The sequence below is a fragment of the Oryza brachyantha genome, chromosome 6, assembly GCF_000231095.2.
Source record: "Oryza brachyantha chromosome 6, ObraRS2, whole genome shotgun sequence".
In the NCBI taxonomy this organism is placed as follows: Eukaryota; Viridiplantae; Streptophyta; class Magnoliopsida; order Poales; family Poaceae; genus Oryza; species Oryza brachyantha.
The window spans coordinates 11,064,238-11,136,326 of NC_023168.2; the positions used below are offsets into that span (position 1 = coordinate 11,064,238).

The 72,089-nt window shown below is 47.5% G+C and overlaps 1 protein-coding gene across 1 annotated transcript; it reads left to right on the forward strand.

Annotated features, from left to right (window-relative positions):
• The first annotated feature begins 11,044 nt into the window (after positions 1–11,044).
• On the forward strand, positions 11,045–51,743 carry LOC121054711. The gene is made up of 5 exons (XM_040525156.1): positions 11,045–11,377; positions 47,247–47,946; positions 50,021–50,113; positions 51,274–51,509; positions 51,606–51,743. The coding sequence occupies exons 1-5, from the start codon at positions 11,045–11,047 to the stop codon at positions 51,666–51,668; spliced, it is 1,425 nt and encodes a 474-aa protein (XP_040381090.1). The 3' UTR covers positions 51,669–51,743.
• Positions 51,744–72,089: the final 20,346 nt, after the last annotated feature.

Consider the following 72,089-nt stretch of genomic DNA (forward strand, 5'->3'; position numbering starts at 1 on the left):
ATAACAAGTTGATTAGCATCATTTTAATTTCTGGACAGCAAACATGATAATATGAAATGTACATGCAAAAGAGCCCAACGGCGCTCACATCAACAACCATGGACTACCCAAGTCCAAATCAACATGGCACAACATGCCAATATCACAATCTACCATGAACCCACCATATTAACCCAAGTGGGATTCTAACATAACTGAGGAACAGATCAAGCATTGTCCATAACCGTGGACACGGCTATTCGAATAGATTATACTCTGATCAGAGGTGTACACCTGTACCCACATGAGATGAACAAGGATCCCATGGTACCTACCACACAGGTGCAGTCCACTAAGTGATTCAAGCTCATCACATATTCTTTCCTAGCCCTACCCCAACTATATAAACCACACCGAGGCTCCCGACAACTCAGTCACGTGCGTGTGATGTGACTAAGGCAGGCTCACCATGCGGGAGATACCCCCTGCAACAAACAACTCGGCCAACCGGGCACTCCACTGATCCCAAATCCTCTCGCTTCTACGATGGGCATAAATGATCACAGTAGGTCTAGTACTCAAACAATGCCGGTCCCATATACGGCATGTGGTAAGTACGTAGGGTGCTTAAATAGATGTCAAAATGTTCGGTCCTTAACGACCTAGACGGGGCTACTGCATCAAGGGAAACATACCTCCCATCATCGCCCTACCATCCGTCCAAGTCAATCATATTTTATCATCCGTTATTTTAATGTAAGTGGTCCAAATTTTATACCCAACAACCCCAAGTTGTTCATATACCAAAATTAAATGGCACTGTCCATCTCTATAGTTGTATTATCACTAAGCATGGCTAAGAATTAGTGAATACAGCAACCCAATCATTCCCAGCCAATAGGAGAGTAGGTATATGGCAGCTATATAACTAAGGTAAATGCATCAATTAAGTATCTACCATATCACCGAAATACCATTATCTAAGCACGTGCACATATATATAAATAGATCGCAAACAAAAGGATTTGAGTAAACCGTAGGTGCTATATGCTTAGGTGCTCATATTCCTGCTGTAGGAGATCACTCTCAACCTCTGGAATAGGCTCGTCACACTCCGGGATCTCCGAGTCTTTAGAAAACAAGCAATATGCGAATAAGAGCGAAATAAACATGCATATGCAAAATGATCAATAAATCACAACAAAATTACAGAGGGTTCTACAAGTCCTAAAGTGAATTTAGATGAATGAATCACCAGATTATCACTTATGGTTTTGGGAGATACAAAATAAACAAGCTGTCAGGTCTTATAACGGCAGATTCTGTAAATAATTAAGTTTCTTTTGGGTATTACAAGAAACATGTATTTCCAAGCAAGTTTTTATACAAGTGCTTATTTTTAGGTGGAATTATACCACTCTCAGGTTCTATGAAAATTCACTCCACCACCACAGGTGATAGCAAAATTATTTATAGATTTTACAAGGTTAAACAACAAGAGGGTAAGTAAATTCATAAACATGATCTTAAAAAGGTAGTTTTGACAAAATATTTTATACAGAATGAAGAGGGTCATTTTACAAGATCAATAGAGGTGGTTTCATATTTTTATCATTTTCCAACATTTACTTATGCATTTTACAAGCTCTAGGTACTTAAAGGTATACATAAAGTCAGTATTATATCTATAAGTGTAATTCCAGCACAGAATTTGGTCATTTTTATTTTATAAAAATGTAGATAACATTTGTAAGAATCCATAGAAATTTTTTTCACTAAAAACGGAGTTGAAATGAGTTAGATATGATTTTTCAAAGTTTACACAGTTTTCAGCCAAATCAGCACGTGTGGATAGCAAACTTCAATAAGAGTCCTTAAGGTTTGTTGTACTAACAGGTAGGTCCAGTATACAGCAAAATGAGTGTCATGCTTGCTTTGCAAGGGGAAACCTAGAACTAGTCGAATTCTCGCAAGGAAGTCCCTGGTTCGAGCTGAGAGACAGCAGCCATGGCTGGCTCGGTCTAGGGCTCGCCGGCGAGAAACCAAGCAGCGACTTGGGTCGACATCTGAAGGAAAATGGTGTCCCTCGTCGTTACAGGTCTAATGAAGGTGGAAGAGATGAGAAAGGTGAACTATAGCGACTGTACGGCGACGAACAGCAGAGGGGGTTCCTGGATGGCCATGCATGCTTTGGAGGAGCTCGGGTTAGGCTAGGGATGTGCATGCACGTCGAGCTACAGCTCGGAATGGGCTAGATGGGTGCATGCATGAGGTGTTTACGGATCCCGGAAGGCTCACCGTGCAGCTGAAAAGAGTTAGAGAGGTCCAGGAAGCAGTGTCGGCGTTGGTGATGCCCGGCAACACGACGAATGCGGTGGCGACCCAAGAACGCCTAGATCTGGCCATAAAAACCCCAAACCAATGTCTGAATGAGCTAGAACATTGCATGCAGAGTCATTTGGTCAAGGGAAATAATCTGGAGCTCACCGGATAGGGAGGAACAACGCCAATGGGTCTAGATCGGGGCTGAGGAAAAAGATGAGCGTTCTCCACACCTGGAGCTCGGCTTGGGCTGATTCTTTGTGGTGTTACATCTGGGAGGAAGATGAACTAGCACGAGCAGCACCACCCTGCATCTCGGCCTGGAACGTCGGGAACGCTGCAAGCTTCGGCGACGTGCCTCCGGCGGCCGGTGGAGAAGAAGAGGGAGCTTGGCGGCGAAAAATGGGTGCTCTCTCTAGCTTGCTGGCTGTGTGAGAGAGTGGAGAAGGTGAGGAATAGCTCTGGGGCTTCGAGAAGAAGGAAAGGGGCAGAGAAGAGAGAGTGTCATCTTACTTCTCACTTGTGCATGCATAGAACGTGGCATGTGTGCTCTTGCTTGCTCCAGGCGGTGGGAGGGGGCTTGGACACTGCCATGTAGGTAGGGGTGGACAGAAAGCTCGTGGCTCGTTTGCTCGCTCGACTCGTGACAAACTCGGCTCGGCTCGACTCGGCTTGTTTTATTTTTCTAACGAGCCGAGCTAGCATTTTAGCTCGTTAGAGATAACGAGGCAGCTCAAGCTGGCTCGTGAGCTGCTCACGAGCCTAACGAGCTAGACCAAAGACACAAGATTCACTGGCGCTTATTGATTTCACCCTGGAATGCATGTGTTGAGTACTTCATAGTTTCACCATGTGATTTGTTGGTTCAAACTTTAATATTTAAATACAATTTCATATGATTTGCATGTTTGAAATGAAAAATTACTTGTATAACCTATTGAAAAATTATTTAGGTTAACTTTTTATGCATGGCTCATGAGCCTAATGAGCCAGCTCGAGCTTTATAACGAGCCGAGCCGAGCTTTTAGCTCGTTACAGTAACGAGCCGAGCCGAGCCAGCTTGTTATCTTAACGAGCTGGACCGAGCCGAGCCGAGCTAGCTCTTTATCCAGTCCTACATGTAGGCCTTGGGTCACTACTGGTATCCACAGGTCATGGAGAGAGGTGGAAGAGGAAGAGACATGAAGAGAAGACAACACTAGGATTTATTCTCACTCAATTATGACCTGCTAAATTGAAAACGTTAGGAGGGAAAAAAAAATTGGCCTCTGGACCAGAGATAGAACGTGGAACAAGTTTTCAAACCCAACTGGTTTCACTCAAAAATATTGAGTAAATTAATTCTAGCGAAAAAATGAATTTGGTTAATCTGATAGTTTATTTGAATTTTTAGATGGTAACAACAGATTAGAAAAATTCCACAAAATTTATATTTAATGATGATAAATAAACTAGTATTTGAATAAAATATTAAACACATATACCTCTGTTCAAGTTGATACTCTTTTGGAAGTTGCATTATTTTTGCCAATTAAAGTTAAATTTGTTATCACATGTGATCAATATGCAAAAGTATAAATTAATATGCCACCTAAGAGAAATCAAATGCCTTTATAATACCTGGGAATTATGCTAGGGCTGTTACAGTTATTGGCTATCTTTATGGCACTATCATTGTCACATAGGAGTGGGGTTTTAGTAAAAGATATGCCATAGTCCAACAAAGTTTATTTCATCCAAAGTAATTGGGCACAACAACTACACGCCGAAACATATTCCGCCTCGGCGAGAGAGAGGGCTACGGAGTTTTGTTTCTTGGATGACCATGACACAAGTGATTTACCAAACATTTGTCAACTACCGGATGTACTCTTTCTATCTACTTTTGCACCAGCATAATCTGAATCAGAATAGCCAACAAGCTTAAACTTAGCACATTTTGGGTACAAGACAATAGTTGAGGAATACTTTAAATATCTTAGAATCATTTTCATGGCCCCTAAGTGACACTCCTTAGGAGTGGCTTAAAAACATGCACACATGCAAACACTAAACATGATATCTGGCCTAGATGTGGTAAGGTAAAGCAAGCTACCTATCGTAGAACGATAAAGCTTTAAGTCTACCGGTTTACCTCCCTTATCAAGGTCAAGATGTTCATTTGTTGCCATAGGAGTCTTGATTGGCTTTGCATCCTCCAAGCTAAACCTCTTGAGTAGATCCTTGATGTACTTGGTTTGGCTCACGAATGTCCCATCCTTGAGTTGCTTGATTTGAAGTCCAAGGAAGAATCTCAACTCTCCAATCATGGACATCTCAAATTCCCTAGACATCATATCACCAAATTCATTGCACCACACCTCATTAGTAGAACCGAATATGATATCATCAACATAAATTTGACACACAAAGAAATCATCACCAATGATTTTTGTGAAAAGGGTGGTGTCAACTTTCCCAATTTTGAAATCCTTTGACAAGAGAAAATCTCTCAATATTTCATACCAAGCTCTAGGAGCTTGTTTAAAGAGCTTTTGAGAGTTTGTAAACATGATTAGGATTTTTAGGATCTTCAAAACCGGGAGGTTGTTCAACAAAGACAAGTTCGGCAATTTCATCATTAAGAAAGCCACTTTTCGCATCCATTTGAAATAGTTTTATGTCAAAGCATGATGCAAAAGCGAGAAGAATGCGAATAGCCTCAAGTCTTGCCACGGGAGCAAAAGTTTCACCAAAATCCAAACCTTTAACTTGAGTGAAACCTTGTGCCACCAATCATGCCATGTTTCTTACCACCAACCCGTTCTCATCTTGTTTGTTTCTAAAGACCCACTTTGTCCCTATGACATTGTGGTCTTTAGGTATTTCAACCAAAGTCCACAATTTGTTTTTCGTTAAGTTATTGAGCTCTTCTTGTATAGCATTTATCCAATCCGAATCGCTAAGAGCTTCATCTACATGTTTTGGCTGAAGACAAGAAACAAACGAGTAATGTTCACAAATAGAAGCAACACGAGATCAAGTTTGAACACCCTTACTAATGTCACCCAAAACTTGATCAATTGGGTGATCCTTGGAAAGGGCGGTGTGTATTCTTGGTGGCATGAGCGGATCTTGTGCCTTGTCCTCCTCTACTTCATTATGAGCTTGACTTGGCGTAGCGGAAGTAGATGGCCCATTTTGAGTGGAGGTGGATGGCTTGTCTTCCACTTCAATAGGCTTGATGTCACCAATAGACATGTTCTTCATAGCTTTCATCGAGCCTTCATCCCCTACATCATCCAAATTCTCGTGCCCCTCTTGGGAGCCATTAGTCTCATCGAATTGAACATCAGTGGTTTCTTCTACTATATCTTTGCTTTTGTTGTAGACCCAGTATGCTTTGCTGTTTAAGGCATTTCCTAGAAGAAATCCTTCATCACACCGACTCTCGAATTTAGTTAGTCTAACACTCATTCAATAAATATAACACTTACAACCAAAAAACACAAAAATAAGCAACATTTGGCTTCCACCCAACAATTAGCTCATAGGAAGTCTTTTTCAAGAGACGATGCAAATAAAGCCTATTTGTTGCATGGCAAGCGGTGTTTATGGCTTCCGCCCAAAAGGAGTCAGAGACACCATATTCATCGAGCATAGTTATTGCCATCTCAATTAATGTATGATTTTTTTCTCTATACTACACCATTTTGTTGAGGTAAGTGGCGGAAAGTTCATGCATAATACCAAGGTCATCGCAATGGTCCTCAATATTTCTATTTTTAAACTCGGTATCATTGTCACTTCTAATATTCACAAGAGTACAATTAAATTCATTTTGAGCCCTTTTTGCAAACTTCTTGAAAAGATCGGCAACAATGGACTTGTCATGTAAAAAAAAATACCCAAGTATAGCGAGAATAGCCATCAACAATCACAAGACAATGACTATTCCCACCAATGCTCCTATAGGTTGTTGGGCCAAACTAATCCATATGCAAGAGTTCCAATGGTCTAGATGTGGACATGATACTTTTAGAAGGATGAGAGCATGCAACTTGCTTGCCAGCTTGACAAGCACTATAAAGCTTATCCTTCTCAAACTTCACATCTTTCAAGCCCACAACTAGATCATGTTTTGAAAGTTTATTTAATTGATTCATACCAACATGGCTAGTATCCTATGCCAAAGCCAACTCAACGAAGTTTTCGCAATCAAATAAGTTTACAAATTTGCTTCATTAGAAGTGAAATCAACCAAATAGAGATTTCCATACCGAAAGCCTTTAAAAACACAAGACTTGTCATGAAGACTTGAAACCACAACCTCATGAGGAAAGAAAGTACATGACAAGCCAAGGTCACAAATTTGAGCAACCGAAAGCAAATTGAAATTAAGTGATTCCACAAGAGAGACATTTTGAATTGACAAGTCATTCGATATAGCAATTTTACCTAAACCAATTACCTTTCCTTTGCTATTGTCTCCAAATGTCACTTTCTCCTTTTCCTTGCCTCCTACTTCAAATGTGGTGAACATAGCTGTCACGCCTAGAAATTCCTCGCACGAATTTCTAAACTTCATTGTGTATTAAATTCCCTGTCTAGGACCAGCCAGGGTACACAAAAAGACAATGTTGATTACATTACCATCGTTCTTAGAAACAACTGAAAGATTACACTTATTCTAACGGAAATGCAGCGGAAAGAAAAAGGTAGACTAGCTCCAGCGGGTACGGCTCCAGTCCACAGGCAACGCTTCGACGGCGGAACAGCTCACTCCTGAGAGGCACCTCCATCGGACTCGACTTCAAGCTCTGGGGTGGGAAAGTTAAGCAAGGCTGAGTACAAACCACCGTACTCAACAAGTAACATGGACAAGGGGGAAATAAATGATGCATAGGGATTAACAAGGACAGGCTAGGGTTAGTTGCAATAAAGCAGCAGTTAAACAAATAACAGAGATTAAAAAGAAATACAGGTAATTAAATACAGTAAAGGATAAGTAAATAACAGTTGTAAAAATATCACAACACTGTCCAACGTTACACCACGTTACAACAGGCCCAACCACTACTCAACGTTACACCACGTTGCAGTAGTCCCGAGTGAGAAACCAATTACTCAAGTTATTAAAGGTTCACTAATCACAGTGAGACTGGGAGCTCGCCCGTAACCGTGGGCACGGCTATTCGAATAGTTTATACTCTGATCAGAGGTGTACTACTGTACCCACAAGACACGACTCCACTACACTTGAACGTGCGCCGACATACCACCATGGTATACCGGAAAGGAGACCGTGATAGGACCCGTTACACAACCCTCCCTATTTAATCGTACCACACTTCAGGTTTCACCCCCTCCTTTGCACCAAGTCGGGCAGTCCCCTCTTGTGCCTTGGCAGATCCGGAAGCAGCAGAGGCTTTCGTTACACCACGATTGCCCGTCCATACTCCATCACGCCTACCCTTGCCACCGTACGTCAAATAGTTCGAAGTCATGCTTCAAATCCCACCTTACCCATTTCGGCATGTGGTTAGCACTTAATTACTTGCAGGGTTTCCCGTGAACCGGTCCTTAATTACCATGGGTGCGACTCTCAAAACCATACACCCACAGCCCACCATTATCAATATTTTAGTTGACATTAACCCGAACCGGGTAATGAAACCATATCTCAGCTATTCAGAACTAAGCATGATTAAAGGTGGTCCCAATGAGCTATTTGTTCTAAGCACGGCTAAGCTTTAACCTAAGCCTAACTCTAATCAATTTACCCCTGGTCCAACAACGAATAAAGTTGGATAAACAACGGCATAGTAATAAGGTTTACCCGAAGAAGATAAATACAGTAAATATTTTAATCAAAACAATGCATATTTGAATTATTAAAGCGGGGGAATTTGCAATAATGGGTTCAATATGATCAAAGATGAGTGTCACTTGCCTTGCTCTGGCCCTTGGGGAACTTCGGCGACGAACTCGAAGTAAACCGGCTCTTCGGCGGGGTCCGAATCTAAGCGACAAAGCACAAAAATAAATAAACAGGCACAAACTCTACTGAAACAGCAAAAGAAACTATTTTTAATGGATTCTTGACAATTTTATGAATTTAATGAAATTTGAATGGACCTAAACGGAGACTAGATGAATTACTTATGAATTTTAGAAGTTTTCTGGGTTTTTTAACTAAACAGAAAAGTCCTAAATCAATTATTGCGCAATTAATGGGGCTGCTGACGTCAGCGAGGAGAGAGGAGGCTGACGGCTGACAGGTGGGGACCACCTGTCGGTGAGAGAGAGGGGAGAAAGATATTGACACGCGGGCCCGGGGAGGAGAGAGAGGAAGAGAGGCGCGGGGGCGACTGACGAGTAGGGCCCGCTCGTCAGCGAGGCTGGAACAGAGAGGAGGGGAGAGCGCGGCCGGCGGCGGGAGCTGCGGGCGGCGCGGCGGCGGCGAAGCACGGCGACGGCGACGACGGCGTGACAACGACGATCGGCGTCCGGCGGCAGTGCGTGGCGCGGGACCGAGCGCGGCGCACGGCGACGACGACATGGCGGCGATGACCGGCGATGAGCGCGGGCGACGGCTAGACGACGGCATCGCGAAGGCGACGACGACCACCGCGAGTGGCGGCGAGGAGGAGCTCCGCACGCGTCCGGCGACGGCGTGCGGCTCGGCGGCGGTCGGCCGGGAAGGGGGAGAGAGGGGAGGAGGAAGGGAACTCTCACCGGCGGCGGCGAACACGCGGGCGAGTCGGCGAGATCGAGGCGGAGGTGGTGACGCAGGTAGGAGCGGAAGATCGGCGGTGGCGACGGAGATCGATCGGCGACGGTGAGGAGACCGGGCGCGACGGCGACCGGGCGGCGAAGCAATGCGCGGCGCACGGGATGTTCACCGGCGAAGATGAGGGCGGCAACCGGTCGGCGACGGCGGCGCGGAGGCGGTGACGCGGCTAGACGGCGGCGAAGGCGTCCGGCAGCGAGATTGAACGGCGGCGGCGAATAGCGACGGCGCGACGGCGGCTCGGGCAGAGACGGAAAGTGGGCGACGGCGCGCGGCGGCTCGGAGTTTATAGGGTGGCGGCGCCGGCTAGGGCGGGGCGGAGGTTGGAGACCGAGTCGAGCACGACGCGATCTCGACGGCGGCCGATGCGGCGGCGGCGGTTGCGGCGGCGGCGCGGACTCGGACTCGGCGCGGGCGCGCGGGCTGGCGGGTTACTGCCGCTGACAGGTGGGCCCCACCTGTCAGTGGCGCAAGGGAGGAGGGAGCAGCGACGGACTTCGCGGCGCGGGCGAGCGAGCGAGCTGGGCCGGGCGGCGGCCCAGGCGGGGCGCGCGCGGGGAGGAGGAGAGAGCGGCCGGTCGGCTGGGCCGGCCGAGAGGAAATGGGCCGGCTCGGCCGGGCCGGCCCGGGAAGGAAGGAGAAGAAAAAGAAAAAGGAAAAAGAAAAGGAAGGGAGGAAAATTGGACTTCGGCCCAATTTGAGAAGGAAGGAAAAAGAAAGGAAAAAGGAGGGAAAAAGGAAAACCCCACTTTTGCCGAATTTTAAGTTAATTTGTTTGATCAAATTTTATACTTCTGCAATTTGAATTTAAATCCAGTTAGTCGATTTGCGAGCCTCGATTTAACTGAGTTAATTTCTTTAGAGGGATTTTTCCTGAGTTAATTAAGCCAATTGTTATTTACGAATTCCTTTTGACGATTTAAGGCTTAGGACAAAACTCCGGGTGTGACAGGTCTGTTGCAACGTGGTTTAACGTTGGGCAGAGGGTTGACCCTGTCGCTACGTGGTGTAACGTTCGACAGTGGTTTGGGCCTGTTGCAACGTGGTGTAAGGTTCGACAGTGGATGTTTATTTTAAATGTTACTTTACTTTTATTTCAGTCTTTTTTTTTATCTACTGTTTTGCTAAATTACTGCAGCTTTGTGCAATTTAACCTTAGCCTATCCTTGTTACCCTATTGCATTCATTATTCTCCTCTCTTGGGTGTTACTTGTTGAGTACGGTGGTTTGTACTCAGCCTTGCTTAATTTTTCCCCCACCAGAGCAAGTGCCAGAGCCTGTGTCAGAAGAAGGTTGTTCCGAGGGTTGAAGTATGGTTCAGTCCGCCGTTAAGAATGCCTGTGGTGTGGAGCCGTCTTCGCCAGCTGAAGCTGAAGATTAGATGGTCTAGTCTTGTTTTCCTTTTCCGCTGCATTTCGATAGATAATTGTTTTTATTTGTTTTTAAGACATGGAACTGTGTATTAATTTGTCATAGTGTGTACTCGGGCTGATGCCTGGACCGAGATTTAATACATGCTATTGTTCAGAAATTTGGTGTATATTTCTGGGCGTGACATTTAATCTCTCATCGGTCTATTTAAATCCCTAGGGTAAAGGGTAGTTTCTCCCATCATTCCAATCTTTATGAAATAGGCCATACCCTTTGATGCTCTTGTCAAAATCCTGTACTATTTTGTACTAGCAACTTTTAGACTCAAATTTGTGGTTGTGAAAATTTATGGATGCTTGCACCCGTGGGAGGTGGTCTGTCCAGAGGCATAAGTAGTGTGACCGTGGGTCAACCGCTGGTCTGACCGGCTGGTAGCCGTCGGTCTATCTGGCCGGTAGTCGTCGGTCTAACCGGCCTGATGCCTTCGGTCTGACCGCCCTAGAGGTTGCGGCCTGAACACCCCTTCACAGAATATATGCACAATTTAATTGTTTCTAAAATTCTTGCTAATATGCTATCCTCCTTGGCTCTTTGACAGTGATGCTTCCTCGTACTCATCACACGCCTGCTCAAGACCCTGACAGTCAGTCAAACGATTCTAGTGCCGAGCAGTATGCTCAAAGTGATGAAGACGCTGAAGAAAATGTTGAGGGAGATAGTGAAGAGGAAAGTGGAGATGATGGCAGCGGTAATGAAGAGGGTGAGGATGACGATAGTGATGGGATGGAAATTGATCCCTACATCCAGTTTGTGGTGAACATAAGGAATTCGGCTCAGTATACCATATTGAGGTATCATGATCAATTCTTGAGGCCTAAAGACACCACAGATACCCGATTCCACACCGCCTTCCAGAAGACAGTGTATGAGCAGGTTTATTGGGAAAGCCTTTCCAGATCACAAGTGGATTTCTTGGAGCGATATCAACGAGACCGCAGAATTTGAGAGCTTGCATGATCTCTTCAAGCTAGTTGGCATTGACCGCATTGTGATGCTCAAGCAAGATTACAATGAGGATTTGATCCGCTAGTTTTATGATACTGTGTGGGTGGCTGGAGACTATAGTTAGATAAAGTGTGTCGATGATTTGGATGTCGGCAATATATATGGGGTGGCTAGCGAGGCGTAAAGATCGATTGTTAGGATGAACACACAAGGTTACCCAGGTTCAGGTTCTCGACTAGCGAGATAATACCCTACTCCTGCTTGGTGATTGTATTTGTTTGTGGGTAGATCAACTAGAGAATAGCCGATCTGAATATGACGTATGTCTCGCCATCCCATGAGGGCTGCCCCCATCCCTCTTATATAGTGGGGGATAGGGCTTATAGATATAGTCCTAATCTGATAAGACTAAGATCTATCCTAATTCGGTTATAACTCAGATCCGATACATGCGGCATGCAATCCTACAGTTACCAAACTCCGGTTGATACCATACAGATATAATCTCCTTCCTATTCGGTACCCCCATGACTGTATGTATACATGTAGTCTACGGATACTCCTAGTATAGGTATTCCACAAAGTGGATGTCTGATACTCTCCCATGCTCTATCTCTCGGAGGCAGTTCCGGAGGCTCCTCAACATTTGCTTCGATTTTGGAGATGATTTGCATGAGGAGCTCAATCACATTCCGCTCTCTATGGACTATCTCTCTCAGTTTTATGAAGATTGAGTGCAGTACACACATGGCAAGGTTGCCAATTTGAGGACCATTCCCAGTGTGGTCAACAGGATTGTGAGAGCTACTATCGTCCCTCGCCTTGGCAACAATGATGACATCAGAGGGGTGGCCTGGCACGTCATCGATGCTATCATTCAGGGCCATCAGTTTGATGTTGTGTCTCTTATGATGCAAGAGAGTGCTACTATGCACCCTATATCATGAGGTTGATTCAGGACAAGCTTGGGGCTGCCGAGGATAATTTGAAGCCACACAAGCAATACAAGCCCCGTCTCCAGCTTTCAACTCCTAGGGGTGCAAGAGTAAGACTATGTCCTCAAGGTGGAAGTTCAAGTGCAGCTCCTCCTCCACCACCTTCACCTCCTCCATCACGCCCTCCTCATGGGATTGCTCCTCATGACTTCTTCAATCCCCAATATGCATATTTTGGCATGCGTCCAAATGATTACTTCAATCCAGTGCTAGGGGTTCTCAATACCCTTAGTGATAATTTTGCTTGCCTGCACACTGGACAAGAGGCTATGCATGAGGATGTGCATGGTCCTTGAACTCCTCCATGGGACGATTATCCTCTCAGGTTGGTACTCTTGATCATCGTGTTAAGCTTTTGGAGAGTTCCCAAGCTTTTGTCTATCATCGTCGCCGTGATGCCTCTCATCCATCCTTTTCGGCGCGTCCTCCTTCTCCTCCACAAGATTGATGCCAAAATGGGGGAGAAAAACTAGGCTTTTATCTTCGGTTTATGGGACCAGAAGTAGCGAGGTTAGCTACATCTATCTACTAGGTTAAGTGGTTGGGTTATATTTTGTATGGGGTGTGGGCTATTACTGTATCTTCTGTGTTGTCTTTCGTTTTGTTGAACTCCTTGTCTTTTTGGACCCTTCGTGGTCTTGTAATAGCCTATGTACCTTGTGAGACCTCTTTGGATGCTTTATAACTCTTATGTTTGAATGGCTATTACTGTGAACTTGTGCTATGATGGATGGTGAATGTGAGATTGATATATATGTGACCATCTTTTGCTCATGAATATTTCTTGATGTTCACTTTGAAAATTTGTTTATGTGATTGCAATTGTTTAGGGGAAGCCTTATTGAAAGTTGTGCAGGTGTTCTATGTTTGATTATATTTATGTGTAGTGTTTGTCATCAATTACCAAAAAGGGGGAGATTGAAGCATCTAGGCCCCCGTTGTTAATTTTGGTAATTAATGACAAACGCTAATTCTGTGGACTAACTGTTTCCATTTGAGTTAAATATTTTTTGTTAGTATCACGCCTTTAGTGCACATGGATGATTAAGGCACGAAACAAAGAAAGGGAGAACGGTAAAGCTAGTGTTTTAGTCTTTAAAATTGATCGAGGTGAAGGGCGATCAAATTTGCTAGTTTATTTTAGCTTTGCCGTACTATTAAGAGGGGTAATGACCTCGCAAAGAGATAAGTTAAAATTTCCACAATAGGTCATTTGCGTAAACACTTAAACAAAATTTCATTCATGACAAATCTACTAAGCTCAGCCAGACCAAGGTCAGTCAGACCGAAGGTATTTCCACGGTCTGACCGCAGGTAAATGGCCGGTCTAACCGGCCTCATAGTGGTGGTCTAATCGGCTCGCCTGGCTGGTCGGACTGTGGGTTACTAGGTGGTCTGATCGACCCCCTGGAGGCTGATTTTTGGCCCCTCGAGTTGGCCGATACATAGCCGACAGAGCCGCAATCGGTCTGACAGAGCTAAGGTCGGTCTGACCGGCCATGCAACTCTAGTCTGACCGGCTAGGCCAATGATGTCATTTGACAAAGCTGCAATGATTAGTTTTCTGCCGTTGCACAGTAGCACGGTCTGACCAGCCACATACCTCCGGTCAGACCGGGAACACACTAAGTTTGGGAATTTCAACCCCAACGCCTAGTTTGTGTTGGTGGAGGTATAAATACTCCCCCACCAGCAGCAAGGGGCCTCTCTTAGCTGCCATTTCATTTGCTCACTTCCCTTGCACGTCACTCACACTCACTTGAGCTTAGGGTTCATCCATTTAGTGTGTTAGAAGGTGTTCTAGCCAAGAGTCAAGTGCATTGCTTCAGTGTAGAGCTAGTGTGGCAATTGATCATCTCCACACTGGGTCATCGCTTGTTACTCTTGGAGGTTGTTGCCTCCTAGACAGTTTGTGGAGGAGTTGCCCGATGATCTCTCCAAGAAGGTTCTGGAAGAGGCCCGGAGACGCTTTGTGAGTGGTTTGATGTTCGCCATCTCCGGAGTGAAGGAAAAACAATCCTAGTGATCGAGGCTTGGGTAGTCCTCTCTTTGAGCTGGCTCCCGTGTTGCCCACACGTTGACGAAGGGGGCATGCGGAGGCTTCGTGATTGAGCAGTGGAGTTGGGCTCGCCTCAACGGGGATTAGGAAGTCCGGCGAGTTTCCGAACCTCGGTGAAAAATTCCTTGTCTCTTGTCTCCTTTACTTGTTGCATTTACATTTGTGCAATCTATGTTTCTAGAGACATACTTGTGATCATTTCACCCTAGGATTGCTAAACTAGACTTAGGGAGCATAATTTACTTTCCTACTGTTACTTGAGCCACTATCACCCTAGGATTGCAAAACTTAATTGCCTAGTTAGTGTTGTCTCTCTCGAAGACTAGCAACTTAGGTTAGTTTTGTATAGGGTAATTTATTTTTAAATCTCCTATTCAACCCCCCTCTAGTCGACATCTTGATCCTACAAAAGTCAAGTATTGTGCTGGTCCTAGGCTAGGACTACTAGAGACATGAGGCTAGACACAAACGATACCATAAGATAACATGACACAACTAAAACATCACTCTGATTTATGAAAGCAAACTCAAAGATACAATCTATTTGTTTTTTCTCCTTTTCTCTTTTCTTTTCTTTTTTTGGTACAGCTTTTCTCTCTATTTTTCAAATTTTTAAGCACATTTCTGCCTTTTCTATTATTAAATGGTTTTTTCGATTTTTTTTCATCAGACTGGCAAAGGTCCAAAATGCAAAGTAATAGGGACTCAAAAGTAAATATAAAAAATTATAGGGACCAAAATGTAAAACTGTCATCCAAAAATGGAATCATGACGACACAATGATTCCATTTTTGCAAACGAATCTCGATTCGGACTCGACCGAAGTGGGTTACGAAAAGGGGAATGAGGTGGGGGTGGGGAATGGGAGGAAACAGATTTGGCTGTAGACGGAAATAAACCAACTAATTAATCATAATCTGCAAAATTTCCTCCAAAAACATATTTGTTATTTTTTTCTTTCTCCATCCTCACATGTAATGGATCTTCTTCCTCACGTGAAACAAGAGCACGGTAATGGCAGAAAGAAAACCTTAGATGCAAACGATATAACTCCCAAACTAACCAACGAAAAATTCCCGAAACCACAAAAATGGAATCCTGGCAGCGAGCCGATTCCGTTTTTGTAGGTCCTGATGACAACAAAGATACTGCGGTGGACAACAATGGTGGTATTAGATGTGAACAGAACTCGAAACTCTAGACAGACTAACCCTAAGACTAGCCACATGACGCGACAACGCAACGCAAAACTCAATAGTGAAAAAACTAAAAAGAACAATGCAGTGGCCCAATGATGTCTAGGTTAAGGATGAACTAATATACTATTTTTGTGTCTATTATCTGGTTTATGGGAAGGTAAAAACTCACCGAGCAACGAAAGCTCTGATACCACTTGATTTGAGCAGGGACGGCCAGATCTTTCATTGAGGAAAGAAGTTATCAACCCCACTACAATCGTACTAGACGTTGTTATGTTGCACCTTAGCGACCGATACACCTCTCCTGGTATTGTTGATCTTGCCGATGCAGATCAACCCTATTCCTGCAAGCAGTCGAGAACAAGCAAGAACAAGATGTTAATTCCAGATTTTGGCAAATAGTCGTTATAGATTGAAACACTATTAAAAACCAGATACGAAGGTGCGAATCGGCTGGAGGCAGGAGTCTGGAAGCGGTAGAGTTGCCGCCGATAGAGTCCGAACGGACAAGAGTTGGAGGCCGATTGGGATCAAAGCTTACAGATAGATTTGGTTTTGATTATGTGGTCGTGTAGATTAATTAGGTTTTATCTTAGATTTCGGTTGGGATTCTTATATTCAATTAGAGTCCGAACCCTACAAGTTAGTTAGTACTTAGTAACGGATTATTATCCGGTTAGGTTAGTTAATACCCGGGTATATAAGTGCCCGGGGTTCTTGCAAATTATCTTAAGATCAATCCAATTTGGCAAATCACCTCAAAACTTTTGACTTGCTCGAGCTTTCGGCGCGGGGTTTGTCAGCTTCGCAATGTAAGTGCCTGCTCATTAAAACCCGTCGATCAACTAGAAAAGGATTGTCTCGGTTATGTCCGATCTCCTGTTTTAGCTAGTTGATCGGCAGTCTGAGTTCTACCATTGCTTTAATCTGTTTTAGCTTGAAGTAGTAGTAGTTTTCGATCAAGTCCCTGTGGGTTCTTCTGTTCGATCTATTAGCATAGTTCCGATAAACCTGATTCTGTCTCGGTTTGGTCTGATCAATCTGGTTTGCCGGATCTGTGTTATCAGATTAGATCTGGGGATCGTGAGGGCTTATTGCTGGGGTTCTCGCCGGCATTATTTGAAGTAGATTGGTTCATTAAGCTCATGGATCTTCATATTTCTATGATTATATCGTACTAGATTGCATACTGTATTAGTTAGGTCTGATCTATGTATATTTTCTATCTTATTGATCATGTGCTACAATAATTAGTAGATCCCATGCATAATTGTGTCTAGATCTGTAATGTCTCGATTAGGTTCAATCTTCTAGGTCTAATATGAGAATGAATGCTATCATGTATTATTGTTTTATGCCGATGAACTAGTATAGCATCCTAATTTATGTTTAATTCCACACTTAGCCTCGTATCGGCTGTCGATTGTGCATGCAATAAGTACTGAAGTAGTCCGATCGGCTGATTCATCTTAGGATTGTCTCGGTTGGGTCCGATCTCTTAAGATTAATTAGTTGGTTGGTTTATTTAGTGTTTATCCAACTTCTGACCCAGCCGATTGCGCATATTTATGTTTACTATCATGAAATTCTTGTAAAGTCGATCGTCTAGTCTATCAGCTATGGTCCTGGGACGGTACCGGCTATCCAGTCGATAGCGATTTCTTGCCAGTTACAGGATCAAACTGACTGGCATGCCCAGTGTTTCTAAGAATGAAGTCCTACATTGGAGCTGTCTATGATTGACTCCTAGGCCTACGTGTGTGATAGTTGATTGTTATTTTCTGCATCAACATTTTGCCACTTTCAACCTTCTGTTTCCAGCCGATCCATCCTTTCTTGTCCGATTCGGTCTTTAGTCGCATTTCAATCCATAATGGTAATTTGCCAAAATCTGGCATTAACACATGACCACCAATTTCGGAATAATTCATTGTTACGAAATTTCCTCTTTTGTAACTGATTTCCACTATCGGCTAATTCCTGTTGGTACAGTACAGTAATAACGGGCTCCCTGTTTCAGCGCACCGTGCTAACGGCTATCTTCCCATTGACTTACGTTATAAGCTTCCGCTTTCCATACATGGGCACTCTCGCAATCACTCTCATTCCCCTCCTTGATCTCTTGTGACCCCTTTGCGCTCTTCATTCTCGCCGCGCCAAACGTCCTCGCTCAGAATCATCGCAGCCACGAAAGCGCATTTCCTTCCCGTGCCTAGGAATTCTGCCGCCCAGACTCTGCCATCGCCTCCGTCGACCTCGCCATCGAGCCCATCATTCACCGTCACCAATGCCCTCATCAACTTCGTCACCTGCCCTCATCGTAAATGTCACGCCCAGAAATTCCTCACACGAATTTCTGAACTTAATTGTGTATTAAATCCCTGTCTAGGACCAGCCAGGGTACACAAAAAGACAATGTTGATTACATAACCATCGTTCTTAGAAACAACTGAAAATTACACTTATTCTAGCGGAAATGCAGCGGAAAGAAAAACAAAGGGGTACACTAGCTCCAGCGGGTGCGGCTCCAGTCCACAGGCAACACTTCAACGGCGGAACAGCTCACTCCTGAGACGCACCTCCATCGGACTCTGCTTCTAGCTCTGGGTTGGGAAAGTTAAGCAAGGCTGAGTACAAACCACCGTACTCAACAAGTAACACGGACAAGGGGAAAACAAATGATGCAAGGATAACCAAGGACAGGCTAGGGTTAGTTGCAGTAAAGCGACAGTTACACAAATAACAGAGATTGAAAGAATAAAGGTAACTTAAATACAGTAAAGCATAAATACAATAAGCAGTTGTAAAGTACCACAACACTGTTCAACGTTACACCACGTTGCAACAGGCCCAACCACTACTCAACTTTACACCACGTTGCAGTAGTCCCGAGTGATAGCAAATTTACTGAAGTTATTAGGGTTCACTAATCACAGTGAAGCTGGGAGTTCGCCCGTAACCATGGGCACGGCTATTCGAATAGTTTATACTCTGATCAGAGGTGTACTACTGTACCCACAAGACACGACTCCACTACACTTGAACGTGCGCCGACATACCACCATGGTATACCGGAAAGGAGACCGTGATAGGACCCGTTACACAACCCTCCCTATTTAATCGTACCACACTTCAGGTTTCACCCCCTCCTTTACACCAAGTCGGGCAGTCCCCTCTTGTGCCTTGGTAGATCCGGAAGCAAGAGAAGCTTTCGTTACACCACGATTGCCCGTCCATACTCCATCACGCCTACCCTTGCCTGGGTACGTCAAATAGTTCGAAGTCATGCTCCAAATCCCACCTTACCCATTTCGGCATGTGGTTAGCACTTATGTACTTCCAGGGTTTCCCATGAACCGGTCCTTAATCACCATGGGTGCGACTCTCAAAACCATGCACCCACAGCCCACCATTATCAATATTTTAATTGACATTAACCCGAACCGGGTAGTGAATCAATATCTCAGCTATTCAGAACTAAGCATGATTAAATGTGATCCCATGAGCTATTTGTTCTAAGCATGGCTAAGCATTAACCTAGGCCTAGCTCTAATCAAGTTACCCCTGGTCCAGCAATGAATAAAGTTGGATAAACAACGGCATAATAATAAGGTTTACCCGAAAATAGCATAAAGTAACTACTTTAATTAAAACAATGCATATTTGAAATAAATAAGCGGGGAATTTGCAATAATGGGTTCAATATGTTCAAGGATGAGTGTCACTTGCCTTGCTCTGGGCCTTGGGGAACTTCGGCGACGATCTCGAAGTAAACCGGCTCTTCGGCGGGGTCCGAATCTAAGCGACAGAGCACAAAAATAAGTAAAACAGGCACAAACTCTACTGAAACAGCAAAAGAAACTAATTTTAATGGATTCTTGGTAATTTTATGAATTTAATGAAATTTGAATGGACCTAAACGGAGACTAGATGAATTACTTATGAATTTTAGAAGTTTTCTGGGTTTTTTAGCTAAACAGAAAAGTCCTAAATCAATTATTGCGCAATTAATGGGGCTGCTGACATCAGCGAGGAGAGAGGAAACTGACGGCTGACAGGTGGGGACCACCTGTCGGTGAGAGAGAGAGGGAGAAAGAGACTGACACGCGGGACCCACGGGAGGAGAGAGGAAGGAGGGGCGCGGGGTGACTGACGGGTGGGGCCCACTCGTCAGCAAGAGGGAACAGAGAGGAGGGGAGCAGAGCGCGGCTCGGGCGGACGGGGGCGATCGGCGGGAGCGGCGGGCGACGCGGCGGCAGCGGCGCACGGCGACGGCGGCGCGACGGCGGCGACCGGCGAGCGGCGACAGCGCGACGGCGACGACGGCCGAGGCTACGACACACGGCTGCAACCCGGCAGAACGGCGACGACGACGACTGGCGAGCGGCGACGGCGCGGCACGCGCGGGCGCAAGCAACGGCGGCCAGACGTCGGCGACGCGGAGGCGACGACGACCACGGCGGCCGGTGGGAGCGGCGAGCTTCGCACTCGTCCGGCGACGGCACGCGACTCGGCGGCGGTCGGCCGAAAGGGGGAGAAAGAGGGGAGGATGATGCGGGTGCTCACCGGCGGCAGCGAGAGCGCGGGCGGGTCGGCGAGATCGAGGCGAAGGTGGCGACGCGGGTTGGAGCGGGAGATCGGCGGTGGCGGCGGAGATCGCTCGGCGGCGGCGAGGCGGCCGGGCGCGACGGCGACGACGCGACGGAGGACCGCGCGGCGCGGGGACGTTCACCGGCGGCGACGAGGGTGGCAACCGGTCGGCGACAGCGGGACGAAGGTGGTGACGCAACAAAGCGGCGGCGACCGGCGTCCGACGGCGAAGTTGCGCGGCGGCGGCGAGAGGCAGCAGCGCGGCGGCGACTCGAGCGGACGGCGGAAAGTGAGCGACGGCGCGTGGCGGCTCGAGATTTATAGGGTGGCGGCACCGGCTTGGGCGGGCGGAGGTTGGAGACCGAGTCGGCGACGGCACGGTCTCGGCGGCAGCGGTGGCGGCGGCGGCGGTTGCGGCGACGGCTCGGACGCGGCGCGGCGCGGGCGCTGCGGACGGAACAGTCACTGACAGGTGGGCCCCACCTGTCAGTGGCGTGGGAGAGAGGAGGGAGGCGGCGCGGACTCGCGGGCGCGGGCGCGGCGCGGGAGTTGGGCCGAAGCCGCGGCCCAGGCGGGGACGCGCGCTGGCGGGCGGAGGGAGGCCGGCGCGGCTGGGCTGGCCGAGGAGGAGTGGGCCGGCTCGGCTGGGCCGGCCCGGGAAGAAAAAGAAAAAGAAAAAGAAAAAGAAAAAGAGAGAGGGAGGAAAATTGGACTTCGGCCCAATTTGAGAAGGAAGGGAAAAAGGAGGGAAAAAGGAAAACCCCACTTTTGCCGAGTTTTAAATTAATTTGTTTGGCCAAATTTTATACTTCTGCAATTTAAATTTAAATCCTGTTAGTAGATTGCGAGCCTCGATTTAACTGAATTAATTCCTTTTAGAGGGATTTTTCCTGAGTTAATTAAGCCAATTGTTATTTACGGATTTCTTTTTACGATTTAGGCTTAGGACGAAACTCCGGGTGTGACAAACCTACCCCCCTTAAACGGAATCTCGACCCCGAGATTCGGAGGCACTGGCGAAGAGGTGCGGATGGGCGGCCTTGAGCTCATCTTCTCTTTCCCATGTTGCTTCTTCTTCTGAGTGGTGACTCCACTGAACTCTGCAGAATCTGATCGCACGGTTCCGAGTCTTCCTTTCACTAGTTTCTAGAATCCGTGCTGGCTTCTCCACATAAGTTAGATCTTCCTGCAGGTCGATGTGCTCGGAGTTGGTCTGTTCTTCAGGCACACGTAGGCACTTCTTGAGCTGCGACACATGGAACACGTCATGGATTCCGGCCATGTTAGCGGGGAGTTCCAACTGATGCGCAACTTCTCCCCTGCGTTCCACTATCCGGTATGGTCCCACGAAATGTGGTGCCAACTTTCCTTTGGTCTGAAACCGGTGTACTCCTCGCAAAGGTGTGACGCGGAGGTACACATAGTCTCCTGCTTCGAAGGCTAAGTCCCTTCGACGATTATCTGCATAACTCTTCTGTCGGGTTTGAGCTGTTTTCAACCTTTCACGGATTATTCTGACTTTTTCTTCCGCCTGGCTTAAAACTTCGGTCCCAAAAACTTGACGTTCTCCTGTTTGATCCCAGAAGAGGGGTGTACGACACTTTCGCCCATACAATGCTTCAAAAGGTTCCATCTGCAGACTGGCTTGGTAACTGTTGTTGTATGAGAACTCTGCATATGGTAGGTTCTTATCCCAAGTTCCACCAAAGTCGAGAGCGCAAGCTCTGAGCATATCTTCAAGAATCTGATTTACCCTTTCCGTCTGACCATCTGTCTGGGGATGATAAGCCGTACTGAAGTTCAGTCGGGTTCCCAATTCTTCCTGTAGCTTCTGCCAAAACTTTGAAGTAAACTGGCTTCCACGATCAGAAACGATCTTCTTCGGTACTCCATGTAAACACATGATCCTAGCCAAGTAAATCTCGGCTAATCTTTTCCCTGAGTAGGTAGTGTGAACTGGTATGAAATGAGCGACCTTTGTCAAACGATCAACAATTACCCAAATCGAGTCATGACCAGCAGCAGTCCTTGGTAAACCAGTGATGAAATCCATCCCGATTTCTTCCCATTTCCATTCTGGAATCTGGAGAGGTTGCAATAGTCCTGCCGGCCTTTGGTGTTCTGCTTTGACTCGTTGACAAACATCGCACAAGGCGACGTATTCTGCAATCTCTCTCTTCATACTAATCCACCAAAACTTTTCTTTGAGGTCCTGATACATCTTAGTACTCCCAGGGTGAATAGAGTACTGGGTTTGATGAGCTTCTCGAAGTATCAAATCCTTTAACTCCTTGTCATCTGGTACGCACAACCTGTTTCCCATCCAGATTGTCCCATGTTCATCTTCTGAAAAATCTCAAGCTTTACCAACTCGCATATTTTTCTTTAGCTCGGCTATCTCCGGATCATTCGCTTGGGATTGGCGAACTTGATCCGCCAAAGTGGGCTGTGCTTCTAGAGCTGCCACAAAACCTTCTTCGACTAAACCCAAATTTAGTCGTTCAAACTCCTGTTGTAACTGCTCACATACTTCTGTTGACATCGCAGCGTTGCAGTAATTCTTCCGGCTCAAGGCATCTGCAACCACATTTGCTTTGCCTGGATGGTAATGGATGCTTAGATCATAATCCTTGATCAATTCCAACCATCTTCGCTGGCGGAGATTCAAATCTGGTTGTGTAAAGATATACTTTAAACTCTTATGATCCGTATATACTTCACACTTGTTACCGATCAAGTAGTGTCGCCAAATCTTTAGGGCATGCACCACAGCTGCTAGTTCCAAATCATGAGTCGGATAGTTACCCTCATGTGGTCCCAACTGTCGGGAGGCGTAAGCAACCACCTTTCCTTCTTGCATTAGCACACATCCCAGTCCTGATCTGGACGCGTCACAGTAAACCTGGAAGTCCTTCGTTTGATCCGGCAAAACCAACACGGGTGCCGAAACCAGCCTTTGCTTGAGCTCTTCAAAACTCCTATCGCACTCACTTGACCACTTGAACTTCTCTTCCTTTTTCAACAACTGTGTCATTGGCTTGGCTATCTTTGAGAAATTCTCAATGAACCGGCGGTAATAGCCCGCAAGTCCTAAGAAACTCCTGATTTGGGAAACCGTCTTAGGCGGGGTCCACTTGATCACTGACTCCACATTACTGGGGTCTACTGCTACACCTTGGGCATTGATCACATGGCCGAGGAACTTCACTTCATGCAGCCAAAAATCACACTTGCTGAACTTGGCATACAACTGGTGTTCTCTTAGCTTCTGTAGCACAATCCGCAAATGTTGCTCGTGCTCTTCTTCTGACTTGGAGTAGATAAGAATGTCGTCAATGAAGACAACCACAAACTTATCCAGGTATTCCATGAACACCTTATTCATGAGATTCATGAAGAATGCCGGGGCATTGGTAAGTCCAAACGACATTACCGTACACTCATACAAGCCATAGCGAGTAGTGAATGCCGTCTTGGGGATATCTTCTTCCCGAATTCTTAACTGATGATACCCTGATCTCAAATCGATCTTGGAGAAAATTTTGGCTCCCTTCAACTGATCAAACAGATCATCAATCCTTGGCAGAGGGTACTTATTCTTAATGGTAACATCGTTCAAAGCACGATAGTCCACACACATTCTCTTAGTTTTGTCCTTCTTCTCAACAAAAATAACCGGGGCACCCCAAGGCGAGGTACTCGGTCGGATATAACCTTTCTGAAGCTGTTCATCCACTTGATTCTTCACTTCTGCCATCTCATTGGCGGCCATCCTGTAGGGTCTCTTATAGATCGGTGCGGTTCCGGGTACCAAGTCGATACGGAACTCGATCGCTCTTTCAGGTGGCATCGTTGTGAGATCATCTGGAAACACCTCCGGATACTCACAAACCACTAGTATGTCTTCCAACTTCTTTGGGTCTTTGACTTTTTCCGAGGGCTGTTCTTCAGCTTCCATCTGATTCAAACAAGTCCTGGTTGACACTGACTCCGGCGACTGATAAGTCACCACTTTACCTTCTTTACTGGTCAAGGTGATTGTCCGCTTGGCACAATCAATCACTCCTTGATGCTTGGTAAGCCAGTCCATTCCCAAAATGACATCTAGGTCTTTAGATTCGAGAAGGATGAGATTGGCTAGAAAGGGTATCCCTTGGATTTCTATGGGCACATCAGAGCTATAAAGGTCCGAAAACATACTATGCCCTGGAGTATTAACCCGCATCGGGTCTCTTAACTTTTCCCTTTTTAACCCAAGCATTCCCACAAACTTCCTTGAAATAAAAGAGTGTGTAGCACCAGAATCAAAAAGTACTATAGCAGGTACGGAATTGACAGGAAACGTACCCAGTATTACTTCTGGCGCAGCCTGTGCTTCTTCGGCGGTGACGTGATTCACGCGAGCTTGCACGAACCTTTGCCCACTGCGTTTCGGCTTCGGGCACTTGTCAGCAAAGTGACCTGGGTCGCCACAGTTGTAGCACACCCCAGGCTTTGCACCTGCATCCTTCCTGGCTGGAGGAGGTTGAGCTGTCGGCGGAGGAGCATTCTGTTGCTGGGGAGCTAGTGCGGGAAGAGCACGCTGAGGTGGAGCACGCTGGGATGAACCACTGGAGAAGTTGTTGGGATTGTAAGGACGATGTTGGCGGACAATGAAGGTTGATTGTCCGTGCTGCTGATTCGAAGGATAGGAGCCTGTGTGGAATCGGGGCTTTTGAGGAGGCGGCTGGTTTGACCGGAACAGCGAAGCCTTCCTCTTCTTGTCCATCTGGAGGTGCTGGTCCTCTTGACGGATGGCCTTGTCTACTAATTTCTCAAAATCAGCATAGTCGCCCGAAAGCAACTGCTTCTTTAGTTCATCATCCAAGCCTCCGAGGAACTTTTCTTGCCTTTCGGCGTCAGTGCGGACGTCCTCGGGAGCATATCGCGCTAGGCGATTGAACTCATGAAGGTACTCAGTCACCGTCTTGGTACCTTGCTGCAAAGCGCGGAACTCACGCTTCTTCTGGGTGACTATCCCGTCGGGAATATGGGCATTGCGGAAGTTAAGACAGAACTCCGCCCAAGTCACTTCCGTGGTAGCGGTGCGGGTAGCCAGGAAATTATCCCACCAAGCAGAGGCGGGACCCATCAGTTGATGTGCGGCGAAGGAAACCTTCTCTTGGTCAGTGCACTGCAATAGGTTGAGCTTCTTCTCGATGGTATGGAGCCAATCACTTGCCTCCATGGGGTTGGTGGTGCTTGAGAAAGTTGGGGGACGAACACGGAGAAACTCTGGTAACTTGGACCGCACAGGGGTTGGTCCCTGCTGTTGCTGGTTGTTCTGGTTCTGACTCAGAAGCTGCTAGAGCACTTGTTGATGTTGCTGCTGCTGCTGTTGCATCTGCTGCATCATCCAAGAGAGCATCTGCGTCTGGCTAGCAAGAATCTGGGCAAGCGACGGATTCTCTGGTGGAGGCGGCAGGGGCGGTCGTCCGGTGCTGGACTGGTCGGTGTCGCGGTTGCCGTGGCGGGTGTTCACCATCTGCGGGGGCGGGAGGAACAGAAAGAGAAAGAAGAAAAAGAAACGACTAAGCAAACAGGGGCTTTATTTAATTAGTGAACTATAATTGTCTTGCTTAAGAAACACACTTAAAACCACACAACTCCTAGCGGCACAACCATAACCCCACTACTGCTATGGTTCACCACTAGCCCCAAGCGAAGCAAACCTAACACACCAAAACTAGCACACAACGACTAAAACGAAGCTAAGGGCGGCGTCTAGGGCACGGAAGGAGAGCGACGATCGACGACAGGGGACGAATCTTCTTCCTCGTCTTCAGAGCGGCTTCTTGAGTTGCTAGGGAGACCATCTTCATCTTCACCCGAAGCGGACTCGCTGCTGCTAGAGACCGTGACGACCCTGTTGCGGTTCCTTGCTGCGTTGAACGGGGAGACACCTTCCTCGGGCACCGGGGTCGGAGAGGTTGGCACCATCTGCATCAAGGGTCTTGGTGCATCCGGGGCACCAGGGTAAGACTGAACTCTTGGCGGCCCACGGGTTCGCTTCCTTGCCGTAGTGCGACACCTTGCACCTCCGGGCTCTGGGAGTCCTTTAAGCCTGGCATTCTCCTTCTTCAAGCGGTCGACCTCATCTTGCAGGCGGACGATCTGGGTGAGCTTGGCATCGTTCAGAGCCTTGGACGCTTCGTGGAGATCGTGATGCATCTGGTCGAGACCCTGCAGCACCGTGCACATCCTACCAAAGGTAGGGTCTTGCTCACTTCGGGCAGACCGAAACCTACTGACCATGGAATTGGGTCTACGACCAGGGTGATACCGGTAAGCCGAATGCCGAAACGTCAGGTCATGCCTGGCCCTGAGCGTTGTCATCAGACTGTAGGCAGCTTCCTGGCAGGCATGCTCATGTGTGCCTCCGGCTCCTTCTGCTTCCAAGTTAGGGAGGAAACCGGGGATTCCATGTAGCTCCAATATGACTCGGTGGGGGAACTCGCCTTCAAGAGGGTGAATCGTGGTGTACTCCAGCTCGTAGGGGTATCGTGCGGTGAACGAGACTCTTGCCAACTCTGCCACGAATCCAGCCATTCTGTTTCCACGATGATACAAAGGGTGGTCAGCCATATAAAGAGCACAAGGATTTGGAATCAATAGATGCAAAATTTTATTTCAAGATAAATAAACCATAAAAGAAACAAAGTAAATAAAGTTTTACCCGTAAATCGATTTACTCACGCTTTTCAACAAAAGGGGTTTTGTCTTTTTAAAACACTCACGCTTTTAAAAAAAACACCAACCCATTTTCAAAACACTCTAACTTTCGCAAACTATGCACAAACATGAAAAGTAGAGGGCTCTTAGGGTTTCCATTGGGGCTGATCTTACGGTCGAAGGAGGCTCTGATACCAACTTGTCACGCCCAGAAATTCCTCACACGAATTTCTGAACTTAATTGTGTATTAAATCCCTGTCCAGGACCAGCCAGGGTACACAAAAAGACAATATTGATTACATAACCATCGTTCTTAGAAACAACTGAAAGTTACACTTATTCTAGCGGAAATGCAGCGGAAAGAAAAACAAAGGGGTAGACTAGCTCCAGCGGGTGCGGCTCCAGTCCACAGGCAACACTTCGACGGCGGAACAGCTCACTCCTGAGAGGCACCTCCATCGGACTCTGCTTCTAGCTCTGGGTTGGGAAAGTTAAGCAAGGCTGAGTACAAACCACCGTACTCAACAAGTAACAGGACAAGGGGAAAACAAATGATGCAAGGATTACCAAGGACAGGCTAGGGTTAGTTGCAGTAAAGCGGCAGTTACACAAATAACAGAGATTGAAAGAATAAAGGTAACTTAAATACAGTAAAGCATAAATACAATAAGCAGTTGTAAAGTACCACAACACTGTTCAACGTTACACCACGTTGCAACAGGCCCAACTACTACTCAACGTTACACCACGTTGCAGTAGTCCCGAGTGATAGCAAATTTACTGAAGTTATTAGGGTTCACTAATCACAGTGAAGCTGGGAGTTCGCCCGTAACCGTGGGCACGGCTATTCGAATAGTTTATACTCTGATCAGAGGTGTACTACTGTACCCACAAGACACGACTCCACTACACTTGAACGTGCGCCGACATACCACCATGGTATACCGGAAAGGAGACCGTGATAGGACCCGTTACACAACCTCCCTATTTAATCGTACCACACTTCAGGTTTCACCCCCTCCTTTACACCAGTCGGGCAGTCCCCTCTTGTGCCTTGGTAGATCCGGAAGCAGGAAAAGCTTTCGTTACACCACGATTGCCCGTCCATACTCCATCACGCCTACCCTTGCCTGGGTACGTCAAATAGTTCGAAGTCATGCTCCAAATCCCACCTTACCCATTTCGGCATGTGGTTAGCACTTATGTACTTCCAGGGTTTCCCGTGAACCGGTCCTTAATCACCATGGGTGCGACTCTTAAAACCATGCACCCACAGCCCACCATTATCAATATTTTAGTTGACATTAACCCGAACCGGGTAGTGAATCAATATCTCAGCAATTCAGAACTAAGCATGATTAAATGTGATCCCATGAGCTATTTGTTCTAAGCATGGCTAAGCATTAACCTAGGCCTAGCTCTAATCAAGTTACCCCTGGTCCAGCAATGAATAAAGTTGGATAAACAACGGCATAATAATAAGGTTTACCCGAAAATAGCATAAAGTAAGTACTTTAATTAAAACAATGCATATTTGAAATAAATAAGGGGGGAATTTGCAATAATGGGTTCAATATGTTCAAGGATGAGTGTCACTTGCCTTGCTCTGGCCCTTGGGGAACTTCGGCGACGATCTCGAAGTAAACCGGCTCTTCGGCGGGGTCCGAACCTAAGCGACAGAGCACAAAAATAAGTAAAACAGGCACAAACTCTACTGAAACAGCAAAAGAAACTAATTTTAATGGATTCTTGGTAATTTTCTGAATTTAATGAAATTTGAATGGACCTAAACAGAGACTAGATGAATTACTTATGAATTTTAGAAGTTTTCTGGGTTTTTTAGCTAAACAGAAAAGTCCTAAATCAATTATTGCGCAATTAATGGGGCTGCTGACGTCAGCGAGGAGAGAGGAAACTGACGGCTGACAGGTGGTCCTGTCGGTGAGAGAGAGAGGGAGAAAGGCCTGACACGCGGGACCCACGGGAGGAGAGAGGAAGGAGGGGCGCGGGGTGACTGACGGGTGGGGCCCACTCGTCAGCGAGAGGGAACAGAGAGGAGGGGAGCAGAGCGCGGCTCGGGCGGACGGCGGCGACCGGCGGGAGCGGCGGGCGACGCGGCGGCAGCGGCGCACGGCGACGGCGGCGCGACGGCGACGGCGCGACGGCGGCGACCGGCGACAGCGCGACGGCGACGACGGCCGAGGCTACGACACACGGCTGCAACCCGGCAGAACGGCGACGACGGCGACTGGCGAGCGGCGACGGCGCGGCACGCGCGGGCGCAAGCAACGGCGGCCAGACGTCGGCGACGCGGAGGGGACGACGACCACGGCGGCCGGCGGGAGCGGCGAGCTTCGCACTCGTCCGGCGACGGCACGCGACTCGGCGGCGGTCGGCCGGAAGGGGGAGAAAGAGGGGAGGAGGATGCGGGTGCTCACCGGCGGCGGCGAGAGCGCGGGCGGGTCGGCGAGATCGAGGCGAAGGTGGCGACGCGGGTTGGAGCGGGAGATCGGCGGTGGCGGCGGAGATCGCTCGGCGGCGGCGAGGCGGCCGGGCGCGACGGCGACGACGCGACGGAGGACCGCGCGGCGCGGGGACGTTCACCAGCGGCGACGAGGGTGGCAACCGGTCAGCGACAGCGGGACGAAGGTGGTGACGCAACAAAGCGGCGGCGACCGGCGTCCGACGGCGAAGTTGCGCGGCGGCGGCGAGAGGCAGCAGCGCGGCGGCGACTCGAGCGGACGGCGGAAAGTGAGCGACGGCGCGCGGCGGCTCGGGATTTATAGGGTGGCGGCACCGGCTAGGGCGGGCGGAGGTTGGAGACCGAGTCGGCGACGGCGCGGTCTCGGCGGCGGCGGTTGCGGCGACGGCGCGGAGTCCGGCTCGGACGCGGCGCGGCGCGGGCGCTGCGGACGAAACAGTCACTGACAGGTGGGCCCCACCTGTCAGTGGCGCGGGAGAGAGGAGGGAGGCGGCGCGGACTCGCGGGCGCGGGCGCGGCGCGGGAGCTGGGCCGAAGCCGTGGCCCAGGCGGGGACGCGCGCTGGCGGGCGGAGGGAGGCCGGCGCGGCTGGGCTGGCCGAGGAGGAGTGGGCCGGCTCGGCTGGGCCGGCCCGGGAAGAAAAAGAAAAAGAAAAAGAAAAAGAGAGAGGGAGGAAAATTGGACTTCGGCCCAATTTGAGAAGGAAGGGAAAAAGAAAGGAAAAAGGAGGGAAAAAGGAAAACCCCACTTTTGCCGAGTTTTAAATTAATTTGTTTGGCCAAATTTTATACTTCTGCAATTTAAATTTAAATCCTGTTAGTAGATTGCGAGCCTCGATTTAACTGAATTAATTCCTTTTAGAGGGATTTTTCCTGAGTTAATTAAGCCAATTGTTATTTACGGATTTCTTTTTACGATTTAGGCTTAGGACGAAACTCCGCGTGTGACAGTAAACCCTCACCCCTTCGTCACTTTCACTTTCCGCCATTGGGTACTCTGCGTTCTTCGCCCAGGGTTTACTGTTAAGATTTTCCCACTTAGTTTTCATTCTGCTTCATCTCGATTCGACATGCTATAGTATTGGCCCGCTTTTAACCATTGCATCTTCCCCTTCTCCCAGCAATCCAAAAACCAGATCCTGATCCCCAGTCCAAACCCTAGGTTTTACTTTCTCAGGCCCATGGGTAATCCTGACCCAATAGAAATAATATGTTCAGAGGCTAATCGGATCCCTTTCAAGAATGTCAGACTGACCACCTCTGATTGAACTCAATTGTTCCGCTCCTTCCCCACTCCATTGTCTAGTTGGAGTGATTGGTACAATCGGCTCTACAAAACCTATGGCACCCAATGGGAAGAACCTGACATTGGCCACCGTTTAGGGCTCAGCCTGTCTGAGATGGAGAAAGATGAACCTCTACTCGCTGCTGCATCCTACTTCTAGTCCAATGCTCTAATCACTTTCTTGTTCGGCCACGGAGTCCTTACCCCTACACTGATGGATGTAGTTATGCTGACTAGTCTCAACATCATGGCCCCTATCAACCCCTTCAACCTTAAAGCCAAATTGCATCATCGGCTACATAACAAAAACATCGGGGCTGGTCAAAATACATTGAAGCCCACCGCAAAGAATCTGGATCACCCGATCACAGGGAGCATAGCGTCTTCCTCAACCTCTCGCTAGAAAGGTTTGTGTTCTGCGGGCAGACTCTAGGCCCCACTACTAACATGGAGAATATAGCAGAACGTCCCTCTCGGACAGTATCTACTTGGAATAGTATATCAAATGTTGAAACAAGTGACCACCAAGCTATCCATTGACCAGCCGGTTGGACATGTCATCGGACCATGGTGGTTTCTCCAACTATGGCTCCGATTATACTTTTCCAAGGTGTTGGAGTTGTCAGCTTTCAACCAGCGCAGTTATTCCTCCTTTGTCCTACATGGAATCAAAGCCAGTCGAGACCTAGAGGTGCATGTCACATGGGGAGATACTCTCATCATTCGCGGGTCATCGGATGTCGGCAGTCTAATTGGCACACATCTTCAAACTCTCCTATCTCGGCCCAGAACCCAATGCCTGCGTTTGCCTACACGGATTCCTAAGACTATGAAGCACCAAGCATACTCAGGCTGGAAGAAGTGCTAGTAGACAAGTGCTCATCGAAAAACTTTGCTTTTGCTCTCACTCCATGTTTGCTGCCGGTTAGCTTTCATTCCGGACGATCAGCTAGGCCATCATACGAGTTCTACCATCCAGCACTCGCAGCTCAGCAGTTTGGATGTGGTCAGTTGCCAGCCGATCTGTTCTTTCTTGGCAAGATTGAGATGAGGGGTCAAGTGACTTCGGCCCTGGAGTTGAACAGAATCAGTAAAATGGCCGAAGTAATTCCATTCGGATCAACAAGCTCCTTCTCTTTTGGAATCACCATCCTTGATGCTTACACCGACTGGTGGGAAGAATTGCACCAGCATCTGTTTTCAGCTGTGGTCGGCTTCTTCTGCAATCGGATTGACTCCGATTATGAGTACTCGGGCTCTAAGATAACTCTTTAACCCATCTTTCTATTGTCTGAGTATCTCAACTTTTGCATGATAACCAACATATTTCCTCCTGCAGCCCATGTCACGTCCTGAGTTTTTCCCTAGCCTAAAAATAATTAAATAATGCACTAAAAAAATTTGTTAATTAAAGTTCAAGAGAAAAAATGTATAAATTAATTTAATTAATTGGAAGCTCTTCGAGATATTCTAAAATGTCCCGAAAGCATTTTAAATTATTAATGGGATTTATATCTGAATTGCAGAGAATAAAATTTTGCTCAAATAAACTTAATAAAAATCAGCAAAATTGGAGGCAATTTCTTCTTTGCCCTCCTTCCTTTTTCTATTTTTTTCCCTTCTTTCTTTCTCCCTTTTTCCCTTTTCTTTTTCCCTTTTCTTTTTTTCCCTCCCTGGCCAAACTCCCCTCTGCAACTTCCTCCTGTGCGATCTCATCTCCACCCCAACTCCCCCAAGGTCGCACATCCTTTTCCCCCTACGGCCTCGTTTGGCTGGCGGGTAAAATGCCGGGATCCCGGCCTGTTTCCTGACCCCAAAGGGGAAGCTCACCATGAGCGGGGACAAATCCCTGGACACAAAAAAAATCCATTTGGCAAGGCCTGGGAAGGTAGGATTCCCGGCCCAATCCACTCCAAACCCTAAGGAAATCACACCACTACTCCACCTGGTGGAACTCTGCCATCGACGCCGCCAGAAAAAACAAAGACATCGGCAAGCGTCGCTACCTCGCTCGTCGTCCGCCGGCACCGCCACCTCGCTCGTCGTCCGCCGGCGCCAACGCTGCCGTCCCTTCCACGTCCTCCGGCACCACCTCCTCTCCCTCCACAGCCATCAGCGCCACCTCCTCGTTGTTCATCGGCGCCAGCACCCCCTTCCACGTCCGTCGCCGCGGCCTCTCCCTCCACAGCTACCGGCACCGCATCCTCCCTCTAGCTCCAACGCCACCGCCGTCTCCCTCCAGTCCCTCCACATCTGCCGGTTTCGTGCTCACGCTCCAACTCCGTCGACAATGCCATCAACAGGTACATCATGTGTAGCTGATCTAATCCTCCATGTTGTTTCTTGGATTAGTGCGGTCACAAATTAATTAAACTGAAGATTGTTAACGGTCACCCAAGATTTGTCTCTCGTTGCTAGTTGCAATCGATCTGTTTTTTGGTGCAGTGAATCTAACCATACAAGCAGTATTATGTCCCTACACTGTATTGAACTTTCTTTTGCTGAAATTTATTGAGTTTAGTTCAGCTTCAATATTATGTCCCTATATTGTAATGAACTTACTTTTGCTTAAATTTTTTGAGTTTAGTTCAGCTTCAATATTATGTCCATGTACTATCCTGAAGTTTATTTTTACTGAAATTTTTTGAGTTTAGTTCATCTTCAATATCATGTCCCTGCACTGTACTGAACTTTATTTTTGTTGAATTTTATTGAGTTTAGTGCAAACCTGATAAAAATATTATAGTATACATGAATCTTGTGCATTTTTCTATTGTTTGTAGTAAAAAAATGAGTTCAAGGGCTACTAGACGGGTGTGGGAGGATGAGGATGATGATATGATTCTTTTCTTTCTCCCTTCTTTGCATCTTTTGGGTACTGGTGAGGGGAGAGATAAAACACCTAGGCATACCTCAACCCAATCTAGCGCAGATAAAGTGACAGAAGTACTTGAAGGACATGTGATGAATTGTCTTGTAGCATACCGTATGGAACCGGAGGTCTTTAAAAGTATTGCTAGTTTTTTCAGAAGGAAGAATTTGGTGTGTGACACTAGGGGAGTTAGAGTTGAGGAAAAACTTGCTATGTTCATGTATATGCTATCCCATAATGCAAGTTACCAAGATATGCAGTATGAATTCAAGCATAGCGGGGAGACCATACACCGACATATTAAGGCATTTTTCGAGATAGTTCCTACTCTTGCTCACAGATTCATTAAGCCTCCTCTTGCAAACCAAACTCACTCGAAGATCTCATCAAATCCTCGCTTCTTTCCCTACTTCAAGGTGCAATACTAACTTGGTATTTGTGCAAAATAAATTATTTTTTAAAATAAAATCACTCATATTTTTATATTATTTTGACAGAATTGCTTAGGAGCAATTGATGGTACTCATGTTCCAATCACTATAAACCCTGAGATTGCAGCTCCATATAGGAACAGAAAGAGTACACTAAGCCAAAATGTCATGTTAGTTTGTGATTTTGACTTAAACATCACATTCATTTCTTGTGGCTGGGAGGGTTCTGCCACGGATGCACGCGTGCTTAGATCCACTCAGCTAAGTGGTTTCCGTGTACCCGAGGGTAAATTTTACTTGGTCGCTGGTGGATATGCCAACACTCCTTCATTTCTTGCTCCTTACCGTGGCGTTCGGTACCATCTTAAGGAGTTTGGGCGTGGTCATCGGCGGCCAACAAACTATAAGGAATTATTCAATCAAAGCCATGCATTATTGCGTAACCACATAGAGAGGGCTATTGGAGTTTTGAAGAAGCGTTTCCCGATTTTGAAAGTAGGAGCCTTTCACCCTATTGACAAACAAGTGAGGATACCAGCAGCAGCAACTGTGTTACACAATCTAATTAGAGGGTACAATGGCGATGAAAGATGGTTGGATATCAGCCACATGACCCACACAACATATCACCTGATGATTTTGTTGATGTTCCAGATGGAGACAGTGAATATAACAATCATGTTAGTGCACTTAATAATCAAACTCAGTAAGGAAATGTTATTAGGGATGCTATTGCAATGGCTATGTGGAATGATTATGTTCATGATCATCCTAATCTATTATAATTATGTACTGAAATGAGATGTACATGATATAATAAATGATTGTATTCTGCCCTTGTTTTCCTACAAAAGCAATGATGATCGGCAGAGGTTCACCAAAATTTGCTTTTCTACAAGCAAAATCTACTTCAAAAAAAAAATCACCAAAGAGCAAAAGAAGGGAAACTTCACCAAAAACCATTCTCTCGCAAAGGAAGACAACAGCCCCAGGAGGTATCAAATTTTTTATGCATTGTTTCTTTCTGAATTATCCATGTTGTGAAGTAATTTTCACAAATATTTCTAACATTTTGTATTTATTATTTCTGTAAGCAGTGGAGTGTCACGCCCAGAAATTCCTCACACGAATTTCTGAACTTAATTGTGTATTAAATCACTGTCCAGGACCAGCCAGGGTACAAAAAAGACAATATTGATTACATAACCATCGTTCTTAGAAACAACTGAAAATAACACTTAATCTAACAAAATGCAGCGGAGAGAAAAGTAGACTAGCTCCAGCGGGTATGGCTCCAGTCCACAGGCAAAGCTTCGAGGGTAGACCAGCTCACTCCTAAGAGTCTTCTCCACCAGACTCGACTTCTAACTCTGAAGGGGGAAATTGAGCAAGGCTGAGTACAAACCACCGTACTCAACAAGTAGCACGAAAGAGAGGGTAATAAATGATGCATAGGGATCATCAAGGACAGACTAGGGTTAGTTGCAATAAAGCAGCAGTTAAACAAATAATACAGATTAAAATGAATAAAGGTAATTGAATACATTAAAGGATAAGTAAATAACAGTTGTAAATACCACAACACTGTCCAACGTTACACCACGTTGTAACAGGCCCAACCACTACTCAACGTTACACCACGTTGCAGTAGTCCCGAGTGAAAACCAGTTTACTCAATTTATTAAAGCTTCACTAATCACAGTGAAGCTGGGAGTTCGCCCTTAACCGTGGGCACGGCTATTTGAATAGGTTACACTCTGATCAGAGGTGTACTACTGTACCCACAAGACACGACTCCACTACACTTGAACGTGCGCCGACATACCACCATGGCATACCAGAAAGGAGACCCTGATAGGACCCGTCTCATAACCCTCCCTATTTAATCGCACCGCACTTCGGGTTTCACCCCCTCCTTTACACCAAGTCGGGCAGTCCCCTCTTGTGCCTTGGTAGATCCGGAAGAAGCAGAGGCTTTCGTTACAGCACGATTGCCCGTTCATACTCCATCACGCCTACACTTGCCTTGGTACGTCAAATAGTTCGAAGCCATGCTTCAAATCCCACCTTACCCATTTCGGCATGTGGTTAGCACTAAATTACTTCCAGGGTTTCCTGTGAACCGGTCCTTAATTGCCATGGGTGCGACTCTCAAAACCATGCACCCACAGCCCACCATTAGCAATATTTTAGTTGACATTAACCCGAACTGGGTAATGAAACCATATCTCAGCTATTCAGAACTAAGCATGATTACATGTGATCCCATGAGCTACTTGTTCTAAGCACGGCTAAGCATTAACCTAGGCCTAACTCTAATCAAGTTACCCTTCGTCTAGCATGAATAAAGTTGGATAATCAACGGCATATTAATAAGGTTTACTCGAAAAAATAAATACAGTAAATACTTTAATTAAAACAATGCATATTTGAATAAATAAAGCAGGGATTTTGCAATAATGGGTTCAATATGATCGCAGTGAGTGCCACTTGCCTTGCTCTGGCTCCTGGGGTACTTCGGCGATAATCTCGAAGTAAACCGGCTCTTCGGTGGGGTCCAAATCTAAGCGACAAAGCACAAAAACAAATAAAACAGGCACAAACTCTACTGAAATAGTAAAGAAAGTATTTTTAATGGATTCTTGACAATTTTATGAATTTAATGAAATTTGAATGGACCTAAACAGAGACTAGATGAATTAGTTATGAATTTTAGAAGTTTTCTAGGTTTTTAAACTAAACAGAAAAATCCTAAATCAATTATTGCGCAATAAATGGTGCTGCTGACATCAGCGAGGAGAGAGGACGCGCTGACAGGTAGGGACCACCTGTCGGTGAGGGAGAGGGGGAAGGAGGGGCTGACAGCTGGGCCTGGGAGGAGAGAGGAGAGGGGGGAGACCGGGCTGACGGCTGGGGCCGCCTGTGACACCCGGAGTTTTGTCCTAAGCCTAAGATCATAAAAGAAATCCATAAATAACAATTGGCTTAATTAACTCAGGCAAATCGACTAACGGGATTTAAACTCAAATTGCAGAAGTATAAAATTTGGCCAAACAAATTAATTTAAAACTCGGCAAAAGTGGGGCTTTCCTTTTTCCCTCTTTTTTTTCCTTTCTTTTTCCCTTCCTTCTCAAATTGGGCCGAAGTCCAATTTTCCTCCTCTCCCTTTTTCTTTTTTTCTCCTTTTTCTTCTCCCTCCTTCCCGGGCCGGCCCAGCCGAGCCGGCCCACCTCTCCCCGCTCAGCCGGCCCAGCCGACCGGCCTCCTCCCCGCGCGCGCCTCCCCTCCGCCTGGGCCGCCGCCTCGGCCCAGCTCGCTCGCCCGCGCCGCGCCCGCAAATTCCGCGCCGTCTCCCTCCTCCCTCGCGCCACTAACAGGTGGGGCCCACCTGTCAGCGACCGAGCCCTCGCCAGCGCGACGCGCCGCGCCGGCCGAGTCCGAGTCCGCCGCCGCGCCGCAACCGCCGCCGCCGAGTCCTCGCCACGCCTGACTCGGTCTCCAACCTCCGTCCGACCCTAGCCGACACCGCCACCCTACAAATCCCCTCCCCGCCGCCGCGTCGCCGCTGTTTTCCCCTCCGCCACCAAGCCGCCGCTGTGCCACGCCGTTCGCCGCCGACGTGCGACCACGCCCTCTGCCGCCCGTCGTCGCCGTCCAGCCGCGCCGTCACCTCCGCCTCGGCATCGCCAACCCTCCTCCGGCTCCCGTCGCCGCCGGTGGGCACCCCACGCCCTTCGCCGCCCCTTCATCCTCTCCACCGCCGCGCCTCGTCGCCTCGCCGCCGTCTGCCGATCTCGTCACCGCGCGTCGCCCGCCGCCGCTCGTCTGCGTCACCACCTCCACCTCGCCCTCACCGACGCGCCGCCGTCTCCGTCGCTGCCGGTGAGCGCTTCCCCTCCTCTCTCTCCCGTTCCCTCCATCGCGGCCGCCGAGCTCTCCCCTCGCTGTCGTCGTCGGACTCCGCGGGTCGCCGGCAGTCCCTGCCAGACCGTCGCCCAGCTCCGCCGTCGTCACGCTGTTGTCGCGCCACCCGCGCCTTCCAGCATGGCCGCTTCCAGCGCTCGCCCGCCGTCGCCGTGCCGCCGCACTGTCGTCGCCGTGCGCCGCGCTCAGCCGCCGCCGCTCGCGCCGCCGACGTTAACGCTCCCCGGCCGCCGTCCCGCGCCGTTGCCGCCGGTCGCATCGTCGCCGCCGCGTCCGCCATCGTCGCCACCCCCGCTCGCGCCGCCGCTGCGTCGCCCGAGTCGTTGCCACTGGCCACGCTCTCCTCCCCCTCTCTGTTTCCCCCTCATTGACGAGCGGACCCCACTCGTCAGCCGACCGTTTCCCCCTCCCTTCCTCTCTCTCCTCCCCGGGCCCGCGTGTCAGTCTCTCCTTCCCCCTCTCCCTCACCGACAGGTGGTCCCCACCTGTCAGCCGTCAGCGCTTCCTCTCTCCTCGCTGACGTCAGCAGCCCCATTAATTGTGCAATAATTGATTTAGGACTTTTCTGCTTAGTTAAAAACCCAGAAAACTTCTAAAATTCATAAGTAATTCATCTAGTGTCTGTTTAGGTCCATCCAATTTTCATTAAATTCATAAAATTGTAAAGAATCCATTAAAAATACTTTCTTTTGCTGTTTCAGTAGAGTTTGTGCCTGTTTTATTTATTTTTGTGCTTTGTCGCTTAGATTCGGACCCCGCCGAAGAGCCGATTTACTTCGAGATCGTCGCCGAAGTTCCCCAGGGGCCAGAGCAAGGCAAGTGGCACTCATCTTTGATCATATTGAACCCATTATTGCAAATTCCCCGCTTTATTTATTCAAATATGCATTGTTTTAATTAAAGTATTTACTGTATTTATTTTCTTCGGGTAAACCTTATTATTATGCCGTTGATTATCCAACTTTATCCATGCTAGACCAGGGGTAACTTGATTAGAGTTAGGCCTAGGTTAATGCTTAGCCGTGCTTAGAACAAGTAGCTCATGGGATCACATTTAATCATGCTTAGTCCTGAATAGCTGACATAATGATTCATTACACGGTTCGGGTTAATGTCAGCTAAAATATTGATAATGGTGGGCTGTGGGTGCATGGTTTTGAGAGTTGCACCCATGGCAATTAAGGACCGGTTCACGGGAAACCCTGGAAGTAATTAAGTGCTAACCACATGCCGAAATGGGTAAGGTGGGATTTGAAGCATGACTTCGAACTATTTGACGTACCGAGGCAAGGGTAGGCGTGATGGAGTATGGAAGGGAAATCGTGGTGTAACGAAAGCCTCTGCTGCTTCCGGATCTACCAAGGCACAAGAGGGGACTGTCCGACTTGGTGTAAAGGAGGGGGTGAAACCTGAAGTGTGGTGCGATTAAATAGGGAGGGTTATGTGACGGGTCCTATCACGGTCTCCTTTCCGGTATACCATGGTGGTATGTCGGCGCACGTTCAAGTGTAGTGGAGTCGTGTCTTGTGGGTACAGTAGTGCACCTCTGATCAGAGTATAATCTATTCGAATAGCCGTGCCCACGGTTACGGGCGAGCTCCCAGCTTCACTGTGATTAGTGAACCTTTAATAACTTGAGTAAACTGGTCTTTCACTTGGGACTACTGCAACGTGGTGTAGCGTTGAGTAGTGGTTGGGCCTGTTGCAACGTGGTGTAACGTTGGAAAGTGTTGTGGTATTTTACAACTGTTATTTACTTATCCTTTACTGTATTCAATTACATTTATTCTTTTTAATCTCTGTTATTTGTTTAACTTCTGCTTTATTGCAACTAACCATAGCCTGCCCTTGTTAAACCCTATGCATCATTTATTTCCCTCTTTTCCGTGTGACTTGTTGAGTACGGTGGTTTGTACTCAGCCTTGCCCAAGTTTTCCCCCTTCAGAGCTAGAAGTTGAGTCCGATGGAGGTGTCTCTCAGGAGTGAGCTGATCTACCATCGAAGCTTTGCCTGTGGACTGGAGCCGTACCCGCTGGAGCTAGTCTACCATTTTCTTTCCGCTGCATTTCCGCTAGAATAAGTGTTATTTTCAGTTGTTTCTAAGAACGATGGTTATGTAATCAACATTGTCTTTTTGTGTACCCTGGCTGGTCCTGGACAGGGATTTTAATACACAATTAAGTTCAGAAATTCCTGTGAGGAATTTCTGTGCGTGACACCGCCTATCGGCGGCCACGGAACAGAGAGGAGGGGGAGAGGAGTTCGGCCGAGAGAGGAGGAAAGCAGCGACCGGCCGAGCGGCCGGCGGTGGGTGGCGACGGCGGGAACCAGCGGCGATGGCGGAGAGCGGCGACGGCGACGACCCGGCAAGCGGCGGCGCGACAGCCGGCGCCGGAGACGCCGACCGCGCCGAGAGGAGGGCGGCTCGGGGAGGGCGACGTCGGCGGCGCGACAGGAGGGCGGTGGCATTCCGGCGACGACGGGGTTGCGTCGGTGATGGCGAGGTGGGGGTGACGTCAAGCGGGGGGGGCGATGGTAACGTCCAAGGCGCGCACGCGCACGGCAGCGGCGGCGGCCTCGGCGGCATCCCGCGGAGAGGAAAAGAGGGGAAGAGGGCAGCAGAAGGGCTCACCGGGGATGGGAACGACAGCGGCGAGTCGGCGAGGCGGCGGGACAGGTGGCGACGTCCGACGGCGACGACCGGGCGATGGGGTCGGGGGTGGCGACGGTGAGACTGGGTGCGGCGGCGAATGGGTGGCTAGAGGAAGCGAGGGCACTGGGGATGCCCACCGGCGATGACAGGGTTGGCAGCACGTCGGCAACGTCGGGCGGAGGTGGTGACGGTGCTCCGCGGTGGTGACTGTCGGCGGGGCATGAGATTGGACACGACGGCGACGGCGACGGAGGTTGGGGGCGGCGGCGGAACGGGAACGAGTGCGGCGGCGTGCGGCGACTAGGCTTTATAGGGGACATGGCGCGGCTAGGGCGGAGGCTGTGGTTGGAGACCGAGTCGGCCCCGGCGGCGGATTCGCCGGCGGCCATTGCGGCCGCAGACTCGGCCGACGTGGGGAGGCGATGCGGACTTCGCCGCGGCGTGGGAGCGGATTGGCGAAGCTGGGCCGGCGGCTCGGGGTAGCTGGGTCGAGCGGCGGCCCAGGAGGGAGAGAGGAGGCGCGCGCGCGGGAGGGGGGGCCGGTCTGCTGGGCCGGCCTGGAGGAAGGGGAGATGGGCTGGCTGGCCGGCCCGGGAAGGAGGAAGGGGAGGCAAATTGGACTTCGGCCCAATTTGAGAAGGAAGGGAAAAAGAAAGGAAAATGGAGGGGAAAAAGGAAAACCCTACTTTCGCCAAGTTTTAAATTAATTTGTCTGGCCAAATTTTATACTCTGTAATTTGCGTTTAAATCATGTTAATCGATTTGCGAACCTTGATTTAATTAAATTAATTTCTCTTAGAGGGATTATTCCTGAGTTAATTAAGCCAATTGTTATTTACAATTTCCTTTACGATTTTAGGCTTGGGACAAAACTCCGGGTGTGACATGGAGTTTCTTGGGATATGAAGCTTGGGATGATTGTTGCTGATGACCCTACAGTATGGAGTAATATCTGTTTTGTAAGTTCTTTTCACAAGTTCCCGTGATTGCCATAAATTCTCCTACTCAATTGTCTCATTTTTTTTATTATTAACAGTCTTTTCCTCGAGCTAAGAAGTTCCGCAACAAACCTTTTCCTATCTTTGAAGCTTTAGGGGAGTTATATGATTGTAATTTATTAATTCTCACATCTATCTATAAACCATTCAAACCATCATTTATTTATCTATTGACATGCATTATCTCTTCTTGACTAGGTCAAACTGCTGAGGGCCTCTTAAGCTTCACATCCCTTCAGCCAACAAATACACAAGATCAAACAACAAACCCACAAGATGATGTTGTTACAGAAATAGGTGCTGATGAGTTTGACAATTAGGATGACATGACCAACGATGATCCAACCACAACAAGTGAGCATATAGAAGTGGAGGCATCAACTCAATTCAATGAAAGACAATCTGCCAGTACTTCAAGAAATAGGCCCCTGAGGATAAAAGACAGAAGAACCCCAAAAGACGCAAGCAAAATGGTAACGTGGCTGAAATGATGGAGAAGTATATAGAGCTACGACATAAACAAGTTGAGGATGAAATGGCACGGGAGAAAGAGCCTGCGAAGCAAGTTGATGAATATTCAATCAAGAATTGTATTGCTGTCTTGAGCACAATGAAAGAACTGTCCCCTGAGGAAAATGCACATGCATTTAATGTTTTCAAGGATACTCAGAATAGAGAGATCTTCATGAGTGCTGATCCGATGTCTAGAATTTTGTGGCTGAGACTTCAGATGGTGAGTGGCACTTGTGATTATGATATTGTATTTTCATTACTGTCATCCTAGCATGTTGTGTTTAATTTTAATATTTCTTGCATTAACAGGGTCAATATACATGAGATTGGACTTTTTTGTGAGGTATGTCAATATAGAGGTGTTCTGGGCTGCATATGTCCTAGCTATTTATTGTGATTATTGGTTACTAATTAACAAAAATAAGTACTCATATTGTTGTATATAAATGAACTATTCTTTATGATCCATTGGTAGTGTTCTTTTGGCAGCTAGTGTTATTCTGACATGAATGGACATAAACTAGCAAAGAAAATTACACATACATGACTTTGGATAATGTTCTACTATACATAAGTAGTGTTCAGTTATGAACTTTGGTGTGCTGATATATTGCTCATGCAAAGTTTCAGCCCAGTGCAGAGGCATGTTTTCCAGTTTCATGTTTAGTAGAGAAATGTACGTTCCCTTTTTCAAATTATCAACATGGATAGATATTCAGTATATATAGCTAATCTTTTTGGTCTATACATCAAACTGATTGTATTTTACACGAGTGTCTTGATTTTAATCTTTCATTTGATTGCAATGCTCATATATCTTGCTACCATTTTTTCATACAGGTAATGGAGATACTACTATAGGGTGAAGAACGAATGCTAAAACTAGCAAATATAGGAAGCTTTGAGCAACTCTTGTAGCAAAATCTTCTTCGATTCTTAATATTATGGACAAAATTAGATTTTGGAAGTTGAGACTCTTAGTTTTTGGTTCCTAAATGTATTGGGTATTGATTCATGTGTTGTGGATTCTGGGAAAGTAGAATTCACTACTTGTGGATTCAGGGATTGCACCAATCTTGGTCTCTATTAGCATGCACTTTGTTTAGTACTACAATATTCATTCTGGGATTGTAATTATTCATCTGATTTCATGCTATTTAATAACGTTTTTTAGTATTTATGAATTTTATAATTAATTAATTTAGATATATTGATGTTGTATTCAAAATTTTTCAAGTGGTATTCAAAAGACCACAAGCATTATGTCCATCCGTGGTCATCAAAGAGAACACCTGTGTAATGCTGCTGGCCCATGCATTTTGTCCGTCCGTGGGAGGGGAACGATGGAGGGGATTGGGTGGTGGGAGGGGATCCACCCCATCACACCCTGGTGGTGTTTTCCCTCGGGAAAATTATACACATGAGCCAAACAAGGCCTACAGTGCGGCACATCTCCCCTTCCCCTAGGCCAAGCCCCACATCCTCTATAAATTCCCCCTAGAGGTTTGCCTCTTTTCTCTGTCTCCCTCTCCCGTGCACCTCCAGCCGCCTCCTGTCTAGCAGCGAGCAGCAGTGTAGCCGTCTACCGGTTCCTTCCCCTAAATCTCAGGTTTTGATGACTTTTCCTTGTGCGAATCAATCTAAATTCATCAAGTGATTAATTGTTTAGGTTTCCTTGCCGAACAGCGAGGAACAACAGCAATTCATCGCTAATCTCTCCACCAAATCTCAGGTTCACATACGTTTTACTCATGTGAATCAATCTATTTTTGATCTACCGTGTAATGGCTTAGATTTTCTAATCTATTAGCTAGCATGAGATTGATCTAAAATGCGGAGTTTAATTTCATACACGTACATTGGTTTTACGTTAAAGTCGTTTAGTTTCGAGTTTAGCGAGTCATTAAATCTCGTCATTGTTCCGCTAACAGTGCACATGTTCACATTTTTGGTTCTGATTCGTGGACGTTTCGATTCTGTCATGCGTATGCACGTTCCGTTCGTGATTTCCCGAGCCGCGGCCTAACCCACGCTCGAAGTCCCCATCGCCTCCCTCCTCCCACTCCTCCTTTTCACTCCCCTTCCGGCCAGCAGGCTGTGACCCAACCCGCGCCGAGGCCCAAGCTCGCTCCCTCTCCTCCTCTGGGCCACTGACAGGTGATCCCCACCTGTCAGCCCCGTCGTCTTCCTCCGGCCTGTCACCGCGCTTCTGCGCCTCACTGTCGCAGCAGCCGTGCGCCGCTACCGCTCACCTCCTCCACGCCGCCCTCGCTGTCGCGCTCGCGCCGCTCGTGCCACACCTGCGCCAGGACGCCCGTCGCGCCGTGGTGCTGCCGGCCATCGCCTTCCCCGTTGTCCCGCCTCTCCTCTGCCTCTCCTTGCCACCCTGCCCGCGTGTGTAGTGAGCGCGAGCCGTCACCCCGCACCGAGCCGCTGCCGCGTGCCGTGCCAGTCGCCTTCCACCCGCACCCACGCAACTACCTCCCCCGCTTTCCTCGGGTGTCGCCGAATTCGCCCGCCGCCAACCAACCCCGCAACCACCATCGTGCCATCCGCACCCATAATTCCCCCTCGGCCACCGCTCACTCCCTTTCTCCTGCTCGAGCCGCCGTCGCCCTTCTTTGCCTCTCCCATGCTCACTCCTTGCCGCCGCCGCTAGAGTGCCGATGCTGCCATAGCCTTCTCCACGCCCCGTTCTCCTGACGACGTTGCTGCCTCGGGCCTCCTTGGCCGTCGCCACCGTCTTCCCGGCCGACCGTCGCTGCCGTCCCCCGTTCCCCTTCATCCCCTGCCGTGCCCACGCCGGTGCTACCCGCCGTTGCGCCGCTTGGCCAATGCTACCACCTCCTCCCTTGCGTCGCCATCTTCGTGCCACATCTCCCCTCCCCTTCGGCTCACGCTCGCGTCGCCACCCGTCGCCTGTCTTCGCCGCGTAGTCGCTTGCCGCCACCGCTACAGTGTGCCACCGTCGCCTCGCCGCTAGCCTACCCGTCTAGCCACCTAGCTGCTGCTGCTCGGCAGCCACCGTGCACGCATGCGTGTTTGGCCACCGCTGCCCGCTCGCCTGTCGTCGTCGCTGCCAGTGCTCGGCGCCATCCATCCCAGTAGCACCATCGCTTGCCAACCACCACGGCTCCCGCGCACCGCCCAGGCTGGCTCGGTTGGCGCGGTTCCTCCCATCTCTCTCTGTTTTGTCTCACTGCCGGGTGGGCCCGGGTCATCAACTCTCCCCTCTCTCTCCCGGTGGGCCCCCTATGTCATTCTCATTGCCCCGCAGCCAAGTGGGTCCCGTCTCTTAATGTCTCTCTGTTGACGTCAGCGCCTCCAGTTAATTTCGCAATAAATCAATTAATGTTTTCTGTTTAGTCTAAAAACCCATAAAACTTCTAAAATTGATAACTAATTCATCTAGTCTCCATTTTAGTCCATTCAAATTTCATTAAATCTTGAAAAATGCCAATAATCCATTAAAGATAGTTTCTTTCTCTGTTTCAGTAGTTTTATAGCCTGTTTTTGCTTATTTGCTCTGTTTGTTGTAGGTTTTTCGCCCATCGAAACACCGATCATTCCCAAAGTTGTTGCCGAAGATCCTCGTGGGTTAGAGAAAGGCAAGTGGCACCCCTATTTAATCATATTGACCCCAATATTTATAAAATTCCCCACTTTAAATTCAAACATGCATTATTTTATGCAATTTACTTTACTTTATCTATTGGGCTATTACCTTTTTATCCGTTGAATTCCCATTTATTATTATTGTTATGCTAGAGTTAATTTGATTAGAATTGGGATTAGGCAATGCTTAGCATGACTTAGTTCAACTAGCTCACAAATTATCATTTAATTACTGTTAGACTTGATAGACTCTATAGCAGTTGTTAATCATGATTAATCTCCCATTGTGGATTAAATACAACTAAAATATTGCTTATGGTAGGCTGTGGGTGCATGGTTTTGAGAGTCGCGCCCATGGCAATTAAGGACCGGTTCTTGGAAAACCCTGGAAGTTTTACCCGTACTAACCACAAAATAAAATGGGTAAGGTGGGATTTGAAGCATAGCTTCAAACTATTTGATGTACCAAGGCAAGGGTGGGCGTGATGGAGTACGAAAGCCTATGCTGCTTCTGGATTCACCAAGGCATAAAAGGGGACTGGCTGACTTAGTGTAAAGGAGGGGGTGAAACCTGAAGTGTGGTGCGATTAAATATGGAGTGTTATGTGATTGGTCCTATCACAGTTTCCTTTCCGTGGTATCGTGCTGATACACCGGCGCACTTTCAAGTCTAGTGGAACTGTGTCTTGTGGATAAAGTTGTACACCTCTAATCAGAGTAAAAACTGGGTTAGACGGACCCTAAATAACTTGATTAATATGGAACTAGTTTGACCCTATCAACGTGGCGTAAGATTGGTAGTGGTTTGGGTTTATCGCAACGTGGTGTAACATTCGGTAGTGGTCTGGGCCTGTTGTAACGTGGTGTAACGTTGGACAATGGATGTTTATTTTAAATGTTTACTTTACTTGTTTTACTCTGCTTTATTACTGCTTTACTAAATAAATGATGCTTTGCGCAATTTAACCTTAGCCTATTTCTTGAAATCCTATTGCATTCTGTAACATACTAGAAATTTAGGGTAAATTTTTTGCGAAAATGTTTTTTTAGTTTCGTACTTTGTCTTGTCGAGTTGGAGCTCTTAAGTCCATTCCATCCCTTTCCCTTTTATTTTTTTTCCTATCTGTCACCGTCTATCTAAATCACTGTCATCGGTTCAAATACATCCATGATTAACCATTACCTGATTCCCACCATTGATTCCAGAGTCCAGTGTTAATCCATTTTCTTTTACAATTATCTGCTTATCAAGTTCATGCAACAAAATTCCAGCGTTCATAAATACCCTTATTAGAAGTCATGTTGATATCCAGAAATTTTTTTAGTCGCATTTATTTAATTTTGTTTCATCTGATTTCTAGCCAAGTACCATATCAAATCTCTATCCATACTACTATCCACATTCTGAAATCCCTATATTCATCTCTAAGACACCTCAAATATAAATGTCTGAGTTCGCTACTTGGGAAGTTCTACCGAATCCTACGCGAATTGCCGTCTACTAAATTATCTGCCATCAAATTCAAATTCTTCGAGAAACACTTGATATCAACCATCGCCACCAAAATCTCTAACCGTACCACCCTCAACTCGAATAGCCCAATCTCAATTTTTATATTCATATTTTATCAAACTCATATAAAATCAAAAATCGTTGAATTCGTTTATTCCGATTTACCGCCGATCTCACGCGAACCGCTGTTTCGTTCATTCATCTGTCCCTCCAATCCATCCATTCAGCCAGCCATCCATCCAACTCTATCTCGCTCTATCTGTTTCCTCTCATACCGGCGGCGCTGCACACCGTTTGGCCGGCCACCACGGCCACGCAGCTGCTTCCCAGCCACCTCGTCGCCACGCGTCTTCGACAGAAGCACAGTCTCGCCACCGACGTACCAGCAGCCAACTCTAAGTCGAGTTCGTCGTCGTCTCCTCGCCACCGCCTCTCTCCACTGCCTCTCTGCACCAGTAGCCACCCACTTCATCCTTCCTGGCCACCACCCATGGAGGAAAGTGAGGCCCCTACCTCCTCTTACTTTCCCCGAGAACGGCCAAAGCTTGCATCGCCGGAGTTACTATCGCCGACGCCGTGAAGCTGCCGGTCACACTGCAGCCGGCGATGCTGTTCTTCAGAATTCGTCGAGCACGTTGTCTCTTCTTCGAAATCAAGGTATCCATTACTTTCTCCATAACAGTTTGCCTATTTGCCCTCATTTTCCCGAACCAAATCACCGCCGGAACCCACCGGCGTCGCCGCCGCCCGTCGCTCCCCTGTTCTCCCCCTACCGGCGCACGTCGCGCCGCTGCTCCCGGCCGCCCCGGCCTCGGCTGAGGCTGCAGCATGGTTCGCCTCCCTTCCCAGGACCTTCCCCGGCCGCCACCTTCACCGGAGCTCGCCGGAATCGGCGCTTCCATGGTCGCCGTCGCCATCCTGAACCAGCCGCCGCCGCCAGCCTCCTCGCCGGCGCTGCAGCCGCCTTCACCGAGGGAAACGGGTTCCCCTCGGCTCCCTGGGCCGTAGCCATCCTCCCCTAGCCACCTGACCTCCCAGCTGGCCGCCCCCTCCCTCCCTGTAGCCTGCACGGGACAGGAAGAAAGAAGAACGCAGGAAGAAGAACGATGGGGGAGAAAGAAGGAGAGAGAGGGAAAAAAAAGAAAAGAAAAGAAAAAAAAGAAAGAGGAGAAGAAAAGGAGAAAAAAAGAGAGAGAAAAGAAGTTAAAGAAAAATAATAATAATAAGAGGAGAAGGAGAAAATAAAATAATTAGAGTCCATCCCAATTTCTTTTTCTATTCAAAATAAATTCAAAAACTATTTTTTTCCCTGATTCAAATAATTCTTTTGACCCTCAAATCTCGGATTTAAAATCCGAAAGCATCATCTGGCTCCTTGAGTCATTCCCAATTCAACGGCGATATTTTCGTCGCCATCCGAAACTTCGAAGTCAAATCCTAATTTTGATCCTATAGTTTATTTCTTTTAGTATCTTGAATCTGTTCAAATTTTTATCCAACCCTTGATCCGATAAACTGTTGTGGCTAACTGTCCTTATCTATCTAAATTATATTACCCAGATTTAGAGCTCACCCTAAAATATCGATGCCATTCAGAGCGTCGAGTTCATATCATCCATTCCGACCTGACATCATTTGATTCCTAAATTATTTTGTTCTTATACACCAAATCGCATATAATTCAAACTATTGATTTAATTCAATAGCTTAGCATTCTACCATCATTGGCTAACCATTCCTTTGATTTGAGCCAACCATACTTGATCCATTTATTCTCTTCCAATATGTATTTTAATTTTAAATGCGTATGCAATTCACACGGTTAATCTTGTTTCCAATTTAATCATCTATAACACTCACCGACTATAAATCCATTTATATTCCTTTATTTGTGTCTGTCTATAACAATATTTTGGGTTAAACACCAAGTTTGTCCGGTGTTTAACACATGAGATCCCCCACTCATCTTATAAATCCACATATTGTCATAGTACAATCATCCCAGCCTATAACCCTAGCCTCCGTTATCATCGTTTGCATTTATAAGCCCTAAACCATATCTGTCCGAACTTTAACCCTAATCATGTACTTCGAAACAACCAGAGCCTATTCAAATTCACCCATCTGTTAATTTGTTACGATATCTTTTAGAACCACCGCTTCAAGCTATCATACGACCATGCCATCATGACTCACACATTGATTCAGGTATCGACAGTCTCCTGACTCCAAGCCTACATAGTTTATCCCAAAATAACCTCCTCAGACTTATCGTTTTCTCTCTGGACACACTACCACATAGCCTCCCCATTTATAGTTTAAACTCTTATTCCTATCAAGCTTAACAAGCCATAAACTTCAACCAGCCACTGTCTATCAGTATTTTCTTCAAATTTCAACCTTCGTCCTGAGTTATACTCGATTTCCATTTATGTGGTATTTAAATCAATCCCACATTATGCAAAGCCACATCAAATCATAACGCAATTCCTTGATATCACTCACTTTTGATATCTATCATCCACCGCTCTAATTCTAGATCGTAACCATCTAGCTATACCATCATGATGTTAATCCGAGATCAGTCTAAAAGCCTTCCGAATCTCTCCAATCACCTGTGCAGCTGTTATCTCTTTAGCTAGCTCCAACTTTTTGTTGTTATTTTATTGTTTATTCATAGCTTTTAGTTTTATGGTTTTGTTTATTGCTTGTTCTTGTGTGCGTGCACTAGATCGTGTGGAAGAAAAGTCTATCAAACCGTTGCAGGAGCTGACGTGGACCCAGACGACTGCATTGAAGCTCCCAGAAAACCACATATTGCAAGGCAAGCCACGAAACCATCCTTTGATCATCTTGAGAACCTAAGTAGAGAACCACTTAGTTATTTTACGCATTATTTACTTGCAAAGTTATTTTGGCGTATTCTTACTTTCAAATAACCATGTTACATTAGTTATCGCGTTGTACTTAATTTACTATTATTGCCGATACCATAAACCACCATACCCTGTTCCCTGATAACCTAGGTATAGGATGAACAATTCATCAGATTAATATTATAGTGGATAATAGTACCAAACTTCTACACACATACATATGTTTTGCCCGTCGTCACCTGATGACGCTATCGGGCTGCATAAAATATTGTTTTGATATAAATCACTCGCCTTGAGTGATGTGGAAGGTGACTTCGGGTGAAGGTTGATGTTGTGGATATTATGACATGTATTATTGTATGTATATGCTGTGTTAATTTAATTGCTTCCCCGGATATAAGGATAAAAACCCTCTTATGCCATGGAAAGTGATATAATTCGCGCCCATCCACATGACCGAGTAATCGGACTTAACTTAGTACGTGGTCCCATTATATGAACGACTGTTAGAGGCTCTAGGAGCATATAGGAGTGGACATGTGTAAGAGGCCGCGGGCCAAGTTGACATGATCTTACAACAGTGGCACCCGTGAAAGCAACGACCCTACTATGCCTTGCTTGTGGCCGAGCAAGTGCCCGACTGCTAGGACGAACGATATCCCACTGGCCGGTACTAGTAGTAAGTGGAACTAATAAACGGTTATGTTATCTTGACTTTGATCCAGTCGTGGTATCGTGTGGGTAAAGCTGGGCAGACGCTGTAGAGTCGTATTGTATTCGAATGCGCCGTTCTCCCGGTTAATGGAGATGTGTCATTGGGTGATTCCTATTTCTTATGGTATGAGTAGATTTTATAATTAAAATTTGGAGTGGAATAAGATGAGGATGTTGGTAATTGACATTGCCATGTTTTAAACTGTCGATTTCTAAATGTTTACAAATAAATTGGTTTATCAAAGTAAGGAAAAACTATTTATAATAGGCTTGTTATCAACCCACCTTGATGAACCCTATATCCTTGTACTACTTGCATGTACTTTACTTGTAATCTTGGTTTGTGGTTTGCTGGGTACGTTCGTACTCACCCCTTGCATAAAATGTGGTTCAGAAGAGCAGGTCTTCATCAAGGTTGCTCGTGTTAGGGCCGCTCCCTTCGCTCAGGCTCGCCTGTGGTGTTGTTGGGTCTTCTGCTTGCTGCTTGGTTGGTCTCTTTTGAAAACTAGGCCGACGTGCCATATTTCCGCTGCTAAGCAAGTTTTCCTCGCTGAGCTGGTGCTTTTATACCTTTTCTGTGCGCAACTGAATCCTGGACAGTTGTGCGTGTGGGATCCCTGTTTATTTCAGGTACATCCCCACACATTCTTTATTCTTCCTCTCTTGGGTGTTACTTGCTAAGTACAGTGGTTTGTGCTTAGTCTTGCTTAATTTTTCCCCCACCAGAGCAACTGCCAGAGTTTCAGTCAGAAGGTCATCCGCAAGGTTGAAGTGAGGTTCAGTCTATAGTCAAGAATGCCTATGGTGTGGAGCCATCATCGCCAACTGAAGCCGAAGATTAAATGGTTTAGTTTGTTAATCTTTTTCCGCTGCATTTCAATAGATAATTGTTTTTAATTGTTTTTAAGTTATGAAACTGTGTATTAATTTGTCATAGTGTATACTCGGGCTCATTCCTGGACCGAGATTTAATATGCCATTGTTAGGAAATTAATTTGGTGTAAATTTCTAGGCATGACAGCCCACTCTTGCGGTCCCTGCCACCAGCAGAAGTGGTAAACCGATTGAATATTCTACGTCGTCTCTCCCAACTCTCGGACATGGTGCACCTTCTCCCTCCGACTACATCAAGAACTTCTCGAATCCACCCAGCCCTTTGAGAAGACCTAAGAGGAGCAAGAAGGTCACTTTAGCTCCGAAGAAGAAGAACCCCAAGGCCTTGCCGATTCTAACGTCATCAGCTGTCACGCCCAGAAATTCCTCACACGAATTTCTGAACTTAATTGTGTATTAAAATCCCTGTCTAGGACCAGTCAGGGTACACAAAAATACAATGTTGATTACAAAACCATCGTTCTTAGAAACAACTGAAAATAACACTTATTCTAACGAAAATGCAGCGGAAAGAAAGGTAGACTAGCTCCAGCGGGTACGGCTCCAGTCCACAGGCAAAGCATCGACGGTAGACCAGCTCACTCCCGAGAGTCTTCTCCACCGGACTCAAGTTCTATCTCTGAAGGGGAAAATTGAGCAAGACTGAGTATAAACCACCGTACTCAACAAGTAACACGGAAAAGAGGGTAATAAATGATGCATAGGGATTATCAAGGGCAGGCTAGGGTTAGTTGCAATAAAGCACCGGTTAAACAAATAACAGAGATTAAAATGAATAAAGGTAATTGGATACACTAAAGGATAAGTAAATAACAGTTGTAAAATACCACAACACTGTCCAACGTTACACCACGTTGCAACAGGCCCAACCACTACTCAACGTTACACCACGTTGTAGTAGTCCCGAGTGAAAACCAGTTTACTCAAGTTATTAAAGGTTCACTAATCACAGTGAAGCTGGGAGTTCGCCCATAACCGTGGGCACAGCTATTCGAATAGATTATACTCTGATCAGAGGTGTACTACTGTACCCACAAGACACGACTCCACTACACTTGAACGTGCGCCGACATACCACCATAGTATACCGGAAAGGAGACCGTGATAGGACCCGTCACATAACCCTCCCTATTTAATCGCACCGCACTTCAGGTTTCACCCCCTCCTTTACACCAAGTCGGGCAGTCCCCTCTTGTGCCTTGGTAGATCCGGAAGCAGCAGAGGCTTTCGTTACACCACGATTGCCCGTCCATACTCCATCACGCCTACCCTTGCCTTGGTACGTCAAATAGTTCGAAGTCATGCTTCAAATCCCACCTTACCCATTTCGGTATGTGGTTAGCACTTAATTACTTCCAGGGTTTCCCGTGAACCGGTCCTTAATTGCCATGGGTGCGACTCTCAAAACCATGCACCCACAGCCCACCATTATCAATATTTTAGTTGACATTAACCCGAACCGGGTAATGAATCATTATTACCGCTATTCAGAACTAAGCATGATTAAAGGTGATCCCATGAGCTACTTGTTCTAAGCACGGCTAAGCATTAGCCTAGGCCTAACTCTAATCAAGTTACCCTTGGTCTAGCAATGAATAAAGTTGGATGATCAACGGCATAATAACAAGGATTACCCGAAGAAAATAAATACCATAAATACTTTAATTAAAACAATGCATATTTGAATAAAGAAAGCGGGGAAATTTGCAATAGCGGGTTCAACATGATCAAAGATGAGTGCCACTTGCCTTGCACTGGCCCCTGGGGAACTTCGGCGACGATCTCGAAGTAAACCGGCTCTTCGGCGGGGTCTGAATCTAAGCGACAAAGCACAAAAATAAATAAAACAGGCACAAACTCTACTGAAACAACAAAAGAAAGTATTTTTAATGGATTCTTGATAATTTTATGAATTTAATGAAATTTGAATGGACCTAAACGGAGACTAGATGAATTACTTATGAATTTTAGAAGTTTTCTGGGTTTTAAGACTAAACAGAAAAGTCCTATATCAATTATTGCGCAATTAATAGGGCTGCTGACGTCAGCGAGGAGAGAAGAGGCGCTGACGGGTGGGGGCCACCTATCGGTGGGAGAGAGGGGGAGAGGAGAGGCTGACAGCTAGGCCCCACGGGAGGAGAGAGGGAGGAGGGGCGCGGCGGCGGCTGACGGGTGGGACCCGTCGGTCAGAGGGAGAGAGAGCAGGGGAGCGGGGAGAGCAGCTCGGCCGACGGCGGCAACAGCGGCGGCGCGCGGCACGGTGGCGACGGTGCGACGACGACGACCGGCGTCCGGCGACGGCGCGCGGCGCACGACCGAGGCGGCGGCGCACGCGGCGCAGCTGGGCAAAGCGGCGGCGACAACGACCGGGCGACGAGCGCGGGCATGCACGGGCGCGGGTGGCGGCGGCTTGACCATGGCGTCGCGAAGGCGACGACGACAGCGGCGGGCGGCGGCAATGACGCGGACCGCAGACGTCCGGTGACGGCGTGCAGCTCGGTGGCGGTCGGCCGGGAAGGAAAAGATGGAGGGGAGGAGGAAGGAGACGCTCACCGGCGGCAGCGACCATGCGGGTGAGTCGACGAGGTCGAGGCGGAGGTGGTGACGCGGGTAGGCGCGGTCGATCGGCGATGGCGGCGGTGATCGATCGGCGACGGTGAGGAGGTCGGGCGCGGCGGCGACCGAGTGGCGAGAGGATGCGCGGCGCTGGGGATGCTCACCGGCGACAACAGCGGCGGCAACCAGACGGCGACGGCGGGGCGGAGGTGGTGACAGTGCTCCGCGGTGGCGACCGGCGGCGAGACGCGAGATCGATCGGCGATGGTGGAGGACAGTGCGACGGCGGCGAGAGCTTCGGGCGGAGAGGGAAAAGTGGGCGGCGGCGCGGCGGCGGTGGGGATTTATAGCGCGGGGAGGCCAGCTAGGACGGGGCGGCGGGTGGAGACCGAGTCGGCGACGCGGCGGCGGCGCGGGCTCGGACTCGGCCGGCACGGGCGCGGTCGCTGGCGTAGTCGCTGACAGGTGGTCCCTGCCTGTCAGCGGCACAAAGGCGGAAGGAGGCGGCGCGGACTTCGCGGGCGGGCGCGGGCACGCGAGCTGGGCCGAGGCAGCCCGGCCGGGAGGGAGGAGGCGCGCGCGCGGGAAGGAGCGGGAGGCCGGCTCGGCTGGGCCGGCCCGGGAAGGAGGAGAGGAAAAAGAAAAAGGAAAAAGAAAAGGAAGGGGAGGAAAATTGGACTTTGGCCCAATTTGAGAAGGAAGGGAGAAAGAAAGGAAAAGGGAGGAAAAAAGGAAAGTCCCACTTTTGCCGAGTTTTAAATTAATTTGTTTGGCCAAATTTTATACTTCTGCAATTTGAGTTTAAATCTAGTTAATCGATTTGTGAACCTCGATTTAATTAAATTAAGTTCTTTTAGAGGGATTTTTCCTGAGTTAATTAAGCTAATTGTTATTTACGGATTTCTTTTTACGATTTTAGGCTTAGGACAAAACTCCGGGTGTGACATCAGCCGAATTGGACACCGCAATTGATGTTGCTGCCGAGGAGACCTCCGATACCAAAATTAGACAAAAGGTGATCACCTATCTCTTTCCTCCTCGGCAGGTAATTGTCTTCTGAAATAGTCTTGCTACCTTATTTGCCAGGCTATCTTCTATTTTACTCCCTTGGTTAGTCGCACGTTGTGCAGCCAGCTGATCTTACCCATTCCCCAGGTCAAGCTACTGATCTGACCCCTGCTACTGATGTTACCCCTGCACCGACGAGTCTAGCTCCTACACCCCCAGTGGTCAATACAACCCCTGATGCCAACCTAAAGAAAAAGGTTATAACCTATCAGCCTTCCTGGTGAAAGACTTCTCCAGCCAAGGTAACTGCTCGACAAAACTCCTGCCTCTATGCTCAGGACTAACGCTTGTCCTTATACCACAACAGCTTCCCGTGACTACCTATGCCTCTTTCACCAGTCGGTCCTGATCTAGAGCCGACGGCCACCATTGAAGACAACATCATGCCAATGACCATGCCCATCTAGGTAGCCGATGTCACTCCCTTTATCCCTATGGCGCAGGTAATCTTCGCTGTAACTTGCTATTGTGTACTTTCCGCGTTTTACCTTATTCGCCATCTTTATTCTAGGACCTAGACGATTTCTTCTCCTTCGACGTCGGCCAATACCTGGACTCATCTGAAGCCGACGGCGATACAGCTACCACCCTGCTAGCCAACCTTAAGGAACAACTCGCCGACATACTGGCAAGGCTATACTATCATCCTGATCAACAACACCGGTCCGATATGGTCGAGAATCGAGGAGATACAAGATCAGCTTCCTAACGACCTGATTGATGCAATTGCTCTAGTGGGCGACATCAAGTCCCACATGCTTCATGTACTTCGGGCCCGTCAATTGATAATGGACCGTGCTTCCCAAGTCCTAGCACAAAGGAGAATCCAAGCTGACCCGGATCATGCCATAGCCAAAAAGACCAAGTTAGACGAACTCAAGTCGACCGCGCTAGGGATATCAACCAGCATCGAAGAACTAAAGATGAAGAAGTGCGACCTATAGGCACAGCTGGCCAGAATCACAGAGAGCCTTTCGGCTGAAGAGTAGAGGCTAGTGAACCTTCCATCGGCCATCACTACCTAAGAGCAGATTATGAAGTCTGTCATCCAAACCGCCATCTGTAGCCATCGTTCTGCCAAGACAATCCCTGGCACAGATAGTGATGACTTGAAAATCATCCAAGACACCGACCAGGTTCGCCTGCGCGCGATTAATGCCCTGAAGAAACACTTGAGCTTGTAATCATTTGACTTTGTTTCTGCCGTCGGCTTGTAATACAACTTGGTACTTTTGTCAGCCCTAGCCAGCAGTAATATAACCCTTGCTTTCAGCCATGGTTGATCCACTTTTGTGTGATATGATTTTGTTGTGTAAGGAGATTTTTGGTCTAAGGGCGATGTAGGCGATGTATCAACATCGTCCATCTTGAGGTGATACTTAGATGTATCGGCTTTTACGTTAATCGACTTAGCCGATAACGTATTCACTCACATGCTTGGGTAATATTTCTTCAAGTATTTGTCGTTTAGTGCTCTCCCGAACACTTCTCCATCCAAACCCTCTAGCATATAGGCGTTCCCGGGTGCGCACTTGTGAATCCGATAAGGTCTTTCCTAGTTAGGTGACCACATGCGAAAGGCATTATCTTCGGACCCTATCGGCAACACCTGTTTCCATACCAATTCACCTTCTTCGAACATTTTGGATATAACCTTCTTGTTGTAGTGTCTCGATACACAAGCTTTGTTTTCCTTTATTTTCTCGAGTGCCCTTAACCGAGATTGCGCAACATCTTCTAACTCGTCCAACATGAGGTTGTAATACTCATCGTCTATCAGTTGATCTTGTAGAGCTAATCTCCTAGAGCCGATGTTGTTCTCCCACGGTAGTACCACTTCATGTTCGTACACTAGTTGGTAGGGTGGTACCTGTATAGACCCATGGCACGCCATCCAATAAGCTCAAAGCAAATCGGCCAGCGAAGTGTGTCATCTCCTATGTTGCTCGGCTATCTTCCTTTTTATCAGCTTGATGAAACTTTTGTTCGATGCCTCTGTCTATCCATTGGCCTGAGCATAATAAGGACATGAATTGAGCGGTTTGATTCCCATACCGGCGACAAGTTGTTGGAATTTTTCTGAGATGAAAACTGATCCTTGGTCTGTGGTTATCGTCTGTGGAATCCCGAACCTGCAGATGATATGTTCCTTGATAAAATTAATTGCATCTGCCGAGGTCACTTTCTTCATTGGTATGGATTTGACCCACTTTGTAAAGTAATCCATTGCCGCTAGTATGAATTTATGCCCTTTGCTTTGAAGTGCATCTAGCCCCTAAACGAAGTTTTGGATGATTAATGACAATGCTAGCCAAGCATGTGTGCGCTAATGAGTTGTGATTGCAGAGAAGATGAGAGATCTTTTTGATTGAAGGATTACTTGATCAAACTTAGAGCATGTGTGACCCGAAGCGACGGCTCTACAAAGACAAAGGCGCTCGAAGGTGTATTTTATTTTTTTTCTTTTTGAGTCGTAGGAACTCCGTACTACTAAGAGGGGTCACTGGAATCCCTGCATGCATCCTGGAGTAAGCCTAAACCGAGTGGAGTAAGTTTATGTCCAGTTGTAGCCTATGCTGTTTTTCCTGAAGCAGGGACAGGACGGTCTGGTCCTTGGTCCGGCCCCTGCTCAAGTCGAGTGTGTGGACGGTCCGGCCCCAAGCCGGACAGTCCGGTGGCAGGACGGTTCGAACCTTGGTCCGGTCCCTGCTCTGAGTGAGTGAGTTAAGTGTCGGCCGAACGGTCCGGCCCTCTAGCCGAACAGTCCGGTTAGGTTTCTTTTCCAGCGGCTAAGTGACGTCTGCCAGCCTATAAAAGGGGCTCTTTAGATCTAGCCGTTGGTGAGGCTTTCTGTTCGAGTTTTCTGGTTGCTAGGGCAAGTTTAGCACCTCTCAAGCCTTCCCACTAACCCAATACACCTCCTAGAGAGATCAATCATTGGATCATGTCTTAGAGAGTGTGTTAAGGTTAGTGAGTAAAAGAGTGTTCATTCTCGGGCGTTGATGGACGCATGTGGAGTCAAGGTGGCCTATTACTCTTGGAGATTAATCTCCTAGACGGATAGGCGTCGCCCGCGAGCCTCCGATTCGTGTGGATCGCCCGGGAGCAAGTTGTGAAGGTTGGTGCCTAACCTCCGCAAGGGAATAGGTAAGACTGATAGTGGATTCTTGTGCTTTCTCATAGAAGGCTGCAGGGTAGAGCGAATTGCAATCTAGGGCTGGGCAAGCTGCCTTGATCTTGACCTTGGTGGTCGATCGAAGGGGTTGCTAGTCCCTAGGTGTAAATTCGGAGATCCGTGTTGACCTTGTGGGAGGAAGCCAAGAGAGGGAAAGGATCGAGAGAGATCCCGCTCGCAGGAGTGCCTCAACGGAGAATAGGATCGAAAGATCCGAACTTTGGGATAAATCCCGTATCTTTGTTCTTATGATTTCATTTTCTGTTTGTTCCTGCGATCTTTCTGCTGTTTTTATTCCACACACAAATCACATCACGTTCCCAGGAACATCACCGAAAAGGTAGACTATCAAGTCTACATTTTTCACTAACCGGATGGTCCGGTGTTCTAACCAGGACGGTCCGACCAGAGCTCTCGGCTCAACCCGAGAGTGCCAACCGGACGGTTCGGCCATAGGCCCGGACGGTCCGGCCCCTGTACTGACCGCTGCGATTTGAAAGAATTTTCAGGACACCTATTCACCCCGCCTCTAGGCTGTCTCTCTGGGACTTCATGCTTGACGGAGGATATATCTGTTTGATCTTGTCAATACCCCATCCTCTGAACAACCATGGTTTAATGATCGTATTCATGGTCGATGCTGGTGACCTCTGTATGTTCCCGAACTTTTGACAGTCTTGACAACTTTTGTAATAGGTAAAATAGTCTTCCAGCATGGTCGTTCCAAGATGTGAGCGTCTGCTAGAACATCCTAAGTAAGAAAGGTATCAAGAAGATAGCTCCCAACTCCCTCATGGGCCAGAAATTGTGCAAGGGGAGGCTGGCCCAAGTAGTTCATCTACACTCTTCAATCCAACCGTAGAAGCATTACCTTTCCTAGCTCCCTTGGCCCTAGAGCAAGTAACCAATGAGAACATTCGGGTGAGTTCTATATATGACTTTTCCTATTATCGAGATGACGTCTTATCTTGAAAGTAATAACTAGATAGGAGGCACGTGTTTCAGCCATTTTCTCTCTAGGTGATAATTGGTTGTTTTGTTATCGAAGTCAGTATTGGAAACAAAGAGGTATCTGGCTCCTTCCGAAGATAGTGCTCTTGTACCTGCTCCTCCAAGAGGAACTTGGTAATCTACGGTGGGACTTCAATATATAATTGCTCCAGTGAATGACTAAAAAAATAGAAGGACGGTAGATTGTAAAGAAAAGGACTAATCATAATATCTATCTTTCAAAGGGTCACTAAAAAGTTGGCAGGTCTCTTTGTATGTCTTGTCCGGAAAGAGGAGGACTTAATGATGATTCGTTCGCCGGAACCAGAGGTAAAAATTGTTGCGGATAGGGATCCTATAAAAACATCTTTTGAGGAACGGGCCAGACTTGGCCATTTCTCAAGAACAATAGCTAATAGCTAAGGGCCCTGATACTACCACTTGGATCTGCAACCTACATGCTGATGCTCACGATTTCGATAGATACAATGTATTTTTTTCTATTCACAAAGAAAAATAATTTGGAATCGCAATGCTACTATGGTGTGGTATATCGCTTTACAAAGCCTAAGGCACAATATGAATACCCAACTCTCCGCAGTAACCACTTCATCTTATAGGTCGATTGATGAGTACCGCATATGCCATCGTGCACTTCGCACATCACCACCTTGGCTTCCTCTTTATCCAGGCATCTTAGCAGCACACCATCAATCGTCCTATAATACAGTAAATCTTCTAGTAATACATATTTGGGGGCTTTGTATTTAACCTTCCTGTTGGCCGATGACGACGGGTCTCTTAGATAGTTGATGATCTCCTGGCGCCAGTCATCGGCTTCCGTGCAGGTTATGCTGGTATCTATTTCTTCTATTTTCTCTAGCTATGTAATCTCTGCCTCAGTTCCTAGGGCCATCGGCCTGTATCCCGATGCTCCTTGGGCAAAAGAATTTGCCTCAACATTCTGCTCCCTGGGGATGTGGGTTGATGTGACCTGCTTGAAGTTTTTTGTTAACTCCTTGGCCGCTTCGTAGTAGGTCCTGAGGATATCGTCTCTGCACTCGTACTCTCCAGAGAGTTTCTTGATTACCAACTAGGAGTCCCCTAAACCTTCAACTACCTCAGCACCTATTTCTTAGTAGCTATAACCCCTTGATCAGCACTTCGTATTCAGCCTGATTGTTGGTCCGATACGACTTGATGGTGTAGGTGAACTCGAAGCATGCCCCCCGAGGCGAAATTATCATTAGGCCGATGCTGCACCCGTCCCTGCAGATGGATCCGTCGAAGAACACAGTCCACGGTATGACTTCTACATAATCGGTCTCCTCGTGGTGTTGGACAATGAAGTTGGCCATCACTTGCCCTTTTACTGCCTTGGCCGACTCATAGCTCGGGTCGTATTGTGTTAACGCCAGGATCCACTTGCCCATCCCACCATTCAGGAACAGAGCCGATAGCATGTATTTAACTACATCGGCTTTGCATACGGTATAAATTCTAGTTTTGGGATCTTGTTTTGGAGTATAATTAAAATTTTCTCTAAAATGATTTCTAAAAGAAACCCATGTAATGAGAGCTTGTGTAGCTCCATTCCATAAACTTGGCCTTTACTATAAAATGTTGAAATCTTGGAATGAAAGTGGTAAATCTATCAAGGGACAGTAATCTGAAACAAACCCATGTATCCTTGCTCCCAAAATTTGAAAAGTTCCAAATTGTTGGATTCAAAGGAGCATTTCAGTCAAAAGTCAAAAATCCAATTTCAAAGGCCAAAATTTGTGAAATCCTGTTTAAAAGTATTTGAAAATGTGTTTTGAATGTTTTTCAAGACCCTTGAAGCAAAGTTTCTTGTTTGAGAAAGAAATTAGCAAAATTGCTCTCTATAGGATCTTATATGGTCTTATTATGGCTGAATGTGTTTTATTGTTCTAACTCAAAATCTGTTGAGTTTCTGAAAAAGTTTTCAATACAAAACTTTTAGAGTTGGTAATTTCAAACATTTTACTAGTTGAAAGTTTTCCCAAAATACCAACTATTCAGAATCTACAACCTTTTGAATTTCAGCCAAAATCTTGACTTGACCATTTTTTGCCTAAACATGCATATTGCAATTTAAAATTTTTGAGCTAAAGTTCTTTGTGAATCTTGGCTTGAAAGAGTATCCCTAAACCTCCTAAGGATATAAAAATTCCAAACTCCATTGATTCAAAATTTGAATGAGATTTGAGCCCTCAACTCAAATTTACTCTATCTAAAGGCCTACAACGCTATTTTTTTGACTTTTCTCTTGATAAAGAAATGATTTCTCAGATTTTCCTTTTGGAAAAATTTCCTACAAGTTTAATTACCATTTCTTGAAGGTTTCATATCACTTGGATCTAATTTGTAAAAGTTTTAACTTTTTCTCTCTTTGCTCAGCTTGCTGAAACTTTCAGAGAAACCATGCTTCGGGGCAGATTTGTGATTTTTATATCTTGAAATGTGTTGCAAATTAGAATAAGCTTACATTGCACCTTTTGGTCCTCTATGGTTGGCTTTTACAAATAAATTTATTCAGATTTTTTTTTATGCTATTCGGATGCCTTTTCAGTGCACTTTTAAAGCTTTCTTAAGTTGTCAAAATCTGAAAACTCTGAACTTTTTTGGTTGGCTGAAAGCTTGTGATTTTTGTTTCCTCCATTTGCTTAATAACTGCGCAAGGCTTCCAAAATAAAAGTTGTGTATCATTCCATGAACTATCTCCTGAATTTATTGCATAATTTTTGGAGCCTATTTGCACTGGTTTTCTTTTGCTAGAATAAGCCACCTAGGATATATCTCTTTGAGCTAAAATTTTGTGATCAGAAGTGTATATCCCTCTTGTTCATTATTTGAGCACAGTGGCTAAATAAATGGTGTTTCAATTAATAAGATCTTCGTTATTTTGAAATCTTCATGATTTCTTGAGCTCTTTTGCATGTGTCCAAGCTTAAATTCTTTTGGATTTTGATTTCCTGTCATATATGCCCTCTACAACTCAAAAGATTTAAAAGCTCTTTTGAAACTTCAAAAGTTTTGCCTCTATATATAATGACCAACTTTCTTTCATCTTTGTCACCAAAACACAAGTTGATCCTTGCTCTCAATGCCAATTACCATTACATGATGCCAAAATTCAAATGTCTATATACAAGTGGCGTCATTCCATACACAATTGGTTTCTCAACAAATGGTAGCATCTCTTGATCATCTTGAACTCGACACGTGCTTATCATTTCCACTCATTGTTGAGATTATGCACTTGAGTAAAATCTTTCAAACTTCCTCGACCAAATTCATCTTAGTTTTTGGCTTTCTCAAGAAAACCCTTTGATGAGGACATTTGGTTAAGCACAAGTTCAAGTGCTCAAACTCACCCCTCCTACATATGAAATCTATTCCAAATTATTTATCCAAATACTAGTCTCTATGAGTAAGGGGGAGTTTTTTCCAAAGTGGTCATTTCTAAAGTTGTTGCATTGTGCTTCCATAAAAAAATGTTACTTGCATTGTAAGTGTTTGTCCCTATTTATCTTGTGAAAGATTTCCTATTCTTTTGTTGTTTTTTTGGTGATTAATGCCAAAAGGGGGGGAATATGTGAGGATCCCACATTTGATCAAAAGAGGTAGAATACTTGTGGATACCAAATATGATCAGTTCAATAAAAAAGTGGAAATATTCTAGGATCCTACACCATTTGCAATAGCATATCATTGTCATGTAATGCAATATATTTTCACATTGGCATGAATGGATATAAATCACATCTCAAATTATCATATCATGTTGATTTGTATCATCTATCATCGATATTTTCATTTATATCCAAATTCGGTTCCTAAAAATGAATTTGTCATCAATCGCCAAAAAGGAGGAGATTGTAAGTTCAAGTGCCATTAAGTTGGTTTTGGTGATTAATGACAAGTCTAATTACTTAAGACTAATGTTTTTATGAGCTTATCTTTGACTAGTCATTTGGATATGGAAATGAAAATAGTGAGAGGTATGTACTAAAATCCTTGTATTATCATTTGATCTCTCTTATGGATCAAAAATATAGAGTGACCTCTTTCTTTGATCTTGATTGACAATGTGTGTGTGTTTCTTTATCATTCATATGTATGCACACCTTTAGAGGGAGCTCATCTATATTTTGTTTCTTATATAGTTGATGAATTGTTTATTTCACTAATGTATGAGATATTTATAAATCTTTCATCTCATCTCTATATATTTAAATTGGGTTATCATCTATCACCAAAGAGATAAAATATTGAAATATTTTAGCTCGATAATTTGTCTAATTGTTGCCTTGGTGATAGATGATAAATCATGTTTTATGAGATTAACCATTTCTTTTTGTATAAGTTGTCAATTAGGTTATTTCTCAACAATGAGGTGTGATAGCCATTTATTGTTTGGTGGCGGATCTAAACTTTGACAAGGATGGTATACATGGAGATCAAGCGATATGTCTCACTTCTTATCTCCATAAACATATTGAGGTGTTCTTGTATATGTTTTACATGTTATGTATATGTGTATGAGGCTAACGATTATTTAAGTCATATCCTATTTAGTCCCTTTTACAATGGGAACATGGAGATCATGAAGGTGTATAGATGTTCATCCAAATCAATATCACATGATTCAATCGTGGTGCGATTTCCGAGTTTTGCGGATGGACGATTTCCGGTGATCGTCCTGTGTGACTCCGGCACCGCCGGGGGGATGGGTGTTTTCCCCCGGTGATGCTATCCGCGATGAGGTCTGGCAACGCTTCCGTACTCTGGTGCACTTCTCAAAGAAGTATGGCACAATTCCTTTCCGGTTAGTGGTTGATCTGCCTCGCTCAACTTTCCGTCTCAATGTTTCCTCGGTGGCTTTGGCTCTTCGAGCGGCAATTGGTGGTTCTCCAGCTGATCTTAATGTCCAACTGTTAAAAGATCGTTGTTTCTCTTTTGTGGTTTGCTCTAAGCAAGTGGGTCTTTGGATTTGTCGGTTGAAATATTTTAGTTGCAAAGATTTTGCCTTACGTTTTTTCCTTTGGAGAAATGGTGGCCCAAATTGGCGATGGGAATTCTCTTCCTGGTGCAACGAAAAAGACAGAGGATGGACTGTTTGTTGGTTGATTGATCGGATAGCCGATATTTAGGAAAGGATATAACCACCGTAATCCTATCCGTAATCTATCTCTAACTCTGAAATTCGTAACCCTCATGGGCCGTAACTGCGATCGGTGGTTACGGGACAGAATCAAATTAGGAAAAGCCCCCGAGGCCCACCAGTGCGATATAAAAGAAGAGGAGCCCACGGGGACGCTCGTGTCGCTTATTCTCTCAACCATAAATTCGAAATCAACCTCTCCCGATCAGAGACGCGCTGGAAGGGTTTAGTGCGGCGATTCCAGGACAGTGCCGTTGGAGACCCGAAGGTCGGAGATTCAAAACAGATCACCGGCGATCTAATCTCGCCGGAGACGAAAGAAAGAAGACGGAATTGAAGGAAAGAAAAGAAGGGAATCAAATGGCTTCATCTGCAGGTTTATTTAGTTTTCCGCATTTGAATTAATCGGTGATCATGTATTGATTAGGGTTTAAATTCGTAATCTATTGTTTATGATTAAATTGAATTATCTAACATTGTGGTATCAGAGCCAATCCTAGTTGTATTTGATCCCATCAGTGATTGATTATGAATCAATTGATTGTTTTCGGTCTGTTAATTAATCTAATCGGTGAAGGATTCGAGTTAGCTACATACACTGTTGTTGATTCGAATTCCAAACCGAGAAATCAAAACCTCAAACCCTAGATCAAATTGCAATCAACCAAAACTATTTGATCCAGCTTCGGATTGAAGAAACTCACAGGAGTGAGATTAGTCGTCGTCGTCGCCGTCGTGTAGGCCTCGGCCACCGCATGACGTCGTCGCCGCTGCCGTCTCCATTCCGGTGGAATTGGCCACCCACCGCCTTCGCCGCCGCTGTGTGGGCTTCAGCCCGTGCGTGCGCGCCTCCGCCTCCAGTCTCCTCCTCCGGCCGCGCCGGCTCCGCCGCACGTGCGTCGCCACCGTCGCCCGACCTTCGCGCCGATGGGAAACAGCCGGCTTGGGTGCCGCTGCCTTCGGGCGCGTTCGCCCCCCAGCCGGCGGGCGACGGGCCGCGTTTTTTGGCGTGCGCCCTCCCCGCCGGACCGCCATGCCGCTGCCATCCAGCGCCGGGCGCTCGCCGCCCGCCGCCGGAGAAGAGGAGAAGAGTGGGAGGAGTCGAAAAAAGGGGCTAGGGTTAGGGTTTCAGTCGCCGGGGTTTTTTGATCTCGTCGCACCAAATCCTGGCCGTCCGATCAGATCGGACGGCCACGGGCCGAGCGCCCTTATTTCCTGGGCCGCCGCCGCTATTTGGGCCGTCGGCGCTCATGGGCCGACTGGGCCACATGGGCCGGTGCCCCCTACGCGTGCGCGCTGCCTAACGGGCCGACCTCTTGTAGGCCGGCCCGGTAATTGGATGGGCCAAAAATTTAATTTAATTTTGTTTAAATTATTTTTAATTTCAGAAATCAATTTATACCTTGTTTGGGCTGTTTAAAATTGCTAAAAAAATTGATAAAATATATTTTTTTTCTCAGAAAATTATTTCTAGTCAAATGGAACCAACGGGAAGTTTGCTAGAAAGAATTTATGATGCGAAGTTGTTTATTGACCAACGTTATTTATGATTTCACGTCAATTTAAATTTGATTATTTCTTCCTTGATTATTTGTGCCCAACGGTGATATAATTAAGGATTTATTTTATTATTTTCTAAGTCTTTTCTGCCCAACGGTGATTAGATTTGGAGAAGTATTATACATATATTGTTTTATTTTGATCAAATGTTTTATATTATAAATTGTTATCTGCAGCTTTGTCACAGCTTAAAGGATTGAGCCACTTGATGGGGCTAATTATGCTGAATGGAAAAACAACATGCTCCTGAATTTGGGGCTGTTGGAAAATGATCTCGCACTTAGAGAGGATCCACCTGTGGAACCAAAATTAGCTGACTTTATGGATGAGAATGATGAGGAATACATCAATCTCAAGTGGGCTTACGATGAAAAGTGGCCCGCTTGGGAGAAATCAGACAGAGTGTCCCTAATGTACATCAAGAGCAACATCTCTCCTTTCATTATAGGGGAGATTGCTGACTTTGACAATGTTAAGACGTACCTGGCAAACATTGAATCAAACTACAAGGCGTGTACCAAAACCTATGCCAGTACTCTTATCATGAAAATGGGCTCTTCTGTCTATGATGGAAAGAAAGGCATCCGACAACACATCATGGAAATGTCACACATGGCTCATCAACTAAAAACGATGGACATGGAAATTTCGGAAGCCTATCTTGTCCATTTCATCTTGAACTCACTAAACTCTGATTATGATCCGTTCAAAATTCACTACAATACTCAAAGAGAAAAGTGGACCATTTCAGAACTTATCTCCCACGCAGTGGAAGAGGAAGAGCGTCAAAAGGCCAAAAGGCAGAAACACATTGACCAGCTCAACCTCGTCAACTGTCACGCCCTGAGTTTTACCTAGCCAAGAAATAAGTAAATAATGCATTAAAAATAATTTGTTAATTAAAGTTCAAGAGTAAACCCAGTGTAATAAATTAATTTAATTTAATTGGAAACTTTTTGGATGTTCTAAAATGTCCCAAAAGCATTTTAAATTATTAACAGGATTTATATTTGAATTGCAGTCAATAAAATTTGGTCTAATAAACTTAATAAAAATCGGCAAAATTGGAGGCAATTTCTTTTTTTTCCCTCCATCCTTTTTCTTCTTTTTCCTTTCCCTCTTTTTCCCTTTTTCTCCCCTCCCCCCTGCCCCTGGTCGCACGTCTCCCCCCTGCCCCATGCAGTGCCGCACTCCTCTCCTCCTCTTCTCCAAGCCATGCAGCCTCATCTCTATCTCCACCAAAAAAATCAATTCCAATTAATTAGAATTCTAAATCTTATCTCTTTGAAACCTTATCTATTCTTTGTTAATAGGGGATGGATAACAAGATTTATCTCTAGCTTCCCCCTATAAATACCCCCCACACCCTTGCCTCTTTTCCCCGTCTCCCTCTCCAGTGCATCTCCAGTCGCCTCTTCCACCTCCGCTACAGCTGTGCCGCCCCTTTCCCAGCAGCTGCGCAGCAAGCCGCTAGTAGCCCTGCTGCATCCTTGTTCGCAGCACGTCGCCGGCTGGTCTCTCTCCACCAAATTTCAGGTTCGCATATATTTTATTCTTGCAAATCAATCTAAATTAATCTACCGTTTAATTGTTCAGGTTTTCTAGCCAAACAGCGAGGAACAACCGCAATCCATCGCTGATCTCTCCACCAAACCTCAGGTTTGCATACGTTTTATTCATGCAAATCAGTCTATCGTTAATCTACCGTGTAATTGCTTAGGTTTTCCAATCTATTAACTAGCGTGAGATTGATCTACGGTGCGGAATTCAATTTCGTAAGCGTAGATTGGTTTAACGTTAAAGTCGCCTAATTCTAGTTTAGCGAGTCGTTAAATCTCAATTTAACGAGTCGTTAACTCCTGCCGTTGTTCCGCTAACAGTTCACGGTTTCACGTAACGGATCTAATTTGTCGTACGAATCTCTAATTCATGCATGATTTGGTTCTGTCGTGTGAATGCGTGTACTGTCTGCAATTTCCTGAGTCGTGTCCCAACCGGCGCTCAAAGTCCGCATCACCTCCCTCCCTCACTCTCCCTTCAGCCTCTTCCTCCTCTCCCGCTGGGCCGGCCCAGTCCTTCTCCCGGCCCAGCTCGCCCCTACCTCTCTCCCTCCCGCACCGGACCGAGCCAAGCCACGGCCCAAACCACCGAGCCCCAAGTCCTCTTCGCCTCCCTCTCCCTCTCCCAGGACACCGACAGGTGGGCCCCATCTGTCGGGCCCGTCTAGCTCCTCCGGCCGACACAGACGCAACCCCGTCGTCGTCGGAGCGTCGTCGTGCCGCCGCGCCCGTCGCGTCGTCGTCGCCTCCCCGAGCCACCCGGTGTTCCCGTCGTGTGGCCGCCACATTCACCGTCGGGCGCTGCTCCCCGCCGTCGGCCATCGCCACCGGTCTCCACCTTTGCGCCTTCGCCCGCCGGTCAACGGCCATCGTCGGTCGTCCGCCGCCCCACCGTCGTCGTTGTCCACCCAGTGAGCTCTCCCCATCCTCCTCAATCTCTCCCTCGGCGCCCGCCGTCGCGTCGCTCCGCGCCGCCCGACGTCGTGTCGCCGCGCCTAGCCGCCACGCCGTTCGCGTTGCGCCGCTCCACCTGCGCCCGCTTCCGCTCTGCCTCGTCGCCGTGCTCACCACCGTGCACCGCATCCGCGCAGTCGCGCTGCGTCACCGGCCGCCTTTCGCCTCTGCCGCCGAGCCAACGCCGCGACGCGTCCCCACCGTGCCACGCGGTGCGTGCGCCTCGCGCCCGTGCTTGGCCGTCACTCGCCGTCATCACCGCGCCGCCCTCGGGTCACCGCTGCACCGCGTCGCAGTCACCATTCGCTCGGTCGCCTTGGCCGCTGCCGCGCCGTCGCCGCTTGGCCGCTGCCGCGTCTCCCTGGCCGCCGCCGGTCCCTCTTCATCTTTGCACGCGCAGGTCGCCACCGCTGTCGGAGTGCGTCGCCTCTTCCCGATCCCCCTCATTCCTCTCCTTGCCGCTGCCGCCCCGCTCTCGGGCCGGCGTCACCCCGCTGTGCCGACCGCGTAGCCGCCGCCGCCTTTATTCGCACGTCCCCGAGCCGTCGCTGCGCCCTTTGCCTCGCCGCCGCCAGTCGAGCTCGCGCCTCACCTCCGGTCGCCGTCGCGGAGCCGCGTCATCACCCATCCCCGTTCGACGCCGACTTGCTGCCGCCCTTCGCGCCGCCGGTGAGCATCCCCTTCCCCTTTCCCTCCTTTTCTTCCCCTTCGGCCGCCGTCGTCGACGGGTGTGTCGCCGTCGCGCGCGCGCGCCGTTTGCCGCCGCCGACGCACCCTCTCGGGGCCGTCTCCATCGCCTCGCCATCGCTGCCGCGGAACCGCCGTCCTTCGCCGCCCTTCGCGCCGGATGCCGCCGCCCTCCTCTGCCTGCACCCCTCATCCTCGCGCTCGCGCCGCTGCGCTGCGTCCGTCCAACCTCCTCTGCTTGCCACCGCGCCGGCACCATCGTGCTGCGCCGCTGCCACGCCTCGCCATGCACCGCCGCCCCGCTCCCTCACGCCGGCGCAACCGCCACTTTGCTTTCCCCGGTCACCGCCAAATCCATTGCCCGGAGTAACCACCGCCTCGCTTCTCCCGGCCGCCAGCCGCCGCCTCGCGCCGCCGCGCTCTTCGGATTTCCCGCGCCGAATCCGCCGCTGACTCCATCTCCCGCGCCCTAAACGGCCGCCGTCCGCCGCGCCCGCGTGTGCAACGTGGTCTCTAACCGCCGCCTCCGCCCTAGCCGGCCGCCCCTATAAAATTCGCCTCCCTGCCCGCCGCCGCCATTTCTTTCCCCTCTCTGCCCGAGCCGCCGTTGTGCCTAGCCAACTCGCCGCCGTGCCCGATCTCGCCACCTGTGCGCCGCCATCCACGCCGCCGGTCGTCACCACTCGTCCCGCCATGACGCCGACTCACCGACGTCGCCGCCGGTAAGCCGTCGTCGTCCCCCTTCCCTCTCTTTTTCCCTCCGCACGATGTCGCTGAGGTCGCCACCGCCGCCACACGTGTGCGTGCCCCAGACGTCACCGTCGCCCCTCCGCCCATCGTTACCCTCGCCTCGCCGTCGCCGACGCAACCTCGCCGACGCCGGAGCGCCGTCGCCCTCCCATCGCGCCGTCGTCGCCGTCGGGCGCCGTTGCCGCCGTCGGCCATGCGCCTCCTCTCTACCTCGGCCGCCGCCTCACCTCGCCGATCCTTAGCGCCGCCGCTCGCCGCGCCGTCGGTCGTCGCCGCCGCCCGCTGCCGTTGCACCGACGTCGCCGGTCACCGCTCGCGCCGCCGCCCCGCCGCCTGCCGCCTGCCGCGCCTGCGCTCTCCCCTCCCTCCTCTGCTCTCTTCCTCTGTCCAGCGGGCCAGGCCAGTCGATCTCTCTCTCCTCGTGGGCCCCCTTGTCAGCCCCTCTTCTCCTCTTGTCTCACTGCCAGTGGGTCCCGGCTGTCAGCTTCCCTCTCTCCTCAGTGCTGACGTCATCCCTCCAATTAATTGCGCAATAATTGATTTAGGACTTTTCTGTTTAGTTAAAAAACCCAGAAAACTTCTAAAATTCATAAGTAATTCATCTAGTCTCCGTTTAGGTCCAGTCAAGTTTCATTAAATCCAGAAAAATGCCAAGAATCCATTAAAAATAGTTTCTTTCTATGTTTCAGTAGTTTTATAGCCTGTTTTTCTTGTTTTGCCTTGTTTGTCGTAGGTTTTGACCCCGTCGCAGCGCCGTCCGTTCCCGAAGTCGTCGCCGAAGTTCCTCGTGGGTCTAAGCAAGGCAAGTGGCACCCTTATTTGATCATATTGAACCTATGTTTATAAAATCCCCCGCTTTTACATTCAAACATGCATTGTATTCAAATGTATTTACTTTATTTATCTGTTGGGCATTTACCTTTATACCCGTTGATTCCCATTCATTATTATTGTCATCCCCAGGGCTAATTTGACTAGAATTAGGGTTAGTCAATGCTTAGCCATGCTTAGTTCAACTAGCTCACCAATTCTTATTTAATTATCTGATTAAACTTTGATAGACGTTTATTGGTTGTAATCGTTATTAATCTCCCGATGTGGATTAATACAACTAAAATATTGCTTATGGTGGGCGGTGGGTGCATGGTTTTGAGAGTCGTGCCCATGGCAATTAAGGACCGGTTCTCAGGAAACCCTGAAGGTCTTACACGTACTAACCACAAGCCAGAATGGGCAACGGTGAGACTCGTAATCTAGCTTGTCCCTATTCGACGTACCGAGGCAAGGGTAGGCGTGATGGAGTATGGACGGGCAATCGTGGTGTAACGAAAGCCTCTGCTGCTTCCGGATCTACCAAGGCACAAGAGGGGACTGCCCGACTTGGTGTAAAGGAGGGGGTGAAACCTGAAGTGTGGTGCGATTGCCTAGGGAGGGTTAGGTGAAAGGTCTTATCATGGTTTCCGTACTGAGGTATCGTGGTGATACGTTGGGGCATGGTGACATGCTTGGCAGCCATGTCTTGTGGGTAAAGTTGTACACCTCTGCAGAGTAAAACTATTCGAATAGCCGTGCCCGCGGTTATTGGGCGAACTGACAGACTCACTGGGATTAGTTGAACCCCTTTAATAATTTTATTAATCTTGGAACTGGTTTGACCCTGCGCAATGTGGTGTAACGTTGGCAGTGGTTTGGGTCTGTCGCAACGTGGTTTAACGTTGGGCAGAGGGTTGACCCTGTCGCTACGTGGTGTAACGTTCGACAGTGGTTTGGGCCTGTTGCAACGTGGTGTAACGTTGGATAGTGGATGTTTATTTTAAATGTTACTTTAC

Bases quoted from the DNA above. Each gene is read 5' to 3' on its own strand.
- LOC121054711 (XM_040525156.1), top strand. From the start codon at position 11,045: ATGCTTCCTCGTACTCATCACACGCCTGCTCAAGACCCTGACAGTCAG. The intron at 11,378-47,246 runs GTTTATTGGGAA...CTACTTGGGAAG, and splicing joins AGAAGACAGTGTATGAGCAG to TTCTACCGAATCCTACGCGA. The intron at 47,947-50,020 runs GTATCCATTACT...TGCGTGCACTAG, and splicing joins GTCTCTTCTTCGAAATCAAG to ATCGTGTGGAAGAAAAGTCT.